Source organism: Lepisosteus oculatus, unplaced genomic scaffold, assembly GCF_040954835.1.
Source record: "Lepisosteus oculatus isolate fLepOcu1 unplaced genomic scaffold, fLepOcu1.hap2 HAP2_SCAFFOLD_446, whole genome shotgun sequence".
NCBI classification, from domain to species: domain Eukaryota; kingdom Metazoa; phylum Chordata; class Actinopteri; order Semionotiformes; family Lepisosteidae; genus Lepisosteus; species Lepisosteus oculatus.
This window is the reverse complement of record NW_027167984.1, coordinates 1-71,855: the sequence shown is the minus strand read 5'-3', so window position 1 is coordinate 71,855 and position 71,855 is coordinate 1. Positions and strand designations below refer to the sequence as shown.

Genomic DNA, 71,855 nt, shown 5'->3' with positions numbered 1-71,855 from the left:
TCATGTGTAATTCCTAGACTGAGATAATGTCTCCTACCGTGTTTATACATACTCCAGATGTTATTCATCCTGTTTGTACCCAATGCTGGTTCCGGTATGAATTCTCGAGGAGTAATGTGGACATTTAAGGTTAATGTTCTAATGGCAAGGGACATCACTTAACTCTGTTTTGTTTTGAAGGCAACAATGCCTCGGGGCCTCGTGGCCTTCAAAAAGGGGGGATATGTAGCGGCGAGGCTTAATAATAAGGCAGAATTAAGTGTTTCTGAGCTTCCCAAATGAGGCCCCATTTCTCTGTTCATCTCTGTGGTGCAGCCACAGAGAAACCATTCATGCAAGATGTTTTCTTTTGATAAGAACAGCTCCCACAGGGGGATGCACTTAGCTAAGCCTGGCTATCATGATCAATGGTCATCCATTGGCGCCTATCTGTTTAGGGAGTGCCAGTTGGACATCTGGACTGCATTACTAAGTGTCAAGAGTAAGTGACTCATATCTCACCTTGATCAACCAATCAGGGACTGGTAGGGCCGAGTAACCCACGTGGGACTCTGATGCCCATGGAACTTTCAGCCAATCAATGAGCTGAAGTTCCTCCAGGTAAAAACAGGCAACACAGAGAGCCTGAGAGATTCAGAAGGGAAGATTCAGATTCAGATTCAGATTCAACAATTCTAAAGGGAATTCAAAGGAGAATCCCAAGGGCAGGACATTCTCGCAGCGCGCCTCCTGACCATCCTGAGACTCAGCCCGGACAACCACGGAACGGCCAGTGTGTCCGAGTGCCAGAACTTTCCTTTGTTCTAAGAGTCTAGAGTGGAGGTTGCCAGAGAGTAACCAGCAGCAGGCCTCGTGAACAGGTCGGAACTGTGGACAGCTGAATTACTATTCAGAACTAGCTCTTCATCATAAACGAACTGGTCCTCTTCCTGACTTGCTGGGACCCACAGTCATCTTTTCTCCTGTGCACAAACTGTGCTAGTTAAACAACACCAACTAGCCGGTCAGTGAGCATCAGCAGCGCACCGTCGCAAGCCGCACAGCACAGCCTGGCACGGAGCCAGAGAGCGCGGATTGGACAGCAACAGCCTGCAACTGTTTCTTTGTGCCCGCAGGAGATCTGAATCCCCAGAGATTGGATGAGTATTCAACTTCAATGCATTACAGCTCGAGAATTCAATTGTTATCCCACCCAGTTGATATCAATTTAATTCCTAAGAGTTATGTGCTTGTTTTGAGTATCTAATGTAGAAGTTGTAACCAAGTTCACTTTACGAAACGGTCTTAATGAATGATATACTGAACGTATGTCCTCTTGATATGTGTAACTCTTTGTAACTGATTGAATATATATCTTTTGTATTCTGATAACCCTCTCGCTAAGATCTGTTAGGTTTATATGCATATTCTATGTATTAATAAATGTATCCTCGTGTATTAGTACCTGTGTGTGCGCGTTGTTTGAGTTATGTCGCATGGTTGGATTCTAAAGCCATCAAAAGAATCAACTTTGTGATTTACTGCTACAATTAATAATTGTCTCAGTAAATGCCCAAACCCTACAGAACTGGTGCCTTCAGAGAGCCACTATGATTACATATTTGGCGTCCCTGAACCGGTTTTCCCTACATTATTTGGCGTCCCTGAGTCGGCTTAATCTACATTATTTGGCGTCCCTGGCACGGGCGTGGCAAGACTGAAATGAGTCAACCAAGCGGAATAATTCAATATAAAACGCCGCGGGTTTCATACACGACAATACAGTGTGCTGAAAGCCGAAAGGAAAAAAGTTCCCCTTGCTCTTTAAGCAGTGTTTGATTGTTTTGTGATCTTTTGCGATCTACCGGGTTGATTGCATACTTGATCTTGTGGTTTTCTGTGGTAAAACTGTGATTTCGTACTTAAAAGTAATACTCTTTAAGTTTAACGATGGTTGCTAAAAGGTCTGAATTCGAGTCGCTATTAAACACTCTCTCTAGCAGCGACAGGTCTGACCACGATCTCTTCCATATCTCCTTCAGCGGAGAAGCTAGGAGAATAAACCTCCATTCTCTGAGAGAGCTAGCGAAGGACATAGAGAGATTTGACCCCGCAGTGTCAGAGAATATTATCGAGAGTTATATTCAGGACCTCAGGTATAACCTGCAGTACCTGCCAAACGCCACAGAAGAGGAGAAAGTGTTTCTGGTCAGGAAAACTACCAGCAGAGCTGTACATGAGTGGATGGCTAGGCAGATGAAGAAAGTCTGTAATGATTTTGAGCAGCTGTGTCAAACACTTATCGAAGAATACAGTGATTTTATTGACCCGTCTGCCGCGATAGCCACCGCCCTTAACATTAAGCACGAGAGAGCAGAGTCCCCTCGCGAATATTACGAGAGACTTAGGCAAACTTATTTTGCAGGGCGAAATGATGAGGGTTGCGAAGAGAACACACATTTCAAGGGTTTATTCATTGCGAATCTCCACCCGTCAGTCAGAAAGATGATCTTAATGCATACAGATGCACAGACCATGAAAATGACTGATATCAAGAGATTCGTGCAGAAAGCCTGGAAGTATGATGTCCAAAGTCGCTCTGAGCAAAGAGTTGCTAAAGCGACTGCGTTCCCCGTCAGAGCCAGCAGGGTTAATTCCCCCCTGCTCGAAGGAGCACAGGCTCCTGAGCTGGCTAAGCCCCGTTCCAAAGCACTCACACAGGACCGCACCCAGCGTCCTAAGTGCCATGAGAACACCGGGGGAGGGAAAGGGCTAGAAAAGGCTGAACAAAAGGATTCAGTAGCCGCCCGCCTGGCCAGGCTTGAACAAGCTTTATTAGGACAGGGACAACCGCTCCCCAAGGCTGCCGGAAGCGTGAATGAGCTGATACTCTCCACTGGAGGAGGCGGAGACACGCCCCCTCTCCCTCCCTCAGTCTATCTGATTGAGTGGAAGGGTTCCTGCCTGGATGAGGTCAGCCACTCCCAAGTGAGTGCTGACTCCACCCCTGAAGTCACAGAGCAGGCAGTAAAACGCAGAGGAAAAGCAAGAAGCTTTTACCTCAAGGCTGCCATGGGAGATGTCTTACCCAGTGAGACACTGATTGACACTGAGGTTGAGAGGTGTTTGGTGTCACACGGCAAGCTCAAACGGGTAGAAAAAGAAAAGGGCATGCGACTCAGGGAGGAACCTTTGGTGGATCACCAGAAAGGCAAGGTGTGGAAACAGGTCAAGGCTCCTAAGCCTTCTGTACAGAAGGAAAGGGGGGCCAAGAGTTAGACTGTGCTCACACAGTGCCCACCGAACACAGAAGCCTATGCGGAGATTCCTTCTGTTCCCTCTGGACAAGAAATAAAAATATTTCCTTGTTCCCCGGATATACAGGGAAGTCGTGTCCCGGCTGAGGTCCCAACAGCCTCCATGCCACAGGAGCGGTGCTCCAAGCAGCCGCCTGATCCACCAGGTAAAGCACACACCTTTTACGTCCCTAAAGAGGAGCAGATCTCCCCACCTGGCGATGAAAAGGAGCTTTCCCTGTGCACCCTGGCACCCAAGAGGGGTCAGGACCACCACCCTGCAGTGGTGGAAGGGATCCAGATGGCAGGAGAGCAGGTTGGTGATGTAGCCCTCACCCTTAGCCCTGAGAGGTCCTCTATTAGTGAGGGTCTGCTTGAGCAGCTGTCGCAGGGCCACCGCCAGGTGCCCCTGGTGCAACATTCACAGGTTAGACAGGAGGTCCAGCTGGACGCTGAGACTACTGCGCTGTGGACACACCTGATCCCAGATGCTGATTCCCTCTGCTTTGACCCAGGGAACCTGCAGTCAGGTAACATTATTTCTCACAACTACCAGGTAGTCAGTGAGACTGACCTGATTGTTCCTGCCTCAACGGCAGGGTTGCCTACACACCCAGTCCCCCAGAAGGGACAGGGAATGAAAGCCGAGCCGGTTTTCTTACAGCCACCAGCTCAGTCTGTCAGTCTGAGTCTGACCAACAGTGGTTCAGCCAGACTGGAGCTGGATGGTCAAGCCACCCGCCTGCCAGTGCAGGACATCGCAAAGAGGGGTGTCAGAATCCCCGCCTGCACTGACATGGGCCTGGTGAGTGATAGTGAGTTCAAAGATAGTGAACTAGCTATCTCACTGCTGGGGCAGCTCCCTGAACCCCTAGCGAGGGAAGGGGGGAGCGAGCAGGTGTCCTACACCCACGCCCAGCGAACGATTGTAAACATGCCGATAGAGGGATTCCTCAATCAGGAAGTGTGCAGGGTGGACCTGAACAGTGAGAATGGGATAACAATCCCAGATCACTCAGGTGCTCCAGATGACCACTCAGCCGAGGGTCAGGCATGCTCCACCGCTGCACCGCCCCCTGCAGGGTTCCTAGAGCACAGGCATGAACAAATCGAAAAAGCAGATGCCCTGGAAATGGAGGAGCAGCATCAGCCGCTGCGTCAGATCTCCCCAGATTTCCAGGATGTTGGTGCCCAAGATGCCACAGGGCATACTGAGAAAGACACCATGTACACGCTGCGCCAGCTTAGAAAGGCAACAGTCACTCAGAAGGAGATGACTGGGATCAGCCACCTGAAAAGACTTTTGGGAGGACTGATTGCTGCCACCACTGTTGCACATTTGCTATTTCTGGTAGGTTTGTGTGGTACTGGCACTCTCACCCTGACTGCCCCAAGAAGGCAGGTGTCAGAAATGCCAGAGGGTAGTGACAGACTGTAACAACAGCAGCAAAAGTTGGAAAGCTTAGGGAAAACCCTACAGGCAACTTCCTATGCAACAGGGTTAAACCTTATTCCCCAAACAGTGGACATGATTGTTGGTGTTATACAGTGGGTTTATGCTTGTGTGCAACAGGCCAGAATGTTGACACAAGACCTGTTAAGGGAGTTTAGTGCCACTGTAGCCAGTCTAACCACGGCACAAATCCCAACCCACTTGATTCCACTCTTCTCAGTAGAGGAGTTTGTAACATTAACCCCATCGCTCATAGCTCACCCAGAAGGCAATCCAAGATTGAATTCGGTTCCAAATCTTGAGATAGGTATGGCTACCAAAGCTATCCATTGGCTGTGTCTAAACGATTCACCAATGAAGGGTGTAAAGCTACTAACGAGCAGAGGGAGGTTAATGAACCCCATGAAGAGCAGGTGGGAAGTAAATGGCTGGTCAGCACACCACATTTAACAGACACTGTGACTTGTGACAGGTATGATACAGCTACCACAATGCAGCTACTTAATCAAAACAGTTTTCCTGTAAGTTCCAGAGGAGGCCATAGTACAGCATGGTGACTTAATACTGTACGGTCTGGAACCAGACAATATAAGACCAAACTTGAGGTCATGGATGCCTTCAGGTGCCACACTAAGGAATTGGATAGAAATCCAAGAAACAGTAAGCCCTGAAGAGGTACAGGTAGTTAGTTTGCTTTAATGGAACAAACCTCCAAACCACCCTAGCAGATACCCAACACAGGTGTTGTGGTTTATCGGGGGGCTGGGAACAGGAACTGTTGTTGTTGTAAAACTACTGCCAGGTAGCTAGATCATGACTGACAGTGTACTCTGAATGCTGTACTCTCGCATCAAGATGTACTCCGGGTAGCACGAATGAGTCAAAGGTAGCATGTCAAAAGAAAGGAAGTGACTTCTCCCCAAATATCTACTACAGAGGTATCAGATATTGACAGTGAACTTCCTCATGTGTAATTCCTAGACTGAGATAATGTCTCCTACCGTGTTTATACATACTCCAGATGTTATTCATCCTGTTTGTACCCAATGCTGGTTCCGGTATGAATTCTCGAGGAGTAATGTGGACATTTAAGGTTAATGTTCTAATGGCAAGGGACATCACTTAACTCTGTTTTGTTTTGAAGGCAACAATGCCTCGGGGCCTCGTGGCCTTCAAAAAGGGGGGATATGTAGCGGCGAGGCTTAATAATAAGGCAGAATTAAGTGTTTCTGAGCTTCCCAAATGAGGCCCCATTTCTCTGTTCATCTCTGTGGTGCAGCCACAGAGAAACCATTCATGCAAGATGTTTTCTTTTGATAAGGACAGCTCCCACAGGGGGATGCACTTAGCTAAGCCTGGCTATCATGATCAATGGTCATCCATTGGCGCCTATCTGTTTAGGGAGTGCCAGTTGGACATCTGGACTGCATTACTAAGTGTCAAGAGTAAGTGACTCATATCTCACCTTGATCAACCAATCAGGGACTGGTAGGGCCGAGTAACCCACGTGGGACTCTGATGCCCATGGAACTTTCAGCCAATCAATGAGCTGAAGTTCCTCCAGGTAAAAACAGGCAACACAGAGAGCCTGAGAGATTCAGAAGGGAAGATTCAGATTCAGATTCAGATTCAACAATTCTAAAGGGAATTCAAAGGAGAATCCCAAGGGCAGGACATTCTCGCAGCGCGCCTCCTGACCATCCTGAGACTCAGCCCGGACAACCACGGAACGGCCAGTGTGTCCGAGTGCCAGAACTTTCTTTTGTTCTAAGAGTCTAGAGTGGAGGTTGCCAGAGAGTAACCAGCAGCAGGCCTCGTGAACAGGTCGGAACTGTGGACAGCTGAATTACTATTCAGAACTAGCTCTTCATCATAAACGAACTGGTCCTCTTCCTGACTTGCTGGGACCCACAGTCATCTTTTCTCCTGTGCACAAACTGTGCTAGTTAAACAACACCAACTAGCCGGTCAGTGAGCATCAGCAGCGCACCGTCGCAAGCCGCACAGCACAGCCTGGCACGGAGCCAGAGAGCGCGGATTGGACAGCAACAGCCTGCAACTGTTTCTTTGTGCCCGCAGGAGATCTGAATCCCCAGAGATTGGATGAGTATTCAACTTCAATGCATTACAGCTCGAGAATTCAATTGTTATCCCACCCAGTTGATATCAATTTAATTCCTAAGAGTTATGTGCTTGTTTTGAGTATCTAATGTAGAAGTTGTAACCAAGTTCACTTTACGAAACGGTCTTAATGAATGATATACTGAACGTATGTCCTCTTGATATGTGTAACTCTTTGTAACTGATTGAATATATATCTTTTGTATTCTGATAACCCTCTCGCTAAGATCTGTTAGGTTTATATGCATATTCTATGTATTAATAAATGTATCCTCGTGTATTAGTACCTGTGTGTGCGCGTTGTTTGAGTTATGTCGCATGGTTGGATTCTAAAGCCATCAAAAGAATCAACTTTGTGATTTACTGCTACAATTAATAATTGTCTCAGTAAATGCCCAAACCCTACAGAACTGGTGCCTTCAGAGAGCCACTATGATTACATATTTGGCGTCCCTGAACCGGTTTTCCCTACATTATTTGGCGTCCCTGAGTCGGCTTAATCTACATTATTTGGCGTCCCTGGCACGGGCGTGGCAAGACTGAAATGAGTCAACCAAGCGGAATAATTCAATATAAAACGCCGCGGGTTTCATACACGACAATACAGTGTGCTGAAAGCCGAAAGGAAAAAAGTTCCCCTTGCTCTTTAAGCAGTGTTTGATTGTTTTGTGATCTTTTGCGATCTACCGGGTTGATTGCATACTTGATCTTGTGGTTTTCTGTGGTAAAACTGTGATTTCGTACTTAAAAGTAATACTCTTTAAGTTTAACGATGGTTGCTAAAAGGTCTGAATTCGAGTCGCTATTAAACACTCTCTCTAGCAGCGACAGGTCTGACCACGATCTCTTCCATATCTCCTTCAGCGGAGAAGCTAGGAGAATAAACCTCCATTCTCTGAGAGAGCTAGCGAAGGACATAGAGAGATTTGACCCCGCAGTGTCAGAGAATATTATCGAGAGTTATATTCAGGACCTCAGGTATAACCTGCAGTACCTGCCAAACGCCACAGAAGAGGAGAAAGTGTTTCTGGTCAGGAAAACTACCAGCAGAGCTGTACATGAGTGGATGGCTAGGCAGATGAAGAAAGTCTGTAATGATTTTGAGCAGCTGTGTCAAACACTTATCGAAGAATACAGTGATTTTATTGACCCGTCTGCCGCGATAGCCACCGCCCTTAACATTAAGCACGAGAGAGCAGAGTCCCCTCGCGAATATTACGAGAGACTTAGGCAAACTTATTTTGCAGGGCGAAATGATGAGGGTTGCGAAGAGAACACACATTTCAAGGGTTTATTCATTGCGAATCTCCACCCGTCAGTCAGAAAGATGATCTTAATGCATACAGATGCACAGACCATGAAAATGACTGATATCAAGAGATTCGTGCAGAAAGCCTGGAAGTATGATGTCCAAAGTCGCTCTGAGCAAAGAGTTGCTAAAGCGACTGCGTTCCCCGTCAGAGCCAGCAGGGATAATTCCCCCCTGCTCGAAGGAGCACAGGCTCCTGAGCTGGCTAAGCCCCGTTCCAAAGCACTCACACAGGACCGCACCCAGCGTCCTAAGTGCCATGAGAACACCGGGGGAGGGAAAGGGCTAGAAAAGGCTGAACAAAAGGATTCAGTAGCCGCCCGCCTGGCCAGGCTTGAACAAGCTTTATTAGGACAGGGACAACCGCTCCCCAAGGCTGCCGGAAGCGTGAATGAGCTGATACTCTCCACTGGAGGAGGCGGAGACACGCCCCCTCTCCCTCCCTCAGTCTATCTGATTGAGTGGAAGGGTTCCTGCCTGGATGAGGTCAGCCACTCCCAAGTGAGTGCTGACTCCACCCCTGAAGTCACAGAGCAGGCAGTAAAACGCAGAGGAAAAGCAAGAAGCTTTTACCTCAAGGCTGCCATGGGAGATGTCTTACCCAGTGAGACACTGATTGACACTGAGGTTGAGAGGTGTTTGGTGTCACACGGCAAGCTCAAACGGGTAGAAAAAGAAAAGGGCATGCGACTCAGAGAGGAACCTTTGGTGGATCACCAGAAAGGCAAGGTGTGGAAACAGGTCAAGGCTCCTAAGCCTTCTGTACAGAAAGAAAGGGGGGCCAAGAGTTAGACTGTGCTCACACAGTGCCCACCGAACACAGAAGCCTATGCGGAGATTCCTTCTGTTCCCCCTGGACAAGAAATAAAAATATTTCCTTGTTCCCCGGATATACAGGGAAGTCGTGTCCCGGCTGAGGTCCCAACAGCCTCCATGCCACAGGAGCGGTGCTCCAAGCAGCCGCCTGATCCACCAGGTAAAGCACACACCTTTTACGTCCCTAAAGAGGAGCAGATCTCCCCACCTGGCGATGAAAAGGAGCTTTCCCTGTGCACCCTGGCACCCAAGAGGGGTCAGGACCACCACCCTGCAGTGGTGGAAGGGATCCAGATGGCAGGAGAGCAGGTTGGTGATGTAGCCCTCACCCTTAGCCCTGAGAGGTCCTCTATTAGTGAGGGTCTGCTTGAGCAGCTGTCGCAGGGCCACCGCCAGGTGCCCCTGGTGCAACATTCACAGGTTAGACAGGAGGTCCAGCTGGACGCTGAGACTACTGCGCTGTGGACACACCTGATCCCAGATGCCGATTCCCTCTGCTTTGACCCAGGGAACCTGCAGTCAGGTAACATTATTTCTCACAACTACCAGGTAGTGAGTGAGACTGACCTGATTGTTCCTGCCTCAACGGCAGGGTTGCCTACACACCCAGTCCCCCAGAAGGGACAGGGAATGAAAGCCGAGCCGGTTTTCTTACAGCCACCAGCTCAGTCTGTCAGTCTGAGTCTGACCAACAGTGGTTCAGCCAGACTGGAGCTGGATGGTCAAGCCACCCGCCTGCCAGTGCAGGACATCGCAAAGAGGGGTGTCAGAATCCCCGCCTGCACTGACATGGGCCTGGTGAGTGATAGTGAGTTCAAAGATAGTGAACTAGCTATCTCACTGCTGGGGCAGCTCCCTGAACCCCTAGCGAGGGAAGGGGGGAGCGAGCAGGTGTCCTACACCCACGCCCAGCGAACGATTGTAAACATGCCGATAGAGGGATTCCTCAATCAGGAAGTGTGCAGGGTGGACCTGAACAGTGAGAATGGGATAACAATCCCAGATCACTCAGGTGCTCCAGATGACCACTCAGCCGAGGGTCAGGCATGCTCCACCGCTGCACCGCCCCCTGCAGGGTTCCTAGAGCACAGGCATGAACAAATCGAAAAAGCAGATGCCCTGGAAACGGAGGAGCAGCATCAGCCGCTGCGTCAGATCTCCCCAGATTTCCAGGATGTTGGTGCCCAAGATGCCACAGGGCATACTGAGAAAGACACCATGTACACGCTGCGCCAGCTTAGAAAGGCAACAGTCACTCAGAAGGAGATGACTGGGATCAGCCACCCGAAAAGACTTTTGGGAGGACTGATTGCTGCCACCACTGTTGCACATTTGCTATTTCTGGTAGGTTTGTGTGGTACTGGCACTCTCACCCTGACTGCCCCAAGAAGGCAGGTGTCAGAAATGCCAGAGGGTAGTGACAGACTGTAACAACAGCAGCAAAAGTTGGAAAGCTTAGGGAAAACCCTACAGGCAACTTCCTATGCAACAGGGTTAAACCTTATTCCCCAAACAGTGGACATGATTGTTGGTGTTATACAGTGGGTTTATGCTTGTGTGCAACAGGCCAGAATGTTGACACAAGACCTGTTAAGGGAGTTTAGTGCCACTGTAGCCAGTCTAACCACGGCACAAATCCCAACCCACTTGATTCCACTCTTCTCAGTAGAGGAGTTTGTAACATTAACCCCATCGCTCATAGCTCACCCAGAAGGCAATCCAAGATTGAATTCGGTTCCAAATCTTGAGATAGGTATGGCTACCAAAGCTATCCATTGGCTGTGACTAAACGATTCACCAATGAAGGGTGTAAAGCTACAAACGAGCAGAGGGAGGTTAATGAACCCCATGAAGAGCAGGTGGGAAGTAAATGGCTGGTCAGCACACCACATTTAACAGACACTGTGACTTGTGACAGGTATGATACAGCTACCACAATGCAGCTACTTAATCAAAACAGTTTTCCTGTAAGTTCCAGAGGAGGCCATAGTACAGCATGGTGACTTAATACTGTACGGTCTGGAACCAGACAATATAAGACCAAACTTGAGGTCATGGATGCCTTCAGGTGCCACACTAAGGAATTGGATAGAAATCCAAGAAACAGTAAGCCCTGAAGAGGTACAGGTAGTTAGTTTGCTTTAATGAAACAAACCTCCAAACCACCCTAGCAGATACCCAACACAGGTGTTGTGGTTTATCGGGGGGCTGGGAACAGGAACTGTTGTTGTTGTAAAACTACTGCCAGGTAGCTAGATCATGACTGACAGTGTACTCTGAATGCTGTACTCTCGCATCAAGATGTACTCCGGGTAGCACGAATGAGTCAAAGGTAGCATGTCAAAAGAAAGGAAGTGACTTCTCCCCAAATATCTACTACAGAGGTATCAGATATTGACAGTGAACTTCCTCATGTGTAATTCCTAGACTGAGATAATGTCTCCTACCGTGTTTATACATACTCCAGATGTTATTCATCCTGTTTGTACCCAATGCTGGTTCCGGTATGAATTCTCGAGGAGTAATGTGGACATTTAAGGTTAATGTTCTAATGGCAAGGGACATCACTTAACTCTGTTTTGTTTTGAAGGCAACAATGCCTCGGGGCCTCGTGGCCTTCAAAAAGGGGGGATATGTAGCGGCAAGGCTTAATAATAAGGCAGAATTAAGTGTTTCTGAGCTTCCCAAATGAGGCCCCATTTCTCTGTTCATCTCTGTGGTGCAGCCACAGAGAAACCATTCATGCAAGATGTTTTCTTTTGATAAGGACAGCTCCCACAGGGGGATGCACTTAGCTAAGCCTGGCTATCATGATCAATGGTCATCCATTGGCGCCTATCTGTTTAGGGAGTGCCAGTTGGACATCTGGACTGCATTACTAAGTGTCAAGAGTAAGTGACTCATATCTCACCTTGATCAACCAATCAGGGACTGGTAGGGCCGAGTAACCCACGTGGGACTCTGATGCCCATGGAACTTTCAGCCAATCAATGAGCTGAAGTTCCTCCAGGTAAAAACAGGCAACACAGAGAGCCTGAGAGATTCAGAAGGGAAGATTCAGATTCAGATTCAGATTCAACAATTCTAAAGGGAATTCAAAGGAGAATCCCAAGGGCAGGACATTCTCGCAGCGCGCCTCCTGACCATCCTGAGACTCAGCCCGGACAACCACGGAACGGCCAGTGTGTCCGAGTGCCAGAACTTTCCTTTGTTCTAAGAGTCTAGAGTGGAGGTTGCCAGAGAGTAACCAGCAGCAGGCCTCGTGAACAGGTCGGAACTGTGGACAGCTGAATTACTATTCAGAACTAGCTCTTCATCATAAACGAACTGGTCCTCTTCCTGACTTGCTGGGACCCACAGTCATCTTTTCTCCTGTGCACAAACTGTGCTAGTTAAACAACACCAACTAGCCGGTCAGTGAGCATCAGCAGCGCACCGTCGCAAGCCGCACAGCACAGCCTGGCACGGAGCCAGAGAGCGCGGATTGGACAGCAACAGCCTGCAACTGTTTCTTTGTGCCCGCAGGAGATCTGAATCCCCAGAGATTGGATGAGTATTCAACTTCAATGCATTACAGCTCGAGAATTCAATTGTTATCCCAACCAGTTGATATCAATTTAATTCCTAAGAGTTATGTGCTTGTTTTGAGTATCTAATGTAGAAGTTGTAACCAAGTTCACTTTACGAAACGGTCTTAATGAATGATATACTGAACGTATGTCCTCTTGATATGTGTAACTCTTTGTAACTGATTGAATATATATCTTTTGTATTCTGATAACCCTCTCGCTAAGATCTGTTAGGTTTATATGCATATTCTATGTATTAATAAATGTATCCTCGTGTATTAGTACCTGTGTGTGCGCGTTGTTTGAGTTATGTCGCATGGTTGGATTCTAAAGCCATCAAAAGAATCAACTTTGTGATTTACTGCTACAATTAATAATTGTCTCAGTAAATGCCCAAACCCTACAGAACTGGTGCCTTCAGAGAGCCACTATGATTACATATTTGGCGTCCCTGAACCGGTTTTCCCTACATTATTTGGCGTCCCTGAGTCGGCTTAATCTACATTATTTGGCGTCCCTGGCACGGGCGTGGCAAGACTGAAATGAGTCAACCAAGCGGAATAATTCAATATAAAACGCCGCGGGTTTCATACACGACAATACACTGTGCTGAAAGCCGAAAGGAAAAAAGTTCCCCTTGCTCTTTAAGCAGTGTTTGATTGTTTTGTGATCTTTTGCGATCTACCGGGTTGATTGCATACTTGATCTTGTGGTTTTCTGTGGTAAAACTGTGATTTCGTACTTAAAAGTAATACTCTTTAAGTTTAACGATGGTTGCTAAAAGGTCTGAATTCGAGTCGCTATTAAACACTCTCTCTAGCAGCGACAGGTCTGACCACGATCTCTTCCATATCTCCTTCAGCGGAGAAGCTAGGAGAATAAACCTCCATTCTCTGAGAGAGCTAGCGAAGGACATAGAGAGATTTGACCCCGCAGTGTCAGAGAATATTATCGAGAGTTATATTCAGGACCTCAGGTATAACCTGCAGTACCTGCCAAACGCCACAGAAGAGGAGAAAGTGTTTCTGGTCAGGAAAACTACCAGCAGAGCTGTACATGAGTGGATGGCTAGGCAGATGAAGAAAGTCTGTAATGATTTTGAGCAGCTGTGTCAAACACTTATCGAAGAATACAGTGATTTTATTGACCCGTCTGCCGCGATAGCCACCGCCCTTAACATTAAGCACGAGAGAGCAGAGTCCCCTCGCGAATATTACGAGAGACTTAGGCAAACTTATTTTGCAGGGCGAAATGATGAGGGTTGCGAAGAGAACACACATTTCAAGGGTTTATTCATTGCGAATCTCCACCCGTCAGTCAGAAAGATGATCTTAATGCATACAGATGCACAGACCATGAAAATGACTGATATCAAGAGATTCGTGCAGAAAGCCTGGAAGTATGATGTCCAAAGTCGCTCTGAGCAAAGAGTTGCTAAAGCGACTGCGTTCCCCGTCAGAGCCAGCAGGGTTAATTCCCCCCTGCTCGAAGGAGCACAGGCTCCTGAGCTGGCTAAGCCCCGTTCCAAAGCACTCACACAGGACCGCACCCAGCGTCCTAAGTGCCATGAGAACACCGGGGGAGGGAAAGGGCTAGAAAAGGCTGAACAAAAGGATTCAGTAGCCGCCCGCCTGGCCAGGCTTGAACAAGCTTTATTAGGACAGGGACAACCGCTCCCCAAGGCTGCCGGAAGCGTGAATGAGCTGATACTCTCCACTGGAGGAGGCGGAGACACGCCCCCTCTCCCTCCCTCAGTCTATCTGATTGAGTGGAAGGGTTCCTGCCTGGATGAGGTCAGCCACTCCCAAGTGAGTGCTGACTCCACCCCTGAAGTCACAGAGCAGGCAGTAAAACGCAGAGGAAAAGCAAGAAGCTTTTACCTCAAGGCTGCCATGGGAGATGTCTTACCCAGTGAGACACTGATTGACACTGAGGTTGAGAGGTGTTTGGTGTCACACGGCAAGCTCAAACGGGTAGAAAAAGAAAAGGGCATGCGACTCAGAGAGGAACCTTTGGTGGATCACCAGAAAGGCAAGGTGTGGAAACAGGTCAAGGCTCCTAAGCCTTCTGTACAGAAGGAAAGGGGGGCCAAGAGTTAGACTGTGCTCACACAGTGCCCACCGAACACAGAAGCCTATGCGGAGATTCCTTCTGTTCCCCCTGGACAAGAAATAAAAATATTTCCTTGTTCCCCGGATATACAGGGAAGTCGTGTCCCGGCTGAGGTCCCAACAGCCTCCATGCCACAGGAGCGGTGCTCCAAGCAGCCGCCTGATCCACCAGGTAAAGCACACACCTTTTACGTCCCTAAAGAGGAGCAGATCTCCCCACCTGGCGATGAAAAGGAGCTTTCCCTGTGCACCCTGGCACCCAAGAGGGGTCAGGACCACCACCCTGCAGTGGTGGAAGGGATCCAGATGGCAGGAGAGCAGGTTGGTGATGTAGCCCTCACCCTTAGCCCTGAGAGGTCCTCTATTAGTGAGGGTCTGCTTGAGCAGCTGTCGCAGGGCCACCGCCAGGTGCCCCTGGTGCAACATTCACAGGTTAGACAGGAGGTCCAGCTGGACGCTGAGACTACTGCGCTGTGGACACACCTGATCCCAGATGCCGATTCCCTCTGCTTTGACCCAGGGAACCTGCAGTCAGGTAACATTATTTCTCACAACTACCAGGTAGTGAGTGAGACTGACCTGATTGTTCCTGCCTCAACGGCAGGGTTGCCTACACACCCAGTCCCCCAGAAGGGACAGGGAATGAAAGCCGAGCCGGTTTTCTTACAGCCACCAGCTCAGTCTGTCAGTCTGAGTCTGACCAACAGTGGTTCAGCCAGACTGGAGCTGGATGGTCAAGCCACCCGCCTGCCAGTGCAGGACATCGCAAAGAGGGGTGTCAGAATCCCCGCCTGCACTGACATGGGCCTGGTGAGTGATAGTGAGTTCAAAGATAGTGAACTAGCTATCTCACTGCTGGGGCAGCTCCCTGAACCCCTAGCGAGGGAAGGGGGGAGCGAGCAGGTGTCCTACACCCACGCCCAGCGAACGATTGTAAACATGCCGATAGAGGGATTCCTCAATCAGGAAGTGTGCAGGGTGGACCTGAACAGTGAGAATGGGATAACAATCCCAGATCACTCAGGTGCTCCAGATGACCACTCAGCCGAGGGTCAGGCATGCTCCACCGCTGCACCGCCCCCTGCAGGGTTCCTAGAGCACAGGCATGAACAAATCGAAAAAGCAGATGCCCTGGAAACGGAGGAGCAGCATCAGCCGCTGCGTCAGATCTCCCCAGATTTCCAGGATGTTGGTGCCCAAGATGCCACAGGGCATACTGAGAAAGACACCATGTACACGCTGCGCCAGCTTAGAAAGGCAACAGTCACTCAGAAGGAGATGACTGGGATCAGCCACCCGAAAAGACTTTTGGGAGGACTGATTGCTGCCACCACTGTTGCACATTTGCTATTTCTGGTAGGTTTGTGTGGTACTGGCACTCTCACCCTGACTGCCCCAAGAAGGCAGGTGTCAGAAATGCCAGAGGGTAGTGACAGACTGTAACAACAGCAGCAAAAGTTGGAAAGCTTAGGGAAAACCCTACAGGCAACTTCCTATGCAACAGGGTTAAACCTTATTCCCCAAACAGTGGACATGATTGTTGGTGTTATACAGTGGGTTTATGCTTGTGTGCAACAGGCCAGAATGTTGACACAAGACCTGTTAAGGGAGTTTAGTGCCACTGTAGCCAGTCTAACCACGGCACAAATCCCAACCCACTTGATTCCACTCTTCTCAGTAGAGGAGTTTGTAACATTAACCCCATCGCTCATAGCTCACCCAGAAGGCAATCCAAGATTGAATTCGGTTCCAAATCTTGAGATAGGTATGGCTACCAAAGCTATCCATTGGCTGTGACTAAACGATTCACCAATGAAGGGTGTAAAGCTACAAACGAGCAGAGGGAGGTTAATGAACCCCATGAAGAGCAGGTGGGAAGTAAATGGCTGGTCAGCACACCACATTTAACAGACACTGTGACTTGTGACAGGTATGATACAGCTACCACAATGCAGCTACTTAATCAAAACAGTTTTCCTGTAAGTTCCAGAGGAGGCCATAGTACAGCATGGTGACTTAATACTGTACGGTCTGGAACCAGACAATATAAGACCAAACTTGAGGTCATGGATGCCTTCAGGTGCCACACTAAGGAATTGGATAGAAATCCAAGAAACAGTAAGCCCTGAAGAGGTACAGGTAGTTAGTTTGCTTTAATGGAACAAACCTCCAAACCACCCTAGCAGATACCCAACACAGGTGTTGTGGTTTATCGGGGGGCTGGGAACAGGAACTGTTGTTGTTGTAAAACTACTGCCAGGTAGCTAGATCATGACTGACAGTGTACTCTGAATGCTGTACTCTCGCATCAAGATGTACTCCGGGTAGCACGAATGAGTCAAAGGTAGCATGTCAAAAGAAAGGAAGTGACTTCTCCCCAAATATCTACTACAGAGGTATCAGATATTGACAGTGAACTTCCTCATGTGTAATTCCTAGACTGAGATAATGTCTCCTACCGTGTTTATACATACTCCAGATGTTATTCATCCTGTTTGTACCCAATGCTGGTTCCGGTATGAATTCTCGAGGAGTAATGTGGACATTTAAGGTTAATGTTCTAATGGCAAGGGACATCACTTAACTCTGTTTTGTTTTGAAGGCAACAATGCCTCGGGGCCTCGTGGCCTTCAAAAAGGGGGGATATGTAGCGGCAAGGCTTAATAATAAGGCAGAATTAAGTGTTTCTGAGCTTCCCAAATGAGGCCCCATTTCTCTGTTCATCTCTGTGGTGCAGCCACAGAGAAACCATTCATGCAAGATGTTTTCTTTTGATTAGGACAGCTCCCACAGGGGGATGCACTTAGCTAAGCCTGGCTATCATGATCAATGGTCATCCATTGGCGCCTATCTGTTTAGGGAGTGCCAGTTGGACATCTGGACTGCATTACTAAGTGTCAAGAGTAAGTGACTCATATCTCACCTTGATCAACCAATCAGGGACTGGTAGGGCCGAGTAACCCACGTGGGACTCTGATGCCCATGGAACTTTCAGCCAATCAATGAGCTGAAGTTCCTCCAGGTAAAAACAGGCAACACAGAGAGCCTGAGAGATTCAGAAGGGAAGATTCAGATTCAGATTCAGATTCAACAATTCTAAAGGGAATTCAAAGGAGAATCCCAAGGGCAGGACATTCTCGCAGCGCGCCTCCTGACCATCCTGAGACTCAGCCCGGACAACCACGGAACGGCCAGTGTGTCCGAGTGCCAGAACTTTCCTTTGTTCTAAGAGTCTAGAGTGGAGGTTGCCAGAGAGTAACCAGCAGCAGGCCTCGTGAACAGGTCGGAACTGTGGACAGCTGAATTACTATTCAGAACTAGCTCTTCATCATAAACGAACTGGTCCTCTTCCTGACTTGCTGGGACCCACAGTCATCTTTTCTCCTGTGCACAAACTGTGCTAGTTAAACAACACCAACTAGCCGGTCAGTGAGCATCAGCAGCGCACCGTCGCAAGCCGCACAGCACAGCCTGGCACGGAGCCAGAGAGCGCGGATTGGACAGCAACAGCCTGCAACTGTTTCTTTGTGCCCGCAGGAGATCTGAATCCCCAGAGATTGGATGAGTATTCAACTTCAATGCATTACAGCTCGAGAATTCAATTGTTATCCCAACCAGTTGATATCAATTTAATTCCTAAGAGTTATGTGCTTGTTTTGAGTATCTAATGTAGAAGTTGTAACCAAGTTCACTTTACGAAACGGTCTTAATGAATGATATACTGAACGTATGTCCTCTTGATATGTGTAACTCTTTGTAACTGATTGAATATATATCTTTTGTATTCTGATAACCCTCTCGCTAAGATCTGTTAGGTTTATATGCATATTCTATGTATTAATAAATGTATCCTCGTGTATTAGTACCTGTGTGTGCGCGTTGTTTGAGTTATGTCGCATGGTTGGATTCTAAAGCCATCAAAAGAATCAACTTTGTGATTTACTGCTACAATTAATAATTGTCTCAGTAAATGCCCAAACCCTACAGAACTGGTGCCTTCAGAGAGCCACTATGATTACATATTTGGCGTCCCTGAACCGGTTTTCCCTACATTATTTGGCGTCCCTGAGTCGGCTTAATCTACATTATTTGGCGTCCCTGGCACGGGCGTGGCAAGACTGAAATGAGTCAACCAAGCGGAATAATTCAATATAAAACGCCGCGGGTTTCATACACGACAATACAGTGTGCTGAAAGCCGAAAGGAAAAAAGTTCCCCTTGCTCTTTAAGCAGTGTTTGATTGTTTTGTGATCTTTTGCGATCTACCGGGTTGATTGCATACTTGATCTTGTGGTTTTCTGTGGTAAAACTGTGATTTCGTACTTAAAAGTAATACTCTTTAAGTTTAACGATGGTTGCTAAAAGGTCTGAATTCGAGTCGCTATTAAACACTCTCTCTAGCAGCGACAGGTCTGACCACGATCTCTTCCATATCTCCTTCAGCGGAGAAGCTAGGAGAATAAACCTCCATTCTCTGAGAGAGCTAGCGAAGGACATAGAGAGATTTGACCCCGCAGTGTCAGAGAATATTATCGAGAGTTATATTCAGGACCTCAGGTATAACCTGCAGTACCTGCCAAACGCCACAGAAGAGGAGAAAGTGTTTCTGGTCAGGAAAACTACCAGCAGAGCTGTACATGAGTGGATGGCTAGGCAGATGAAGAAAGTCTGTAATGATTTTGAGCAGCTGTGTCAAACACTTATCGAAGAATACAGTGATTTTATTGACCCGTCTGCCGCGATAGCCACCGCCCTTAACATTAAGCACGAGAGAGCAGAGTCCCCTCGCGAATATTACGAGAGACTTAGGCAAACTTATTTTGCAGGGCGAAATGATGAGGGTTGCGAAGAGAACACACATTTCAAGGGTTTATTCATTGCGAATCTCCACCCGTCAGTCAGAAAGATGATCTTAATGCATACAGATGCACAGACCATGAAAATGACTGATATCAAGAGATTCGTGCAGAAAGCCTGGAAGTATGATGTCCAAAGTCGCTCTGAGCAAAGAGTTGCTAAAGCGACTGCGTTCCCCGTCAGAGCCAGCAGGGTTAATTCCCCCCTGCTCGAAGGAGCACAGGCTCCTGAGCTGGCTAAGCCCCGTTCCAAAGCACTCACACAGGACCGCACCCAGCGTCCTAAGTGCCATGAGAACACCGGGGGAGGGAAAGGGCTAGAAAAGGCTGAACAAAAGGATTCAGTAGCCGCCCGCCTGGCCAGGCTTGAACAAGCTTTATTAGGACAGGGACAACCGCTCCCCAAGGCTGCCGGAAGCGTGAATGAGCTGATACTCTCCACTGGAGGAGGCGGAGACACGCCCCCTCTCCCTCCCTCAGTCTATCTGATTGAGTGGAAGGGTTCCTGCCTGGATGAGGTCAGCCACTCCCAAGTGAGTGCTGACTCCACCCCTGAAGTCACAGAGCAGGCAGTAAAACGCAGAGGAAAAGCAAGAAGCTTTTACCTCAAGGCTGCCATGGGAGATGTCTTACCCAGTGAGACACTGATTGACACTGAGGTTGAGAGGTGTTTGGTGTCACACGGCAAGCTCAAACGGGTAGAAAAAGAAAAGGGCATGCGACTCAGAGAGGAACCTTTGGTGGATCACCAGAAAGGCAAGGTGTGGAAACAGGTGAAGGCTCCTAAGCCTTCTGTACAGAAGGAAAGGGGGGCCAAGAGTTAGACTGTGCTCACACAGTGCCCACCGAACACAGAAGCCTATGCGGAGATTCCTTCTGTTCCCTCTGGACAAGAAATAAAAATATTTCCTTGTTCCCCGGATATACAGGGAAGTCGTGTCCCGGCTGAGGTCCCAACAGCCTCCATGCCACAGGAGCGGTGCTCCAAGCAGCCGCCTGATCCACCAGGTAAAGCACACACCTTTTACGTCCCTAAAGAGGAGCAGATCTCCCCACCTGGCGATGAAAAGGAGCTTTCCCTGTGCACCCTGGCACCCAAGAGGGGTCAGGACCACCACCCTGCAGTGGTGGAAGGGATCCAGATGGCAGGAGAGCAGGTTGGTGATGTAGCCCTCACCCTTAGCCCTGAGAGGTCCTCTATTAGTGAGGGTCTGCTTGAGCAGCTGTCGCAGGGCCACCGCCAGGTGCCCCTGGTGCAACATTCACAGGTTAGACAGGAGGTCCAGCTGGACGCTGAGACTACTGCGCTGTGGACACACCTGATCCCAGATGCTGATTCCCTCTGCTTTGACCCAGGGAACCTGCAGTCAGGTAACATTATTTCTCACAACTACCAGGTAGTCAGTGAGACTGACCTGATTGTTCCTGCCTCAACGGCAGGGTTGCCTACACACCCAGTCCCCCAGAAGGGACAGGGAATGAAAGCCGAGCCGGTTTTCTTACAGCCACCAGCTCAGTCTGTCAGTCTGAGTCTGACCAACAGTGGTTCAGCCAGACTGGAGCTGGATGGTCAAGCCACCCGCCTGCCAGTGCAGGACATCGCAAAGAGGGGTGTCAGAATCCCCGCCTGCACTGACATGGGCCTGGTGAGTGATAGTGAGTTCAAAGATAGTGAACTAGCTATCTCACTGCTGGGGCAGCTCCCTGAACCCCTAGCGAGGGAAGGGGGGAGCGAGCAGGTGTCCTACACCCACGCCCAGCAAACGATTGTAAACATGCCGATAGAGGGATTCCTCAATCAGGAAGTGTGCAGGGTGGACCTGAACAGTGAGAATGGGATAACAATCCCAGATCACTCAGGTGCTCCAGATGACCACTCAGCCGAGGGTCAGGCATGCTCCACCGCTGCACCGCCCCCTGCAGGGTTCCTAGAGCACAGGCATGAACAAATCGAAAAAGCAGATGCCCTGGAAACGGAGGAGCAGCATCAGCCGCTGCGTCAGATCTCCCCAGATTTCCAGGATGTTGGTGCCCAAGATGCCACAGGGCATACTGAGAAAGACACCATGTACACGCTGCGCCAGCTTAGAAAGGCAACAGTCACTCAGAAGGAGATGACTGGGATCAGCCACCTGAAAAGACTTTTGGGAGGACTGATTGCTGCCACCACTGTTGCACATTTGCTATTTCTGGTAGGTTTGTGTGGTACTGGCACTCTCACCCTGACTGCCCCAAGAAGGCAGGTGTCAGAAATGCCAGAGGGTAGTGACAGACTGTAACAACAGCAGCAAAAGTTGGAAAGCTTAGGGAAAACCCTACAGGCAACTTCCTATGCAACAGGGTTAAACCTTATTCCCCAAACAGTGGACATGATTGTTGGTGTTATACAGTGGGTTTATGCTTGTGTGCAACAGGCCAGAATGTTGACACAAGACCTGTTAAGGGAGTTTAGTGCCACTGTAGCCAGTCTAACCACGGCACAAATCCCAACCCACTTGATTCCACTCTTCTCAGTAGAGGAGTTTGTAACATTAACCCCATCGCTCATAGCTCACCCAGAAGGCAATCCAAGATTGAATTCGGTTCCAAATCTTGAGATAGGTATGGCTACCAAAGCTATCCATTGGCTGTGTCTAAACGATTCACCAATGAAGGGTGTAAAGCTACTAACGAGCAGAGGGAGGTTAATGAACCCCATGAAGAGCAGGTGGGAAGTAAATGGCTGGTCAGCACACCACATTTAACAGACACTGTGACTTGTGACAGGTATGATACAGCTACCACAATGCAGCTACTTAATCAAAACAGTTTTCCTGTAAGTTCCAGAGGAGGCCATAGTACAGCATGGTGACTTAATACTGTACGGTCTGGAACCAGACAATATAAGACCAAACTTGAGGTCATGGATGCCTTCAGGTGCCACACTAAGGAATTGGATAGAAATCCAAGAAACAGTAAGCCCTGAAGAGGTACAGGTAGTTAGTTTGCTTTAATGGAACAAACCTCCAAACCACCCTAGCAGATACCCAACACAGGTGTTGTGGTTTATCGGGGGGCTGGGAACAGGAACTGTTGTTGTTGTAAAACTACTGCCAGGTAGCTAGATCATGACTGACAGTGTACTCTGAATGCTGTACTCTCGCATCAAGATGTACTCCGGGTAGCACGAATGAGTCAAAGGTAGCATGTCAAAAGAAAGGAAGTGACTTCTCCCCAAATATCTACTACAGAGGTATCAGATATTGACAGTGAACTTCCTCATGTGTAATTCCTAGACTGAGATAATGTCTCCTACCGTGTTTATACATACTCCAGATGTTATTCATCCTGTTTGTACCCAATGCTGGTTCCGGTATGAATTCTCGAGGAGTAATGTGGACATTTAAGGTTAATGTTCTAATGGCAAGGGACATCACTTAACTCTGTTTTGTTTTGAAGGCAACAATGCCTCGGGGCCTCGTGGCCTTCAAAAAGGGGGGATATGTAGCGGCGAGGCTTAATAATAAGGCAGAATTAAGTGTTTCTGAGCTTCCCAAATGAGGCCCCATTTCTCTGTTCATCTCTGTGGTGCAGCCACAGAGAAACCATTCATGCAAGATGTTTTCTTTTGATAAGGACAGCTCCCACAGGGGGATGCACTTAGCTAAGCCTGGCTATCATGATCAATGGTCATCCATTGGCGCCTATCTGTTTAGGGAGTGCCAGTTGGACATCTGGACTGCATTACTAAGTGTCAAGAGTAAGTGACTCATATCTCACCTTGATCAACCAATCAGGGACTGGTAGGGCCGAGTAACCCACGTGGGACTCTGATGCCCATGGAACTTTCAGCCAATCAATGAGCTGAAGTTCCTCCAGGTAAAAACAGGCAACACAGAGAGCCTGAGAGATTCAGAAGGGAAGATTCAGATTCAGATTCAGATTCAACAATTCTAAAGGGAATTCAAAGGAGAATCCCAAGGGCAGGACATTCTCGCAGCGCGCCTCCTGACCATCCTGAGACTCAGCCCGGACAACCACGGAACGGCCAGTGTGTCCGAGTGCCAGAACTTTCCTTTGTTCTAAGAGTCTAGAGTGGAGGTTGCCAGAGAGTAACCAGCAGCAGGCCTCGTGAACAGGTCGGAACTGTGGACAGCTGAATTACTATTCAGAACTAGCTCTTCATCATAAACGAACTGGTCCTCTTCCTGACTTGCTGGGACCCACAGTCATCTTTTCTCCTGTGCACAAACTGTGCTAGTTAAACAACACCAACTAGCCGGTCAGTGAGCATCAGCAGCGCACCGTCGCAAGCCGCACAGCACAGCCTGGCACGGAGCCAGAGAGCGCGGATTGGACAGCAACAGCCTGCAACTGTTTCTTTGTGCCCGCAGGAGATCTGAATCCCCAGAGATTGGATGAGTATTCAACTTCAATGCATTACAGCTCGAGAATTCAATTGTTATCCCAACCAGTTGATATCAATTTAATTCCTAAGAGTTATGTGCTTGTTTTGAGTATCTAATGTAGAAGTTGTAACCAAGTTCACTTTACGAAACGGTCTTAATGAATGATATACTGAACGTATGTCCTCTTGATATGTGTAACTCTTTGTAACTGATTGAATATATATCTTTTGTATTCTGATAACCCTCTCGCTAAGATCTGTTAGGTTTATATGCATATTCTATGTATTAATAAATGTATCCTCGTGTATTAGTACCTGTGTGTGCGCGTTGTTTGAGTTATGTCGCATGGTTGGATTCTAAAGCCATCAAAAGAATCAACTTTGTGATTTACTGCTACAATTAATAATTGTCTCAGTAAATGCCCAAACCCTACAGAACTGGTGCCTTCAGAGAGCCACTATGATTACATATTTGGCGTCCCTGAACCGGTTTTCCCTACATTATTTGGCGTCCCTGAGTCGGCTTAATCTACATTATTTGGCGTCCCTGGCACGGGCGTGGCAAGACTGAAATGAGTCAACCAAGCGGAATAATTCAATATAAAACGCCGCGGGTTTCATACACGACAATACAGTGTGCTGAAAGCCGAAAGGAAAAAAGTTCCCCTTGCTCTTTAAGCAGTGTTTGATTGTTTTGTGATCTTTTGCGATCTACCGGGTTGATTGCATACTTGATCTTGTGGTTTTCTGTGGTAAAACTGTGATTTCGTACTTAAAAGTAATACTCTTTAAGTTTAACGATGGTTGCTAAAAGGTCTGAATTCGAGTCGCTATTAAACACTCTCTCTAGCAGCGACAGGTCTGACCACGATCTCTTCCATATCTCCTTCAGCGGAGAAGCTAGGAGAATAAACCTCCATTCTCTGAGAGAGCTAGCGAAGGACATAGAGAGATTTGACCCCGCAGTGTCAGAGAATATTATCGAGAGTTATATTCAGGACCTCAGGTATAACCTGCAGTACCTGCCAAACGCCACAGAAGAGGAGAAAGTGTTTCTGGTCAGGAAAACTACCAGCAGAGCTGTACATGAGTGGATGGCTAGGCAGATGAAGAAAGTCTGTAATGATTTTGAGCAGCTGTGTCAAACACTTATCGAAGAATACAGTGATTTTATTGACCCGTCTGCCGCGATAGCCACCGCCCTTAACATTAAGCACGAGAGAGCAGAGTCCCCTCGCGAATATTACGAGAGACTTAGGCAAACTTATTTTGCAGGGCGAAATGATGAGGGTTGCGAAGAGAACACACATTTCAAGGGTTTATTCATTGCGAATCTCCACCCGTCAGTCAGAAAGATGATCTTAATGCATACAGATGCACAGACCATGAAAATGACTGATATCAAGAGATTCGTGCAGAAAGCCTGGAAGTATGATGTCCAAAGTCGCTCTGAGCAAAGAGTTGCTAAAGCGACTGCGTTCCCCGTCAGAGCCAGCAGGGTTAATTCCCCCCTGCTCGAAGGAGCACAGGCTCCTGAGCTGGCTAAGCCCCGTTCCAAAGCACTCACACAGGACCGCACCCAGCGTCCTAAGTGCCATGAGAACACCGGGGGAGGGAAAGGGCTAGAAAAGGCTGAACAAAAGGATTCAGTAGCCGCCCGCCTGGCCAGGCTTGAACAAGCTTTATTAGGACAGGGACAACCGCTCCCCAAGGCTGCCGGAAGCGTGAATGAGCTGATACTCTCCACTGGAGGAGGCGGAGACACGCCCCCTCTCCCTCCCTCAGTCTATCTGATTGAGTGGAAGGGTTCCTGCCTGGATGAGGTCAGCCACTCCCAAGTGAGTGCTGACTCCACCCCTGAAGTCACAGAGCAGGCAGTAAAACGCAGAGGAAAAGCAAGAAGCTTTTACCTCAAGGCTGCCATGGGAGATGTCTTACCCAGTGAGACACTGATTGACACTGAGGTTGAGAGGTGTTTGGTGTCACACGGCAAGCTCAAACGGGTAGAAAAAGAAAAGGGCATGCGACTCAGAGAGGAACCTTTGGTGGATCACCAGAAAGGCAAGGTGTGGAAACAGGTCAAGGCTCCTAAGCCTTCTGTACAGAAGGAAAGGGGGGCCAAGAGTTAGACTGTGCTCACACAGTGCCCACCGAACACAGAAGCCTATGCGGAGATTCCTTCTGTTCCCTCTGGACAAGAAATAAAAATATTTCCTTGTTCCCCGGATATACAGGGAAGTCGTGTCCCGGCTGAGGTCCCAACAGCCTCCATGCCACAGGAGCGGTGCTCCAAGCAGCCGCCTGATCCACCAGGTAAAGCACACACCTTTTACGTCCCTAAAGAGGAGCAGATCTCCCCACCTGGCGATGAAAAGGAGCTTTCCCTGTGCACCCTGGCACCCAAGAGGGGTCAGGACCACCACCCTGCAGTGGTGGAAGGGATCCAGATGGCAGGAGAGCAGGTTGGTGATGTAGCCCTCACCCTTAGCCCTGAGAGGTCCTCTATTAGTGAGGGTCTGCTTGAGCAGCTGTCGCAGGGCCACCGCCAGGTGCCCCTGGTGCAACATTCACAGGTTAGACAGGAGGTCCAGCTGGACGCTGAGACTACTGCGCTGTGGACACACCTGATCCCAGATGCCGATTCCCTCTGCTTTGACCCAGGGAACCTGCAGTCAGGTAACATTATTTCTCACAACTACCAGGTAGTGAGTGAGACTGACCTGATTGTTCCTGCCTCAACGGCAGGGTTGCCTACACACCCAGTCCCCCAGAAGGGACAGGGAATGAAAGCCGAGCCGGTTTTCTTACAGCCACCAGCTCAGTCTGTCAGTCTGAGTCTGACCAACAGTGGTTCAGCCAGACTGGAGCTGGATGGTCAAGCCACCCGCCTGCCAGTGCAGGACATCGCAAAGAGGGGTGTCAGAATCCCCGCCTGCACTGACATGGGCCTGGTGAGTGATAGTGAGTTCAAAGATAGTGAACTAGCTATCTCACTGCTGGGGCAGCTCCCTGAACCCCTAGCGAGGGAAGGGGGGAGCGAGCAGGTGTCCTACACCCACGCCCAGCGAACGATTGTAAACATGCCGATAGAGGGATTCCTCAATCAGGAAGTGTGCAGGGTGGACCTGAACAGTGAGAATGGGATAACAATCCCAGATCACTCAGGTGCTCCAGATGACCACTCAGCCGAGGGTCAGGCATGCTCCACCGCTGCACCGCCCCCTGCAGGGTTCCTAGAGCACAGGCATGAACAAATCGAAAAAGCAGATGCCCTGGAAACGGAGGAGCAGCATCAGCCGCTGCGTCAGATCTCCCCAGATTTCCAGGATGTTGGTGCCCAAGATGCCACAGGGCATACTGAGAAAGACACCATGTACACGCTGCGCCAGCTTAGAAAGGCAACAGTCACTCAGAAGGAGATGACTGGGATCAGCCACCCGAAAAGACTTTTGGGAGGACTGATTGCTGCCACCACTGTTGCACATTTGCTATTTCTGGTAGGTTTGTGTGGTACTGGCACTCTCACCCTGACTGCCCCAAGAAGGCAGGTGTCAGAAATGCCAGAGGGTAGTGACAGACTGTAACAACAGCAGCAAAAGTTGGAAAGCTTAGGGAAAACCCTACAGGCAACTTCCTATGCAACAGGGTTAAACCTTATTCCCCAAACAGTGGACATGATTGTTGGTGTTATACAGTGGGTTTATGCTTGTGTGCAACAGGCCAGAATGTTGACACAAGACCTGTTAAGGGAGTTTAGTGCCACTGTAGCCAGTCTAACCACGGCACAAATCCCAACCCACTTGATTCCACTCTTCTCAGTAGAGGAGTTTGTAACATTAACCCCATCGCTCATAGCTCACCCAGAAGGCAATCCAAGATTGAATTCGGTTCCAAATCTTGAGATAGGTATGGCTACCAAAGCTATCCATTGGCTGTGACTAAACGATTCACCAATGAAGGGTGTAAAGCTACAAACGAGCAGAGGGAGGTTAATGAACCCCATGAAGAGCAGGTGGGAAGTAAATGGCTGGTCAGCACACCACATTTAACAGACACTGTGACTTGTGACAGGTATGATACAGCTACCACAATGCAGCTACTTAATCAAAACAGTTTTCCTGTAAGTTCCAGAGGAGGCCATAGTACAGCATGGTGACTTAATACTGTACGGTCTGGAACCAGACAATATAAGACCAAACTTGAGGTCATGGATGCCTTCAGGTGCCACACTAAGGAATTGGATAGAAATCCAAGAAACAGTAAGCCCTGAAGAGGTACAGGTAGTTAGTTTGCTTTAATGGAACAAACCTCCAAACCACCCTAGCAGATACCCAACACAGGTGTTGTGGTTTATCGGGGGGCTGGGAACAGGAACTGTTGTTGTTGTAAAACTACTGCCAGGTAGCTAGATCATGACTGACAGTGTACTCTGAATGCTGTACTCTCGCATCAAGATGTACTCCGGGTAGCACGAATGAGTCAAAGGTAGCATGTCAAAAGAAAGGAAGTGACTTCTCCCCAAATATCTACTACAGAGGTATCAGATATTGACAGTGAACTTCCTCATGTGTAATTCCTAGACTGAGATAATGTCTCCTACCGTGTTTATACATACTCCAGATGTTATTCATCCTGTTTGTACCCAATGCTGGTTCCGGTATGAATTCTCGAGGAGTAATGTGGACATTTAAGGTTAATGTTCTAATGGCAAGGGACATCACTTAACTCTGTTTTGTTTTGAAGGCAACAATGCCTCGGGGCCTCGTGGCCTTCAAAAAGGGGGGATATGTAGCGGCAAGGCTTAATAATAAGGCAGAATTAAGTGTTTCTGAGCTTCCCAAATGAGGCCCCATTTCTCTGTTCATCTCTGTGGTGCAGCCACAGAGAAACCATTCATGCAAGATGTTTTCTTTTGATTAGGACAGCTCCCACAGGGGGATGCACTTAGCTAAGCCTGGCTATCATGATCAATGGTCATCCATTGGCGCCTATCTGTTTAGGGAGTGCCAGTTGGACATCTGGACTGCATTACTAAGTGTCAAGAGTAAGTGACTCATATCTCACCTTGATCAACCAATCAGGGACTGGTAGGGCCGAGTAACCCACGTGGGACTCTGATGCCCATGGAACTTTCAGCCAATCAATGAGCTGAAGTTCCTCCAGGTAAAAACAGGCAACACAGAGAGCCTGAGAGATTCAGAAGGGAAGATTCAGATTCAGATTCAGATTCAACAATTCTAAAGGGAATTCAAAGGAGAATCCCAAGGGCAGGACATTCTCGCAGCGCGCCTCCTGACCATCCTGAGACTCAGCCCGGACAACCACGGAACGGCCAGTGTGTCCGAGTGCCAGAACTTTCCTTTGTTCTAAGAGTCTAGAGTGGAGGTTGCCAGAGAGTAACCAGCAGCAGGCCTCGTGAACAGGTCGGAACTGTGGACAGCTGAATTACTATTCAGAACTAGCTCTTCATCATAAACGAACTGGTCCTCTTCCTGACTTGCTGGGACCCACAGTCATCTTTTCTCCTGTGCACAAACTGTGCTAGTTAAACAACACCAACTAGCCGGTCAGTGAGCATCAGCAGCGCACCGTCGCAAGCCGCACAGCACAGCCTGGCACGGAGCCAGAGAGCGCGGATTGGACAGCAACAGCCTGCAACTGTTTCTTTGTGCCCGCAGGAGATCTGAATCCCCAGAGATTGGATGAGTATTCAACTTCAATGCATTACAGCTCGAGAATTCAATTGTTATCCCAACCAGTTGATATCAATTTAATTCCTAAGAGTTATGTGCTTGTTTTGAGTATCTAATGTAGAAGTTGTAACCAAGTTCACTTTACGAAACGGTCTTAATGAATGATATACTGAACGTATGTCCTCTTGATATGTGTAACTCTTTGTAACTGATTGAATATATATCTTTTGTATTCTGATAACCCTCTCGCTAAGATCTGTTAGGTTTATATGCATATTCTATGTATTAATAAATGTATCCTCGTGTATTAGTACCTGTGTGTGCGCGTTGTTTGAGTTATGTCGCATGGTTGGATTCTAAAGCCATCAAAAGAATCAACTTTGTGATTTACTGCTACAATTAATAATTGTCTCAGTAAATGCCCAAACCCTACAGAACTGGTGCCTTCAGAGAGCCACTATGATTACATATTTGGCGTCCCTGAACCGGTTTTCCCTACATTATTTGGCGTCCCTGAGTCGGCTTAATCTACATTATTTGGCGTCCCTGGCACGGGCGTGGCAAGACTGAAATGAGTCAACCAAGCGGAATAATTCAATATAAAACGCCGCGGGTTTCATACACGACAATACAGTGTGCTGAAAGCCGAAAGGAAAAAAGTTCCCCTTGCTCTTTAAGCAGTGTTTGATTGTTTTGTGATCTTTTGCGATCTACCGGGTTGATTGCATACTTGATCTTGTGGTTTTCTGTGGTAAAACTGTGATTTCGTACTTAAAAGTAATACTCTTTAAGTTTAACGATGGTTGCTAAAAGGTCTGAATTCGAGTCGCTATTAAACACTCTCTCTAGCAGCGACAGGTCTGACCACGATCTCTTCCATATCTCCTTCAGCGGAGAAGCTAGGAGAATAAACCTCCATTCTCTGAGAGAGCTAGCGAAGGACATAGAGAGATTTGACCCCGCAGTGTCAGAGAATATTATCGAGAGTTATATTCAGGACCTCAGGTATAACCTGCAGTACCTGCCAAACGCCACAGAAGAGGAGAAAGTGTTTCTGGTCAGGAAAACTACCAGCAGAGCTGTACATGAGTGGATGGCTAGGCAGATGAAGAAAGTCTGTAATGATTTTGAGCAGCTGTGTCAAACACTTATCGAAGAATACAGTGATTTTATTGACCCGTCTGCCGCGATAGCCACCGCCCTTAACATTAAGCACGAGAGAGCAGAGTCCCCTCGCGAATATTACGAGAGACTTAGGCAAACTTATTTTGCAGGGCGAAATGATGAGGGTTGCGAAGAGAACACACATTTCAAGGGTTTATTCATTGCGAATCTCCACCCGTCAGTCAGAAAGATGATCTTAATGCATACAGATGCACAGACCATGAAAATGACTGATATCAAGAGATTCGTGCAGAAAGCCTGGAAGTATGATGTCCAAAGTCGCTCTGAGCAAAGAGTTGCTAAAGCGACTGCGTTCCCCGTCAGAGCCAGCAGGGTTAATTCCCCCCTGCTCGAAGGAGCACAGGCTCCTGAGCTGGCTAAGCCCCGTTCCAAAGCACTCACACAGGACCGCACCCAGCGTCCTAAGTGCCATGAGAACACCGGGGGAGGGAAAGGGCTAGAAAAGGCTGAACAAAAGGATTCAGTAGCCGCCCGCCTGGCCAGGCTTGAACAAGCTTTATTAGGACAGGGACAACCGCTCCCCAAGGCTGCCGGAAGCGTGAATGAGCTGATACTCTCCACTGGAGGAGGCGGAGACACGCCCCCTCTCCCTCCCTCAGTCTATCTGATTGAGTGGAAGGGTTCCTGCCTGGATGAGGTCAGCCACTCCCAAGTGAGTGCTGACTCCACCCCTGAAGTCACAGAGCAGGCAGTAAAACGCAGAGGAAAAGCAAGAAGCTTTTACCTCAAGGCTGCCATGGGAGATGTCTTACCCAGTGAGACACTGATTGACACTGAGGTTGAGAGGTGTTTGGTGTCACACGGCAAGCTCAAACGGGTAGAAAAAGAAAAGGGCATGCGACTCAGAGAGGAACCTTTGGTGGATCACCAGAAAGGCAAGGTGTGGAAACAGGTCAAGGCTCCTAAGCCTTCTGTACAGAAGGAAAGGGGGGCCAAGAGTTAGACTGTGCTCACACAGTGCCCACCGAACACAGAAGCCTATGCGGAGATTCCTTCTGTTCCCTCTGGACAAGAAATAAAAATATTTCCTTGTTCCCCGGATATACAGGGAAGTCGTGTCCCGGCTGAGGTCCCAACAGCCTCCATGCCACAGGAGCGGTGCTCCAAGCAGCCGCCTGATCCACCAGGTAAAGCACACACCTTTTACATCCCTAAAGAGGAGCAGATCTCCCCACCTGGCGATGAAAAGGAGCTTTCCCTGTGCACCCTGGCACCCAAGAGGGGTCAGGACCACCACCCTGCAGTGGTGGAAGGGATCCAGATGGCAGGAGAGCAGGTTGGTGATGTAGCCCTCACCCTTAGCCCTGAGAGGTCCTCTATTAGTGAGGGTCTGCTTGAGCAGCTGTCGCAGGGCCACCGCCAGGTGCCCCTGGTGCAACATTCACAGGTTAGACAGGAGGTCCAGCTGGACGCTGAGACTACTGCGCTGTGGACACACCTGATCCCAGATGCCGATTCCCTCTGCTTTGACCCAGGGAACCTGCAGTCAGGTAACATTATTTCTCACAACTACCAGGTAGTGAGTGAGACTGACCTGATTGTTCCTGCCTCAACGGCAGGGTTGCCTACACACCCAGTCCCCCAGAAGGGACAGGGAATGAAAGCCGAGCCGGTTTTCTTACAGCCACCAGCTCAGTCTGTCAGTCTGAGTCTGACCAACAGTGGTTCAGCCAGACTGGAGCTGGATGGTCAAGCCACCCGCCTGCCAGTGCAGGACATCGCAAAGAGGGGTGTCAGAATCCCCGCCTGCACTGACATGGGCCTGGTGAGTGATAGTGAGTTCAAAGATAGTGAACTAGCTATCTCACTGCTGGGGCAGCTCCCTGAACCCCTAGCGAGGGAAGGGGGGAGCGAGCAGGTGTCCTACACCCACGCCCAGCGAACGATTGTAAACATGCCGATAGAGGGATTCCTCAATCAGGAAGTGTGCAGGGTGGACCTGAACAGTGAGAATGGGATAACAATCCCAGATCACTCAGGTGCTCCAGATGACCACTCAGCCGAGGGTCAGGCATGCTCCACCGCTGCACCGCCCCCTGCAGGGTTCCTAGAGCACAGGCATGAACAAATCGAAAAAGCAGATGCCCTGGAAACGGAGGAGCAGCATCAGCCGCTGCGTCAGATCTCCCCAGATTTCCAGGATGTTGGTGCCCAAGATGCCACAGGGCATACTGAGAAAGACACCATGTACACGCTGCGCCAGCTTAGAAAGGCAACAGTCACTCAGAAGGAGATGACTGGGATCAGCCACCCGAAAAGACTTTTGGGAGGACTGATTGCTGCCACCACTGTTGCACATTTGCTATTTCTGGTAGGTTTGTGTGGTACTGGCACTCTCACCCTGACTGCCCCAAGAAGGCAGGTGTCAGAAATGCCAGAGGGTAGTGACAGACTGTAACAACAGCAGCAAAAGTTGGAAAGCTTAGGGAAAACCCTACAGGCAACTTCCTATGCAACAGGGTTAAACCTTATTCCCCAAACAGTGGACATGATTGTTGGTGTTATACAGTGGGTTTATGCTTGTGTGCAACAGGCCAGAATGTTGACACAAGACCTGTTAAGGGAGTTTAGTGCCACTGTAGCCAGTCTAACCACGGCACAAATCCCAACCCACTTGATTCCACTCTTCTCAGTAGAGGAGTTTGTAACATTAACCCCATCGCTCATAGCTCACCCAGAAGGCAATCCAAGATTGAATTCGGTTCCAAATCTTGAGATAGGTATGGCTACCAAAGCTATCCATTGGCTGTGACTAAACGATTCACCAATGAAGGGTGTAAAGCTACAAACGAGCAGAGGGAGGTTAATGAACCCCATGAAGAGCAGGTGGGAAGTAAATGGCTGGTCAGCACACCACATTTAACAGACACTGTGACTTGTGACAGGTATGATACAGCTACCACAATGCAGCTACTTAATCAAAACAGTTTTCCTGTAAGTTCCAGAGGAGGCCATAGTACAGCATGGTGACTTAATACTGTACGGTCTGGAACCAGACAATATAAGACCAAACTTGAGGTCATGGATGCCTTCAGGTGCCACACTAAGGAATTGGATAGAAATCCAAGAAACAGTAAGCCCTGAAGAGGTACAGGTAGTTAGTTTGCTTTAATGGAACAAACCTCCAAACCACCCTAGCAGATACCCAACACAGGTGTTGTGGTTTATCGGGGGGCTGGGAACAGGAACTGTTGTTGTTGTAAAACTACTGCCAGGTAGCTAGATCATGACTGACAGTGTACTCTGAATGCTGTACTCTCGCATCAAGATGTACTCCGGGTAGCACGAATGAGTCAAAGGTAGCATGTCAAAAGAAAGGAAGTGACTTCTCCCCAAATATCTACTACAGAGGTATCAGATATTGACAGTGAACTTCCTCATGTGTAATTCCTAGACTGAGATAATGTCTCCTACCGTGTTTATACATACTCCAGATGTTATTCATCCTGTTTGTACCCAATGCTGGTTCCGGTATGAATTCTCGAGGAGTAATGTGGACATTTAAGGTTAATGTTCTAATGGCAAGGGACATCACTTAACTCTGTTTTGTTTTGAAGGCAACAATGCCTCGGGGCCTCGTGGCCTTCAAAAAGGGGGGATATGTAGCGGCAAGGCTTAATAATAAGGCAGAATTAAGTGTTTCTGAGCTTCCCAAATGAGGCCCCATTTCTCTGTTCATCTCTGTGGTGCAGCCACAGAGAAACCATTCATGCAAGATGTTTTCTTTTGATAAGGACAGCTCCCACAGGGGGATGCACTTAGCTAAGCCTGGCTATCATGATCAATGGTCATCCATTGGCGCCTATCTGTTTAGGGAGTGCCAGTTGGACATCTGGACTGCATTACTAAGTGTCAAGAGTAAGTGACTCATATCTCACCTTGATCAACCAATCAGGGACTGGTAGGGCCGAGTAACCCACGTGGGACTCTGATGCCCATGGAACTTTCAGCCAATCAATGAGCTGAAGTTCCTCCAGGTAAAAACAGGCAACACAGAGAGCCTGAGAGATTCAGAAGGGAAGATTCAGATTCAGATTCAGATTCAACAATTCTAAAGGGAATTCAAAGGAGAATCCCAAGGGCAGGACATTCTCGCAGCGCGCCTCCTGACCATCCTGAGACTCAGCCCGGACAACCACGGAACGGCCAGTGTGTCCGAGTGCCAGAACTTTCCTTTGTTCTAAGAGTCTAGAGTGGAGGTTGCCAGAGAGTAACCAGCAGCAGGCCTCGTGAACAGGTCGGAACTGTGGACAGCTGAATTACTATTCAGAACTAGCTCTTCATCATAAACGAACTGGTCCTCTTCCTGACTTGCTGGGACCCACAGTCATCTTTTCTCCTGTGCACAAACTGTGCTAGTTAAACAACACCAACTAGCCGGTCAGTGAGCATCAGCAGCGCACCGTCGCAAGCCGCACAGCACAGCCTGGCACGGAGCCAGAGAGCGCGGATTGGACAGCAACAGCCTGCAACTGTTTCTTTGTGCCCGCAGGAGATCTGAATCCCCAGAGATTGGATGAGTATTCAACTTCAATGCATTACAGCTCGAGAATTCAATTGTTATCCCAACCAGTTGATATCAATTTAATTCCTAAGAGTTATGTGCTTGTTTTGAGTATCTAATGTAGAAGTTGTAACCAAGTTCACTTTACGAAACGGTCTTAATGAATGATATACTGAACGTATGTCCTCTTGATATGTGTAACTCTTTGTAACTGATTGAATATATATCTTTTGTATTCTGATAACCCTCTCGCTAAGATCTGTTAGGTTTATATGCATATTCTATGTATTAATAAATGTATCCTCGTGTATTAGTACCTGTGTGTGCGCGTTGTTTGAGTTATGTCGCATGGTTGGATTCTAAAGCCATCAAAAGAATCAACTTTGTGATTTACTGCTACAATTAATAATTGTCTCAGTAAATGCCCAAACCCTACAGAACTGGTGCCTTCAGAGAGCCACTATGATTACATATTTGGCGTCCCTGAACCGGTTTTCCCTACATTATTTGGCGTCCCTGAGTCGGCTTAATCTACATTATTTGGCGTCCCTGGCACGGGCGTGGCAAGACTGAAATGAGTCAACCAAGCGGAATAATTCAATATAAAACGCCGCGGGTTTCATACACGACAATACAGTGTGCTGAAAGCCGAAAGGAAAAAAGTTCCCCTTGCTCTTTAAGCAGTGTTTGATTGTTTTGTGATCTTTTGCGATCTACCGGGTTGATTGCATACTTGATCTTGTGGTTTTCTGTGGTAAAACTGTGATTTCGTACTTAAAAGTAATACTCTTTAAGTTTAACGATGGTTGCTAAAAGGTCTGAATTCGAGTCGCTATTAAACACTCTCTCTAGCAGCGACAGGTCTGACCACGATCTCTTCCATATCTCCTTCAGCGGAGAAGCTAGGAGAATAAACCTCCATTCTCTGAGAGAGCTAGCGAAGGACATAGAGAGATTTGACCCCGCAGTGTCAGAGAATATTATCGAGAGTTATATTCAGGACCTCAGGTATAACCTGCAGTACCTGCCAAACGCCACAGAAGAGGAGAAAGTGTTTCTGGTCAGGAAAACTACCAGCAGAGCTGTACATGAGTGGATGGCTAGGCAGATGAAGAAAGTCTGTAATGATTTTGAGCAGCTGTGTCAAACACTTATCGAAGAATACAGTGATTTTATTGACCCGTCTGCCGCGATAGCCACCGCCCTTAACATTAAGCACGAGAGAGCAGAGTCCCCTCGCGAATATTACGAGAGACTTAGGCAAACTTATTTTGCAGGGCGAAATGATGAGGGTTGCGAAGAGAACACACATTTCAAGGGTTTATTCATTGCGAATCTCCACCCGTCAGTCAGAAAGATGATCTTAATGCATACAGATGCACAGACCATGAAAATGACTGATATCAAGAGATTCGTGCAGAAAGCCTGGAAGTATGATGTCCAAAGTCGCTCTGAGCAAAGAGTTGCTAAAGCGACTGCGTTCCCCGTCAGAGCCAGCAGGGTTAATTCCCCCCTGCTCGAAGGAGCACAGGCTCCTGAGCTGGCTAAGCCCCGTTCCAAAGCACTCACACAGGACCGCACCCAGCGTCCTAAGTGCCATGAGAACACCGGGGGAGGGAAAGGGCTAGAAAAGGCTGAACAAAAGGATTCAGTAGCCGCCCGCCTGGCCAGGCTTGAACAAGCTTTATTAGGACAGGGACAACCGCTCCCCAAGGCTGCCGGAAGCGTGAATGAGCTGATACTCTCCACTGGAGGAGGCGGAGACACGCCCCCTCTCCCTCCCTCAGTCTATCTGATTGAGTGGAAGGGTTCCTGCCTGGATGAGGTCAGCCACTCCCAAGTGAGTGCTGACTCCACCCCTGAAGTCACAGAGCAGGCAGTAAAACGCAGAGGAAAAGCAAGAAGCTTTTACCTCAAGGCTGCCATGGGAGATGTCTTACCCAGTGAGACACTGATTGACACTGAGGTTGAGAGGTGTTTGGTGTCACACGGCAAGCTCAAACGGGTAGAAAAAGAAAAGGGCATGCGACTCAGAGAGGAACCTTTGGTGGATCACCAGAAAGGCAAGGTGTGGAAACAGGTCAAGGCTCCTAAGCCTTCTGTACAGAAGGAAAGGGGGGCCAAGAGTTAGACTGTGCTCACACAGTGCCCACCGAACACAGAAGCCTATGCGGAGATTCCTTCTGTTCCCTCTGGACAAGAAATAAAAATATTTCCTTGTTCCCCGGATATACAGGGAAGTCGTGTCCCGGCTGAGGTCCCAACAGCCTCCATGCCACAGGAGCGGTGCTCCAAGCAGCCGCCTGATCCACCAGGTAAAGCACACACCTTTTACGTCCCTAAAGAGGAGCAGATCTCCCCACCTGGCGATGAAAAGGAGCTTTCCCTGTGCACCCTGGCACCCAAGAGGGGTCAGGACCACCACCCTGCAGTGGTGGAAGGGATCCAGATGGCAGGAGAGCAGGTTGGTGATGTAGCCCTCACCCTTAGCCCTGAGAGGTCCTCTATTAGTGAGGGTCTGCTTGAGCAGCTGTCGCAGGGCCACCGCCAGGTGCCCCTGGTGCAACATTCACAGGTTAGACAGGAGGTCCAGCTGGACGCTGAGACTACTGCGCTGTGGACACACCTGATCCCAGATGCCGATTCCCTCTGCTTTGACCCAGGGAACCTGCAGTCAGGTAACATTATTTCTCACAACTACCAGGTAGTGAGTGAGACTGACCTGATTGTTCCTGCCTCAACGGCAGGGTTGCCTACACACCCAGTCCCCCAGAAGGGACAGGGAATGAAAGCCGAGCCGGTTTTCTTACAGCCACCAGCTCAGTCTGTCAGTCTGAGTCTGACCAACAGTGGTTCAGCCAGACTGGAGCTGGATGGTCAAGCCACCCGCCTGCCAGTGCAGGACATCGCAAAGAGGGGTGTCAGAATCCCCGCCTGCACTGACATGGGCCTGGTGAGTGATAGTGAGTTCAAAGATAGTGAACTAGCTATCTCACTGCTGGGGCAGCTCCCTGAACCCCTAGCGAGGGAAGGGGGGAGCGAGCAGGTGTCCTACACCCACGCCCAGCGAACGATTGTAAACATGCCGATAGAGGGATTCCTCAATCAGGAAGTGTGCAGGGTGGACCTGAACAGTGAGAATGGGATAACAATCCCAGATCACTCAGGTGCTCCAGATGACCACTCAGCCGAGGGTCAGGCATGCTCCACCGCTGCACCGCCCCCTGCAGGGTTCCTAGAGCACAGGCATGAACAAATCGAAAAAGCAGATGCCCTGGAAACGGAGGAGCAGCATCAGCCGCTGCGTCAGATCTCCCCAGATTTCCAGGATGTTGGTGCCCAAGATGCCACAGGGCATACTGAGAAAGACACCATGTACACGCTGCGCCAGCTTAGAAAGGCAACAGTCACTCAGAAGGAGATGACTGGGATCAGCCACCCGAAAAGACTTTTGGGAGGACTGATTGCTGCCACCACTGTTGCACATTTGCTATTTCTGGTAGGTTTGTGTGGTACTGGCACTCTCACCCTGACTGCCCCAAGAAGGCAGGTGTCAGAAATGCCAGAGGGTAGTGACAGACTGTAACAACAGCAGCAAAAGTTGGAAAGCTTAGGGAAAACCCTACAGGCAACTTCCTATGCAACAGGGTTAAACCTTATTCCCCAAACAGTGGACATGATTGTTGGTGTTATACAGTGGGTTTATGCTTGTGTGCAACAGGCCAGAATGTTGACACAAGACCTGTTAAGGGAGTTTAGTGCCACTGTAGCCAGTCTAACCACGGCACAAATCCCAACCCACTTGATTCCACTCTTCTCAGTAGAGGAGTTTGTAACATTAACCCCATCGCTCATAGCTCACCCAGAAGGCAATCCAAGATTGAATTCGGTTCCAAATCTTGAGATAGGTATGGCTACCAAAGCTATCCATTGGCTGTGACTAAACGATTCACCAATGAAGGGTGTAAAGCTACAAACGAGCAGAGGGAGGTTAATGAACCCCATGAAGAGCAGGTGGGAAGTAAATGGCTGGTCAGCACACCACATTTAACAGACACTGTGACTTGTGACAGGTATGATACAGCTACCACAATGCAGCTACTTAATCAAAACAGTTTTCCTGTAAGTTCCAGAGGAGGCCATAGTACAGCATGGTGACTTAATACTGTACGGTCTGGAACCAGACAATATAAGACCAAACTTGAGGTCATGGATGCCTTCAGGTGCCACACTAAGGAATTGGATAGAAATCCAAGAAACAGTAAGCCCTGAAGAGGTACAGGTAGTTAGTTTGCTTTAATGGAACAAACCTCCAAACCACCCTAGCAGATACCCAACACAGGTGTTGTGGTTTATCGGGGGGCTGGGAACAGGAACTGTTGTTGTTGTAAAACTACTGCCAGGTAGCTAGATCATGACTGACAGTGTACTCTGAATGCTGTACTCTCGCATCAAGATGTACTCCGGGTAGCACGAATGAGTCAAAGGTAGCATGTCAAAAGAAAGGAAGTGACTTCTCCCCAAATATCTACTACAGAGGTATCAGATATTGACAGTGAACTTCCTCATGTGTAATTCCTAGACTGAGATAATGTCTCCTACCGTGTTTATACATACTCCAGATGTTATTCATCCTGTTTGTACCCAATGCTGGTTCCGGTATGAATTCTCGAGGAGTAATGTGGACATTTAAGGTTAATGTTCTAATGGCAAGGGACATCACTTAACTCTGTTTTGTTTTGAAGGCAACAATGCCTCGGGGCCTCGTGGCCTTCAAAAAGGGGGGATATGTAGCGGCAAGGCTTAATAATAAGGCAGAATTAAGTGTTTCTGAGCTTCCCAAATGAGGCCCCATTTCTCTGTTCATCTCTGTGGTGCAGCCACAGAGAAACCATTCATGCAAGATGTTTTCTTTTGATTAGGACAGCTCCCACAGGGGGATGCACTTAGCTAAGCCTGGCTATCATGATCAATGGTCATCCATTGGCGCCTATCTGTTTAGGGAGTGCCAGTTGGACATCTGGACTGCATTACTAAGTGTCAAGAGTAAGTGACTCATATCTCACCTTGATCAACCAATCAGGGACTGGTAGGGCCGAGTAACCCACGTGGGACTCTGATGCCCATGGAACTTTCAGCCAATCAATGAGCTGAAGTTCCTCCAGGTAAAAACAGGCAACACAGAGAGCCTGAGAGATTCAGAAGGGAAGATTCAGATTCAGATTCAGATTCAACAATTCTAAAGGGAATTCAAAGGAGAATCCCAAGGGCAGGACATTCTCGCAGCGCGCCTCCTGACCATCCTGAGACTCAGCCCGGACAACCACGGAACGGCCAGTGTGTCCGAGTGCCAGAACTTTCCTTTGTTCTAAGAGTCTAGAGTGGAGGTTGCCAGAGAGTAACCAGCAGCAGGCCTCGTGAACAGGTCGGAACTGTGGACAGCTGAATTACTATTCAGAACTAGCTCTTCATCATAAACGAACTGGTCCTCTTCCTGACTTGCTGGGACCCACAGTCATCTTTTCTCCTGTGCACAAACTGTGCTAGTTAAACAACACCAACTAGCCGGTCAGTGAGCATCAGCAGCGCACCGTCGCAAGCCGCACAGCACAGCCTGGCACGGAGCCAGAGAGCGCGGATTGGACAGCAACAGCCTGCAACTGTTTCTTTGTGCCCGCAGGAGATCTGAATCCCCAGAGATTGGATGAGTATTCAACTTCAATGCATTACAGCTCGAGAATTCAATTGTTATCCCAACCAGTTGATATCAATTTAATTCCTAAGAGTTATGTGCTTGTTTTGAGTATCTAATGTAGAAGTTGTAACCAAGTTCACTTTACGAAACGGTCTTAATGAATGATATACTGAATGTATGTCCTCTTGATATGTGTAACTCTTTGTAACTGATTGAATATATATCTTTTGTATTCTGATAACCCTCTCGCTAAGATCTGTTAGGTTTATATGCATATTCTATGTATTAATAAATGTATCCTCGTGTATTAGTACCTGTGTGTGCGCGTTGTTTGAGTTATGTCGCATGGTTGGATTCTAAAGCCATCAAAAGAATCAACTTTGTGATTTACTGCTACAATTAATAATTGTCTCAGTAAATGCCCAAACCCTACAGAACTGGTGCCTTCAGAGAGCCACTATGATTACATATTTGGCGTCCCTGAACCGGTTTTCCCTACATTATTTGGCGTCCCTGAGTCGGCTTAATCTACATTATTTGGCGTCCCTGGCACGGGCGTGGCAAGACTGAAATGAGTCAACCAAGCGGAATAATTCAATATAAAACGCCGCGGGTTTCATACACGACAATACAGTGTGCTGAAAGCCGAAAGGAAAAAAGTTCCCCTTGCTCTTTAAGCAGTGTTTGATTGTTTTGTGATCTTTTGCGATCTACCGGGTTGATTGCATACTTGATCTTGTGGTTTTCTGTGGTAAAACTGTGATTTCGTACTTAAAAGTAATACTCTTTAAGTTTAACGATGGTTGCTAAAAGGTCTGAATTCGAGTCGCTATTAAACACTCTCTCTAGCAGCGACAGGTCTGACCACGATCTCTTCCATATCTCCTTCAGCGGAGAAGCTAGGAGAATAAACCTCCATTCTCTGAGAGAGCTAGCGAAGGACATAGAGAGATTTGACCCCGCAGTGTCAGAGAATATTATCGAGAGTTATATTCAGGACCTCAGGTATAACCTGCAGTACCTGCCAAACGCCACAGAAGAGGAGAAAGTGTTTCTGGTCAGGAAAACTACCAGCAGAGCTGTACATGAGTGGATGGCTAGGCAGATGAAGAAAGTCTGTAATGATTTTGAGCAGCTGTGTCAAACACTTATCGAAGAATACAGTGATTTTATTGACCCGTCTGCCGCGATAGCCACCGCCCTTAACATTAAGCACGAGAGAGCAGAGTCCCCTCGCGAATATTACGAGAGACTTAGGCAAACTTATTTTGCAGGGCGAAATGATGAGGGTTGCGAAGAGAACACACATTTCAAGGGTTTATTCATTGCGAATCTCCACCCGTCAGTCAGAAAGATGATCTTAATGCATACAGATGCACAGACCATGAAAATGACTGATATCAAGAGATTCGTGCAGAAAGCCTGGAAGTATGATGTCCAAAGTCGCTCTGAGCAAAGAGTTGCTAAAGCGACTGCGTTCCCCGTCAGAGCCAGCAGGGTTAATTCCCCCCTGCTCGAAGGAGCACAGGCTCCTGAGCTGGCTAAGCCCCGTTCCAAAGCACTCACACAGGACCGCACCCAGCGTCCTAAGTGCCATGAGAACACCGGGGGAGGGAAAGGGCTAGAAAAGGCTGAACAAAAGGATTCAGTAGCCGCCCGCCTGGCCAGGCTTGAACAAGCTTTATTAGGACAGGGACAACCGCTCCCCAAGGCTGCCGGAAGCGTGAATGAGCTGATACTCTCCACTGGAGGAGGCGGAGACACGCCCCCTCTCCCTCCCTCAGTCTATCTGATTGAGTGGAAGGGTTCCTGCCTGGATGAGGTCAGCCACTCCCAAGTGAGTGCTGACTCCACCCCTGAAGTCACAGAGCAGGCAGTAAAACGCAGAGGAAAAGCAAGAAGCTTTTACCTCAAGGCTGCCATGGGAGATGTCTTACCCAGTGAGACACTGATTGACACTGAGGTTGAGAGGTGTTTGGTGTCACACGGCAAGCTCAAACGGGTAGAAAAAGAAAAGGGCATGCGACTCAGAGAGGAACCTTTGGTGGATCACCAGAAAGGCAAGGTGTGGAAACAGGTCAAGGCTCCTAAGCCTTCTGTACAGAAGGAAAGGGGGGCCAAGAGTTAGACTGTGCTCACACAGTGCCCACCGAACACAGAAGCCTATGCGGAGATTCCTTCTGTTCCCTCTGGACAAGAAATAAAAATATTTCCTTGTTCCCCGGATATACAGGGAAGTCGTGTCCCGGCTGAGGTCCCAACAGCCTCCATGCCACAGGAGCGGTGCTCCAAGCAGCCGCCTGATCCACCAGGTAAAGCACACACCTTTTACGTCCCTAAAGAGGAGCAGATCTCCCCACCTGGCGATGAAAAGGAGCTTTCCCTGTGCACCCTGGCACCCAAGAGGGGTCAGGACCACCACCCTGCAGTGGTGGAAGGGATCCAGATGGCAGGAGAGCAGGTTGGTGATGTAGCCCTCACCCTTAGCCCTGAGAGGTCCTCTATTAGTGAGGGTCTGCTTGAGCAGCTGTCGCAGGGCCACCGCCAGGTGCCCCTGGTGCAACATTCACAGGTTAGACAGGAGGTCCAGCTGGACGCTGAGACTACTGCGCTGTGGACACACCTGATCCCAGATGCCGATTCCCTCTGCTTTGACCCAGGGAACCTGCAGTCAGGTAACATTATTTCTCACAACTACCAGGTAGTGAGTGAGACTGACCTGATTGTTCCTGCCTCAACGGCAGGGTTGCCTACACACCCAGTCCCCCAGAAGGGACAGGGAATGAAAGCCGAGCCGGTTTTCTTACAGCCACCAGCTCAGTCTGTCAGTCTGAGTCTGACCAACAGTGGTTCAGCCAGACTGGAGCTGGATGGTCAAGCCACCCGCCTGCCAGTGCAGGACATCGCAAAGAGGGGTGTCAGAATCCCCGCCTGCACTGACATGGGCCTGGTGAGTGATAGTGAGTTCAAAGATAGTGAACTAGCTATCTCACTGCTGGGGCAGCTCCCTGAACCCCTAGCGAGGGAAGGGTGGAGCGAGCAGGTGTCCTACACCCACGCCCAGCGAACGATTGTAAACATGCCGATAGAGGGATTCCTCAATCAGGAAGTGTGCAGGGTGGACCTGAACAGTGAGAATGGGATAACAATCCCAGATCACTCAGGTGCTCCAGATGACCACTCAGCCGAGGGTCAGGCATGCTCCACCGCTGCACCGCCCCCTGCAGGGTTCCTAGAGCACAGGCATGAACAAATCGAAAAAGCAGATGCCCTGGAAACGGAGGAGCAGCATCAGCCGCTGCGTCAGATCTCCCCAGATTTCCAGGATGTTGGTGCCCAAGATGCCACAGGGCATACTGAGAAAGACACCATGTACACGCTGCGCCAGCTTAGAAAGGCAACAGTCACTCAGAAGGAGATGACTGGGATCAGCCACCCGAAAAGACTTTTGGGAGGACTGATTGCTGCCACCACTGTTGCACATTTGCTATTTCTGGTAGGTTTGTGTGGTACTGGCACTCTCACCCTGACTGCCCCAAGAAGGCAGGTGTCAGAAATGCCAGAGGGTAGTGACAGACTGTAACAACAGCAGCAAAAGTTGGAAAGCTTAGGGAAAACCCTACAGGCAACTTCCTATGCAACAGGGTTAAACCTTATTCCCCAAACAGTGGACATGATTGTTGGTGTTATACAGTGGGTTTATGCTTGTGTGCAACAGGCCAGAATGTTGACACAAGACCTGTTAAGGGAGTTTAGTGCCACTGTAGCCAGTCTAACCACGGCACAAATCCCAACCCACTTGATTCCACTCTTCTCAGTAGAGGAGTTTGTAACATTAACCCCATCGCTTATAGCTCACCCAGAAGGCAATCCAAGATTGAATTCGGTTCCAAATCTTGAGATAGGTATGGCTACCAAAGCTATCCATTGGCTGTGACTAAACGATTCACCAATGAAAGGTGTAAAGCTACAAACGAGCAGAGGGAGGTTAATGAACCCCATGAAGAGCAGGTGGGAAGTAAATGGCTGGTCAGCACACCACATTTAACAGACACTGTGACTTGTGACAGGTATGATACAGCTACCACAATGCAGCTACTTAATCAAAACAGTTTTCCTGTAAGTTCCAGAGGAGGCCATAGTACAGCATGGTGACTTAATACTGTACGGTCTGGAACCAGACAATATAAGACCAAACTTGAGGTCATGGATGCCTTCAGGTGCCACACTAAGGAATTGGATAGAAATCCAAGAAACAGTAAGCCCTGAAGAGGTACAGGTAGTTAGTTTGCTTTAATGGAACAAACCTCCAAACCACCCTAGCAGATACCCAACACAGGTGTTGTGGTTTATCGGGGGGCTGGGAACAGGAACTGTTGTTGTTGTAAAACTACTGCCAGGTAGCTAGATCATGACTGACAGTGTACTCTGAATGCTGTACTCTCGCATCAAGATGTACTCCGGGTAGCACGAATGAGTCAAAGGTAGCATGTCAAAAGAAAGGAAGTGACTTCTCCCCAAATATCTACTACAGAGGTATCAGATATTGACAGTGAACTTCCTCATGTGTAATTCCTAGACTGAGATAATGTCTCCTACCGTGTTTATACATACTCCAGATGTTATTCATCCTGTTTGTACCCAATGCTGGTTCCGGTATGAATTCTCGAGGAGTAATGTGGACATTTAAGGTTAATGTTCTAATGGCAAGGGACATCACTTAACTCTGTTTTGTTTTGAAGGCAACAATGCCTCGGGGCCTCGTGGCCTTCAAAAAGGGGGGATATGTAGCGGCAAGGCTTAATAATAAGGCAGAATTAAGTGTTTCTGAGCTTCCCAAATGAGGCCCCATTTCTCTGTTCATCTCTGTGGTGCAGCCACAGAGAAACCATTCATGCAAGATGTTTTCTTTTGATAAGGACAGCTCCCACAGGGGGATGCACTTAGCTAAGCCTGGCTATCATGATCAATGGTCATCCATTGGCGCCTATCTGTTTAGGGAGTGCCAGTTGGACATCTGGACTGCATTACTAAGTGTCAAGAGTAAGTGACTCATATCTCACCTTGATCAACCAATCAGGGACTGGTAGGGCCGAGTAACCCACGTGGGACTCTGATGCCCATGGAACTTTCAGCCAATCAATGAGCTGAAGTTCCTCCAGGTAAAAACAGGCAACACAGAGAGCCTGAGAGATTCAGAAGGGAAGATTCAGATTCAGATTCAGATTCAACAATTCTAAAGGGAATTCAAAGGAGAATCCCAAGGGCAGGACATTCTCGCAGCGCGCCTCCTGACCATCCTGAGACTCAGCCCGGACAACCACGGAACGGCCAGTGTGTCCGAGTGCCAGAACTTTCCTTTGTTCTAAGAGTCTAGAGTGGAGGTTGCCAGAGAGTAACCAGCAGCAGGCCTCGTGAACAGGTCGGAACTGTGGACAGCTGAATTACTATTCAGAACTAGCTCTTCATCATAAACGAACTGGTCCTCTTCCTGACTTGCTGGGACCCACAGTCATCTTTTCTCCTGTGCACAAACTGTGCTAGTTAAACAACACCAACTAGCCGGTCAGTGAGCATCAGCAGCGCACCGTCGCAAGCCGCACAGCACAGCCTGGCACGGAGCCAGAGAGCGCGGATTGGACAGCAACAGCCTGCAACTGTTTCTTTGTGCCCGCAGGAGATCTGAATCCCCAGAGATTGGATGAGTATTCAACTTCAATGCATTACAGCTCGAGAATTCAATTGTTATCCCAACCAGTTGATATCAATTTAATTCCTAAGAGTTATGTGCTTGTTTTGAGTATCTAATGTAGAAGTTGTAACCAAGTTCACTTTACGAAACGGTCTTAATGAATGATATACTGAACGTATGTCCTCTTGATATGTGTAACTCTTTGTAACTGATTGAATATATATCTTTTGTATTCTGATAACCCTCTCGCTAAGATCTGTTAGGTTTATATGCATATTCTATGTATTAATAAATGTATCCTCGTGTATTAGTACCTGTGTGTGCGCGTTGTTTGAGTTATGTCGCATGGTTGGATTCTAAAGCCATCAAAAGAATCAACTTTGTGATTTACTGCTACAATTAATAATTGTCTCAGTAAATGCCCAAACCCTACAGAACTGGTGCCTTCAGAGAGCCACTATGATTACATATTTGGCGTCACTGAACCGGTTTTCTCTACATTATTTCGCGTCCCTGGGTCCTTAATCTACAGGGGTGTGGCCATAAGCGAGAGCAAGGCTCGCTGGCACCCTTCTTATTGAGAGGACAGCTCCGTCACCTCTTTTACGACGCTGCTTTTTTCCCTTGTGTTTTTCTCTTCTTCCCACGTTCTCTCTCTTCACTGCCTTCGTCCCCGCTCTATTTCACTTCAGCCTTTCACTCTTGCTTCCTTCCAATGAGGACGGAGCTGCGGGAGAAAGGGCGCTATAGAGGATCGCTGTGGAGAGCTGCTGCTGTGCTTTGACATCTGAGCTCTGTGGAAAACGATCTCAATACAATTCTGAAAAACGTGACTCTCCAAACACCAGCCGAACAAGTCTCCACAGCCGAAGCGCTGTGTCTCTTTTCAGCTGGCGATAAACCTTTCCTCGATCCTTTGCGGACTTGTAAAACTGTTCGTGATCAGAATAAAAAACGCTCACGCTAATACACCAGCACCCGTGTCTCGCCAAAGCTGACAAATAAACAGACGGACAAGCCGCACTGCAGGTGTGAACAGGGGAATGAGCGAGCGAGCGGGGATAGGGCGCCTCCTGCGCTTAAAAGCTTACAGCACCTGGTATTCCCAGGCGGTCTCCCATCCAAGTACTAACCAGGCCCATCCCTGTTTAGCTTCCGAGATCAGACGAGATGAGGCGTGCTCAAGGGGGTGTGGCCGTAAGCGAGAGCAAGGCTCGCTTGCACCCTTCTTATTGAGAGGACAGCTCCGTCACCTCTTTTACGACGCTGCTTTTTTTCCCTTGCGTTTTTCTCTTCTTCCCACGTTCTCTCTCTTCACTGCCTTCGTCCCCGCTCTATTTCACTTCAGCCTTTCACTCTTGCTTCCTTCCAATGAGGACGGAGCTGCGGGAGAAAGGGCGCTATAGAGGATCGCTGTGGAGAGCTGCTGCTGTGCTTTGACTTCTGAGCTCTATGGAAAACGATCTCAATACAATTCTGAAAAACGCGACTCCCCGAACGCCAGCCGAACAAGTCTTGAAGTGGAAATCTAATAAGTAAATTGATTCTTAAAATTTAGAGAGCTTTGCAAATAAATATATTGGGGCTTTTAGATAATATATTTCAAGGATGTAATTGCTGTGCTACAGTACGTGCAGAATTTTAGAAAACAGTGCGTCAACAAAGTACACTGTTTAGGTTACTTTAGAAGACAATTTACCAAAACAATATATGCTGTCTGGGTCGTTAGAATTAGCTGAAAGTAACTGATATGCTTTGAATAACATATCTAGTGCTTCTTCTTTCGCTTTTTGATGTAATCTGTTTTCTCTTAGGGAAAGTGGAAGTTTTAGAAGGGACAAAGCGCTGAGCTTTTTTCCAGCGCAACGTCTTATGAAAACCCTGTACTGCCTGTAACAAATTGAGTCTCTGGTTGCTCCCAATATTGAAATAAAGACCTTACTCAGGTGAGAACTCTCTCTTGTGGCTTCCTTGATAGTTATATTTCCATGACACCGGTTTTAATGTCTGTAGATTGTATCTTCTTTTTATTTTTTGTTTTGTTTCATGTTCATATTATGTGTTTTCACCCAGTTGACTCCAGTTAATAACAGTTCATCCAGTTAATAGCCACTTTTGATGCGCGAAAAACGGGTGATCTTTCTATCTCGTGATCAGCTTAGTATCTTTCTGTAAATTTTTTTCTGCTTAATTAAACGTTTAAAATACATGAATTTCATAAAGACAACACACGTTTCGAACAGAAAAAAATCATATTCTGTTCTCTTCCTGGTATGTCTAACAGATCAGCAGGTCTTATTTTCCCAATTGCTTTTTTCCACTGTATTTATCATAATGGCTAGCCAATGTCTTCTCTTAGCTAGGTAACGGAGAGTGAGGAACATGGGGCTGTTCAAAGGCATCGAGGTCCCAGTCAAGGCAGCAGGTAGCCTGGCCCTGTTCATCACCCGAGAGAACTATTACCTCAGAGATCTGTGGAGAGAAGGGAGGGAGGAAGCAGAAAATCTGTGGGAAATTGAGAGCATAGGTCAATATCTCAAGAAACTGTGAAAAACATTATCATGTTTAAGTAAAGAATGTGATTTGCACCAGAAAAAAATAAATTGTTGCTATATTACTGGTACCGTGTCAATATGTAATGAGATGTGATTATATATACTGTTTTAAGTATGTATATTAATGTAAAGCTTTCTAATTTGTGATGTCCTGTATTTTTTTGTGAAAAGAAAATAAAGTTCTTAAAAAATCAATTCACCCAGGGCGAGGCTCGGCCATTGCACTCCGGCTGTGCTGACCCCTGCGAATTCCCCAAATGTGGGAATCTCGACTGCATAATTTCTGGTAGTGGGGGACTGCGTTCGATATTCGGGGGAGGCGTAAAACATGGTGCTGATCTTTGGAAAGCAGGAGGCAAAACTGACACGTTCTCATACAAGGAGCTGAAACCAGGCCACCTGGGTGAAGATCAGGTATCGTAACCGCTAGACCATATGGGAGCATACAGCCATGTTGTGCGTGCGTCATGTAAGCAAACTGTAATTGCTGCCTTCATGACCTGCTTGATGGAGAAAACACACAAGAGAGTTGGCACTCAGAGTGTCGAAGGGTTGATGTATACTAGGGCTCAGTTGAAATGCAGTGTCAGGACTTTTCCGACTAGTGTCACACAAAGAGAGTACATCCTTTCCTACTGGCTGTGTATGTCTCGGTAACTCGCTGTGATCGTATAGTGCTCAGAATTTGTGTTGTGGCCGCAACAACCCCGGTTCAAATCCGCATACTGGCAGAATAGGAGGAGTACTGCCTGACTGGATCGTTGATGAACGACAGAGGCCACTCCGACCTCCTCTTGGTTTTCTTCAATGACTTACTAAGGATCTTCTTCACATTCGCCCATGCAGGAGAAGCCAGTTACACCAAAGCAAACGCAGGAAAGTGCATTTCAAGCAGAGACCAGGAGGGACTTGTTTACACCGAGAGTGGTCGGAGAATGGAACAATGCGCCCAGCCCTGTTGCTGGAGCCGATTCTTGATGAGATCTTGGGCTCACTAAGAGGCCCCCGCTGGATGCTAATCTTTCTGTTGTTCTTGCAGGTCCTGCGCTGCTTTTGAGCCGACAGAGCTCGTCCTGGTCTGTCGGCACAGCCCAATTGCAAATGATCGGCTCCACGTACAGAAGGAACGTGCGTTTGGTACAAGAGTGCACGAAGGCACCGGAAATACATTTGGAACAAATGACCGGTCGTTCAAGACCTCTGTGAAGTACAGGAGCGTGCAAAACGAGGCTGCTTCCACCCGGTCTCGAACCGGGGACCTTTCGCATGTTAGGCGAACGTGATAGCCGCTACACTACGGAAACCTGCAGGGACCGCTGCTGGTGTCTTGCTTGTGTTTCGGGCTGAGAAAGGGACGCGTCACTTTAGGCAGGGGGCGCTGGAGAGAGGAACAAAGGGCGCGATGAAACAAAATGCCGAAACCCGGGATCAAACCAGGGACCTGTAGATCTTCAGTCTAACACTCTCCCAATTGAGCTATTTTGGCGGTGCGGAGAGCCCACAGCCACCTGCTCCAGCCTTCCTGTGTTGCGGCATGAGCGCACCAAGAGTAGCGGGAGAGTGTTGCAGGAACATCACTCTGAAGGAAAGCCACCCAGGTGCGCCCTCTGAGCTCTGTCCAGCGCATCTTCCTCGCATGGACTCCTGCCTGCGACGGGCAGGAAACAATTAGCAAGAACAGAACGACACCCCATGGGTGTCTCATGACCGCACCTTAGGTTGTGACACGTGCAGGTGTGAGGGGTTGCCGGGCTACTTTGGAGCAGAGCTTGGGCGGAGGGGGGGCGGGAAAGCAGACAAAGAGGTGACACCTCAAGGTCTGCACGATCACAGCTCTCCGCCGCCCCAGGCTTCCGCTCGATAAGCTACTGGACACACCCGCCCCTCCTCACACAGACCGTGGAAAAGCCCCCGAGTGGGAGGGCTCTCTCTTCCTCCCAGGAGCTCTTGGACACGACGCACAGACAGGGCGCGGGGAGCTGCCGCCTGCAAACACGGCTCCAGGCAGGACTCCACTCCGCAGGAGCCGCAGAGCAGAGGAGATGGGGGCAGCTTAGCTCCTGTGCAGAGACCTGAGCTGTTGTTGCTGCGGACGCTGTCTTTTCTGCACTCGGGGTAGGAGTGAATGTTGAGTTGCCCTTAGAAATGAAGCAGAGCACTTCAACGGCACGGGTGTGTGTGTGCGTGCGCCCTGGTGATTCTGGGAGACAGATCGAACCTGGGCTAAAAGAGAGGGGGCTTAGCCCTCTTCCATTTGCTAGTTCAAATTTGTACAACCCATTTGTATCTGCTAGGTGGCGCAGTCGTCGTGCACAAAGAACGCTTTGAAAAGCGTCAAAGGCAAGTCATTCTGAGTTGGTCGTTTGTGTTTTCCGTTCAGACGCGAAATGCTGAAATGATCTCTCGGCTCCTCGGTTGTCATCCCTGACATCCCAACCCCCCCACTCACTGTGTAAAGCAGTGTCGTATGGCCCTGACATCACACCCCCACCACTCTCTGCGTAAAGCAGTATCGTCAAGCCCTGACATCACACCCCTGCGACTCCCTGCGTAAAGCACTGTCGTATAGCCCTGACACCCACCCCTCCACTCTCTGTGTAAAACAGTGTCGTTTAGCCCTGACATCCCAACCCTGCCACTCTCTGTGTAAAGCAGTATCGTCGGGCCCTGACATCCCACCCCTGTCACTCTCTTCGTAAAGCAGTATGGTCAGGCCCTGACACCCCACCCATGCCACTCTCTGCCTAAAGCACTGTCATATGGCCCTGACACTCACCCCTCCACTCTCTGCATAAAGCAGTGCTGTTAAGTCCTGACATCCCACACCCTCCACTATCTGCGTTAAGCACTTTCGTATGGCCCCGACATCCCACCCCCGTCAATCTCTGCGTAAAGCAGTATGGTCAGGCCCTCACATCCCAGCCTCGTCGCTCACTGCGTTAAGCACTGTCGTATGGCCCTGACATCCCACCCCTGCCACTCTCTGCGTAAAGAAGTGTCGTATAGCCCTGACACCCACCCCTGCACACTCTGCATAAAGCAGTGTTGTCAAACCCTGACATCCCACACCCTCCACTATCTGCGTAATGCACTGTCGTATGGCCCTGACATCCAACCCCCGCCAATCTCTGCGTAAAGCAGTATCGTCAGGCCCTGACATTCAACCCCCGCCACTCTCTGAATAAATAAGTGCCATATAGCCCTGACACCCACCCCTCCACTCTTTGCATTAAGCAGTCTCGTCAGGCCCTGACATCCCACCCCCGCCCCTCTCTGCGTAAAGCAGTATGGTCAGGCCCTGACATCCCACCCACGCTACTCTCTGCCTAAAGCACTGTCACATGGGCCTGACACTCACCCCTCCACTCTCTGCGTAAAGAATTGTCCTCAAGCCCTGACATCCCACCCCCGCCACTATCTGTGTAAAGCAGTATCGTCAGGCCCTGACATCCCACCTCTGCCACTCTCTGCGAAAAGAAGTGTCATATGGCCCTGATACCCACCCCTCCATTTTCTACAAAAAGCATTGTCTTCATGCCCTGACATCCCACCCCCGCCACTCTCTGCGTAAAGCAGTATCGTCAGGCCCTGACTTCCCACCCCCGCCACTCTCTGCGTTAACCCCTGTCGTATAGCCCTGACACCCACCCCTGCACACTCTGCATAAAGCAGTGTTGTCAAACCCTGACATCCCACACCCTCCACTATCTGCGTAATGAACTGTCGTATGGCCCTGACATCCAACCCCCGCCAATCTCTGCGTAAAGCAGTATCGTCAGGCCCTGACATTCAACCCCAGCCACTCTCTGAATAAATAAGTGCCGTATAGCCCTGACACCCACCCCTCCACTCTTTGCATTAAGCAGTCTCGTCAGGCCCTGACACCCACCCCTCCACTCTCTGCATTAAGCAGTGCTGTCAGGCTCTGACATCCCAACCCCGCCACTCTCTGTGTAAGGAATTGTCGTATGGCCCTGACACCCACCCCTCCACACTCTACATTAAGCAGTGCTGTCAGGCTCTGACATCCCAACCCCGCCACTCTCTGCCTAAAGAATTGTCGTATGGCCCTGACACCCACCCCTCCATTTTCTACAAAAAGCATTGTCTTCATGCCCTGACATCCCAACCCCGCCACTCTCTGCATAAAGAATTGTCGTATGGCCCTGACACCCACCCCTCCACTCTCTGCATAAAGCAGTGTCCTCAAGCCCTGACATCCCACCCCCGCCACTATCTGTGTAAAGCAGTATCGTCAGGCCCTGACATCCCACCCCTGCCACTCTCTGCGAAAAGAAGTGTCGTATGGCCCTGATACCCACCCCTCCACTCTCTGCATAAACCAGTGTCTTCATGCACTTACATCCCACCCCCGCCAATCTCTGCGTAAAGCAGTATCGTCAGGCCCTGACATCCCACCCCCGCCACTCTCTGAATAAATAAGTGTCGTATAGCCCTGACACCCACCCCTCCACTCTCTGCATTAAGCAGTCTCGTCAGGGCCTGACAACCCACCCCCGCCACTCTCTGCGTAAAGCACTGTCATATGGCCCTGACACTCACCCCTCCACTCTCTGCGTTAAGCACGGTCGTATGGCCCTGACATCCCAGCCTCGTCGCTCACTGCGTTAAGCACTGTCGTATGGCCCAGACACCCACCCCTCCACTCTCTGCATAAAGCAGTGTCGTCAAGCCCTGACATCCCACCCCCGCCACTATCTGCGTAAAGCAGTATCGTCAGGCCCTGACATCCCACCCCTGCCACTATCTGCGTAAAGCAGTATCGTCAGGCCCTGACATCCCACCCCTGCCACTCTCTGCGAAAAGAAGTGTCGTATGGCCCTGACACCCACCCTTTCACTCTCTGCATAAAGATGTCTCATCAGGCCCTGACATCCCACCCCTGCCACTCTCTGCGTAAAGCACTGTCGTATGGCCCTGACATCCAACCCCTTCCACTCTCTGCGTATAGCAGTATCGTCAAGCCCTGACATCCCACCCCACCCACTATCTACGTAAAGCAGTATCGTCAGGCACTGACATCCCACCCCTGCCACTCTCTGCGAAAAGAAGTGTCGTATGGCCCTGATACCCACCCCTCCACTCTCTGGGTTAAGCAGTGCTGTCAGGATCTGACATCCCAAACCCGTGACTCTCTCCGTAAAGAATTGTCGTATGGCCGTGACACCCACCCCTCCATTCTCTGCATAAACCAGTGTCTTCATGCCCTGACATCCCACCCCCGCCTCTCTCTGCGTTAAGCAGTGCTGTCAGGCCCTGACATCCCACCCCCGCCACTCTCTGCGTTAACCCCTGTTGTATGGCCCTGACACCCACCCCTCCACTCTCTGCATAAAGCAGTCTCATCAGGCCCTGACATCCCACCCCCGCCACTCTCTGCGTAAAGCACTGTCGTATGGCCCTGACATCCAACCCCTTCCACTCTCTGCGTATAGCAGTATCGTCAGGCCCTGACATCCCACTCCTGCCACTCTCTGCATAAAGCGGTGTCGTCAAGCCCTGATATCCCACCCCCACCACTCTCTGCATAAAGCAGTACGGTCAGGCCCTGACATCCTACCCCCGCCACCTTCTGCCTAAAGCACTGTCACATGGCCCTGACACCCACCCCTCCACTCTCTGCGTTAAGCAGTGTTGTCAGGCCCTGACATCCCGCCCCCTCCACTCTGCGTAAAGCACTGTCGTATAGCCCTGACATCCCAGCCTCGCCACTCACTGCGTTAAGCAATGTCATATGGCCCTGAGACCCACCCCTCCACTCTCTGCGTTAAGCAGTGTTGTCAGGCCCTGACATTGCACGCCTGCCACTCTCTACATAAAGAATTGTCGTACGGCCCTGACATCCCACCCCCGCTACTCTCTGCATAAATCAGTGTCAAGTAATAGGTTTATTCCATGCTGAAAAAAAGAAGAAAGAGAACACAACGTTTCGGCCGTGGAGCCTTCTTCAGGTGTGAGAGAGACAGGACAGTAGGCAAAGGTAAAGTAGCGGGAGAACAAAGGCTGGGAGAGAGGAGGAGTGAGAGGCGGGAGCAGGGGACAGAAAGAGAGGCCAATCAAGAGGTTTGAAGTCAGAGTGGGTGCAGAGAGGTGTGAAATGAAACTTCCAATGAATGGAGAAAATTTAAAAGAACAGTAGTCTGTCGTTAAGGGAAGGGAGAATGTGTGATCCTAGCTGCAGAATAATTTTAGTTTCGGTGGTCTTTCTGATGTATGAGTTTCTGAAAACTGTCTTTGAGAACACATACAGAGAGATTAGAGTGGTTGTGGCCGTCAGAGGTGAAATGAGAAACAATGGGCTTGGAGAGATCTTTAATCTTCACAGCCCTGACGTGTTCTCTGAAGCGGTCTTCGAGTCTCCTTCCTGTTTCTCCAATGTAGATGGCTGGGCATTTACTGCAAGAGATACAGTAAATAAGGTTGCTGGAGGTACAAGATGCTGTCTGGGTGATCCGGAAATTGTCCTGAGGGGCCTTGAATGAGTGTGGTGGTGGCTGTGTACTTGCAGGTGATACAGCGAGCTCTGTTGCAAGGGAAAGTGCCTGGTGTGGATAATAATAATAATAATAATAAACTTTATTTTATATAGCGCCTTTTAAGGTGGCTTCTCAAAGCGCTTTACAGGATGACAATAACAATAAATAAGAAGACTACAACAATAAATAAGAAAATTTCACAAGACAGGACACAATTATAATTACAACAATACAACAATAACAATAGAGGAGACCGTGGAAGATGGTATTAAGAAGAGCAGAGGGGTGAAGAATGGAACCAGTTAAGTAAAGGCTTTTCTGAAAAGGAGGGTTTTGAGTCTGGATTTTTAGGAGTTTAGAGAAGGTGACTCTCTAATATCCTTGGGCAAAGAGTTCCAGAGCTTGGGGGCATAGCAGGAGAAGGCCCTGTCGCCCATACAATGTAGACGGGCTTGGGGGACAGTAAGGAGGGCAGAATTTGAAGAGCGGAGGTTGCGAGGTGGGGAGTAGGGCGATAAAAGTTCAGACAGGTATTGAGGTGCCAAGCCATGTAAAGCCTTGTAGGTGAGCATGAGGATTTTAAAGTCTACGCGGAATTTGACCGGAAGCCAGTGCAAGGACTCCAGGATAGGAGTAATGTGAACACTTGCACTAGACCTGGTCAGGATTCTGGCTGCTGAATTTTGGACATACTGCAGCTTGTTCAGAGTAGATTTAGATACCCCAGGGAGCAGAGCATTGCAGTAGTCAATTCGAGAGAATACAAATATGTTGATCAGCTTTTCAGCCACAGTTAATGATAGCATAGGGCGTAGTCTTGCGATATTTCTAAGGTGAAAAAAAGATGTTTTGACAGTATGCTGTACATGTGGGTCGAATGTTAAGCCAGAATCGAATATAACCCCAAGGTTTTTCAATTTTGATTGGAGCTCAAGTACAGAGCCATCTACAGACAGGGTTACATGGTTGTTGAGGGCGGTCAAGGGAGCTGTGAACAAGGAGGTTACGCAGATGAGGTGGTCGGCGATATGAGATGATAGGGCGATCAGAAAAGAGGGTCCCAATGGAGGGATCATCCTGTAGGATGGAAAAGTTCTGGTTAATGGTCCTGGGGATAGGAAGTGTGTTAGGGTGGTAAGGAAGCACCAAAGGAATGCAGTTGTTATGGCGGGAGTTCCTGATCGGGTTGATGGTCCGGGGGGTGTTTTTGGCTCGGGCAAGGGCCCTGTCAATCACACTGCTAGGGTATCCTCTGTTGATGAAAAATGAGTACATTTCGAGGGCTTGGTTCTCGAAGTCGATGTCGTCGCTGCATAATCGTCGTAACCTAAGGAATTGTGAAAAAGGAAGAGAGTTTTTAGTGTGGTTGGGGTGAAATTAGCTGTACAGGAGGTAGCTGTGTGAATCCGTGGGTTTGTAATAAACTGAAGTGGACAGTCGGGGGTAGTTGATAGACAAGTGGATGTCTAGAAACGGAAGAGTGGTGGAAGATATGTTAACCGTATATTTGAGGGACGGGTGGAAGTTGGTGAAATGGTGCAGGAAGAACTCAAGCTGATCGTTGGAGCATGTGGTGGCACCAACGCAGTCATCAATATATCGCTTGTAGAGGTCAGGGACATAGCCAGTGTAGGAAGCGAAGAAGCGTTCTTCTACCCAGCTGACAAAAATGTTGGCATAGCTGGGTCCCATTCTGGTGCCCATGGCAACTCCACTGACCTGTTGGTAAAAAAGATTATTGAAAGAGAATGCGTTCAGTGTGAGGACCAATTCTGCACGGCGTACCAGGGTGTGGGTGGGTGGATCAAGCACTGTGCGTTTGTCCAGCGTGTGCTTGAGGGCTGTAAGGCCGTCATTATGGGGAATGACGGTGTACAGAGATGTGATGTCCATGGTAAAAATGTAGCATTCGGTACCCTGAAATTGGAAATCATTAAAAAGTTGGAGCGCGTGGTTGGTGTCTTTGATGTATGAGGGAAGATCTTCAACCAGCGGTCTCATGAGGCTGTCGAGAAAGGCTGAGATGTAAGTAGTTGGACAGTTACATGCTGATACGATGGGGCATCCAGGGGTGTCCGGTTTGTGGATTTTGGGGAGGAGGTATAATTGAGATACCTGTGGATGTTCCATGATGAGCCGGTTCGCCTCCTGGGGGAGCTCGTTACTGCTGATAAGAAGGGAAATGGTGGAAACCACTTCCTTTTGGTAGTCAGTGGTAGGGTCCTGTTGGAGAGGGAGGTAGGCAGAAGTGTCAGTTAGTTGTCTAGAGGCTTCAAAGATATATAGATCCTTACGCCACACCACAACAGCACCTCCTTTGTCCGCTGGTTTGATGACAATATCATCCCTGTTGCGGAGAGACTGGAGCGCCTGATTTTCTCCTTGGGTGAGGTTAGACCTATGTTTACTGGGTATAGGGAGTGCCTTGGGAGCTTGATTAGTGCATTGGTTGATGAAATAATCAACTGGTGGAAAACGGCCAGAGGAGGGCAAACAGCTCTGTTTGGGATTAATGTTGTTATCGTTGTTATCGCTCATCGCTCATCCTGTGAAAGGGAAAGGTCAGAAGGTATGGTGACAACAAGGTTAGGGTTGGTGAGGGTGTTCGGGGTGTTGATGGTTTTCTTCTGTAGAAGATGACTGAGTTTTTTGTCCTTCTCTGTAGTGAGAAACTGGTAGAGTTTAGAGTTGAGAGATCTAATGAGGTAAGTTATGAAGGGAAGATGATGTGGAGCTGTCAGCCGTAGAAATTCCTTAGCCTCTTTGATGTTGTTGTCGGAAAGGATAATCTGTTTTTTGAGGGAGAAAATGGTAGAGAGCATTAGTTTCCTAGAAAAGTGTTTTAGAAGTCTCTGAGTGTTACTCTGGGTGGTATCAGAGTCAAAAGAAAAGGTATTAAATTCAAGGCGAAATCCTTTAGGGATGATATTATGTCGACGACATCTGTAAAGGAATAGAAGGTGGTTAGAAAGCCTGGTCTTGGAACAGATAGCTGTAAAGAGACGGAATGCTGGTTTAGTGAGAGAAGCGGGCAAGTGGCCCAGGGAGGAAGAGAAGGTATGTCGAAGAGATCTAGAAAAAGATTTGGAGGAAGGCATAGTGGGTCGCATATATTTTCGTTTTTCTCTTTTTTACATAACACGCTTTCGAGAAATAGACTGTCTTGTAATGAAAGCTGCATTAGAAAATGTGTATCTAAATTAAAATCGGGAATATGTCTTTTGCGTTATTCAGCTTTCTTAGCGCTTGGGTCTCGATTCAGATATTGCAATGAAAGCAACAGGGGAGTAAGTTTTCCTTTTCTAAATCAAAGGTGATCTGCTCACAAGGAAGTATAAAAACGTCAGCGTTTACTTTTTGAAGACCGCAAATTGTCGAAACACTGTTGCTTCATAAGCTAATAAGTAACATTTCTGAGCACGCATTGTATTACTAATGCTATTATTAATTAAAAAAAAGCTTAAATTCACATAATGGAATTTGGACGGCTCAAAGTAGTCTATTCCTTGTACACCTTTACTTGCCCGCTGAGTAGAGTTTTAACCAACGGCAGCAGAAGTAGCAGTAATAGCAACAGTGTGGTTAGAGTGTCACAATACACTCTATGAAAGAATTGCGGCTTCAGATCGTTTTGTTCTGTTGAAGCTGCCTACAGGCTCCGATTTGCTGACATTGGCTGTGATCTTTTTCATGAAATTCTTCACATATTTGAAATATTTAATTCGGGTTCGCCTAATACACGGTGCAACCCGTACCTGCAGCAGAATGCTGTGGCACATGAAGCCGTTTTGTTTATCGGTTGTAAGGATTGAGGAGCGTACTACAAATCGAGCAAGCGAAAAGAAAATTAAACAAGAGTCAGGAGTTTTTGGATTGCTAATCCATTGTGCTCTGCTCATCTAGATTCAAATTCCATTCTTGTCATGGTTAAGGCCTGAGACGTGTGTGTTTTTTCTAAACGGTGTTTGCATTTGTTTCCTCCTTTACTCCTGTAAACTCAAGGATTTTTTTTTCCTTGGTGGCAACAATATGCTTCTGCAATACAGTAAATGGTAGACTCTGCTTTCAAATTAGCTGCACCAGGCATTCGGATACAGAAAAACACAGGGATTTAAAATTCAGGAATATGAATGGCCAATTGCTTACAGCTAGGGTTTTTACGTTTTCTTATTTAGCGATTTGTGTATCAATCTTTTAACAATTCATTAAAATGCTAACAATATGTAAAATCAAAACAACAGCACCTTTAAATGCTGGGGAGACAGGTAGTTGTTTTTTTCATCAGATGCCAATCTCTAATGCTGTGTGTGAGAGCTTACGTACCTTTCCTTTTCTCACATTTTCTGACAACTATTCCAAAGGGGCACCCTGTCAGCTCCTAATACTTTTTAAAAGTCTGCCTGCATGTTTGATTATTGTCGTTTTATTTAGAAAAAGTTCAATATTGATCATAACTAAAGAAAATTAGGATCACGAATAAAAAAAGGGCTGAAGATGCGAGTCGCTCTTGAATCAGAGCTGGGCGACACGGGCTTCTGTTCTGATATGATTGTACGAAAAGCAGGAGGAATCTCTTCTCTCCTATGGAGCATGAGCTGAATCAGGAGTGAGACATTTCGTATGCTCGTGCATATGTTAACGCATGACCTACATCGTAAAACTAAATTAAAAACTAACATTAAGTTGTCAAAGACATTCATTTATATACAAACAAGAGACACACATAGTAATGATTCTACATTAACTTGTCCTGCACTGATCAGACTACTTGAAATGTATGAAAGCCCGTTTCCGCCAGGGAGGGCTAAGTAACTCAGAATTGCGACTTAGTAACTCACAACTCCGACTTTATATCTCACATTTGCAACTTCGAAATAGCCCATATTTCATTGTCTGTCCTTTTGTTATTGTAACGGATTCGGGTTCTAGCCAGCAAGACCTGGGTTTGAGACAATACGGGGTTTGAGGCACGAAGTAGGGTGGGAGCGGCGAGGGCACAAGCCCTAGAACCCGAATCTGTTACAATAACAAAAGGACAGACAATGAAATATGGGCTATTTCGAAGTCGCAAATGTGAGAGATAAAGTTAAAATTCTGAGTTTTTAGGTCGCAATTCTATGATTCTAAGTCACAATTCTGAGATACCATAGTGCGTTTTTTTTACTCCCTGGCGGAAACGGGCTTCCATAGGTTCTCAGTGCTGCGAAGCAAAAGCAATCTCTGGAAAATCAGACAAATTATTATCAGATCATGTCAAAAGCTGATCAGTATTTCTTTACTGGGAAGCAAAGAAATGCTTGTATTACACATTTTAATATGACATGCAATTACACATGAAAAATAGTAAAATTATTTTCATTGTGGTACGTGTTGATAGAACAGCCCCCTCGATAAAAGAAAGTGTGGACGGACGTGTCGCATGTTCCGTACTCTGTCTGACAGCGAGTTTAACACACTTTCCTCGGAAATTAGAAACTAATTGAACAATAAATTAATCTGAGCAAATTTTACACGTGTGGGTGATTTAATTCTGTCGAAATTGCGTGGAACTCCTCCGCTGAGGTCAGATACACACGGGAAAGTGTTCAGGCGGCTTCACGGAGTCCCGCCTCAGACTGGAAGCAGGTTCTAATTAGACGCTGAGAACAATCCGAGTCTTTGTGTGTAATTGATTGTGTTGATTGAGCGGTAGTGTGACCAGGTGTGCGGTAGCAGGTCCTGCCAGTATAAAAACCTAGTCACCGCGTTCACACTTTATGCTTTCTTGCTTCAACACGGTTTTGTGGTTTACTTATTTTACTCCTGTAGCAATTAAGCGGGACGTTAATTTGGCGATGCGCTCGTTTCTCTTTGTGCTGTGCCTGTGCGCAGGGGCCGGGCTCCCTGCACTGATCTCCGCCGGGCCTGCTGGCTGGGACTCTCGGGAATTGGCGCTCCAGGCCGACCTCCCGGCTCCTGAAGACGCAGCCCAGGTGGAGGACTTGAACCTGGCAGATGCGCCCTCCGAAGACCTGTCTGCAAGCGAGAACGACTCGCAGTCCTTGGCTCCCGACTTTTGCCGCCTTCCCGTGTCCAGAGACGCGTACTCGCCCTACTTCAACAAGGAGAAGATGAAGCCGGCAGCTGCCCCTTACCCGCCTACATCAAGAGCGTCCTGTTTCCTCCCCAGCGAGGGCGGCAGCCGGCTCGCCCGGCCATCGGGGGCACCCGAGGAGTGGCTGTGTGGTGCGACTCCAGCAGGATGTACGTGGGGGTCAGTCGGCTCCTGTTCGGCTTCAGCTGTCGGCCATCGGAGGTGACCTTGGGCAACTGCAGCGTCAGCCGAACCACACGCCATTACTTCTACTTCATCTACGGGCTTCACGAGTGCGGTACCGAGCGATCGGTAAGCGGGTCTTCATCTACAGGCAATGTATCGATGTGAACTGTAGGGCTAGTGTCGGGGTTGCCTTTCCTGGGAATACCCCTTCCTCTGTGACCTTGCAGGTTGTCCAGGGCCGCCTGGTGTACTCCAACACTCTCCGCTATGCCCCGCCCTCCTCCAGTGCGCCTGTGCATCACTTCATTCCCTTCTCTGTGCCGGTCAAGTGCTCCTACAACAGGTAGGCAGGGCTCTGCTGCTGCTGAGAAGCCGCTGGGAAAGTGTCCAGAAGCCCCTCATCTCCTCTGTCCTGCAGGTTCCACTACTCCTACAAGGTTGGCTATGTCCCCACATGGGCCAGGAGAAGGACCTTCTTCAAGGACCTGAAAAACAAGCACAGCTTTGTCCTGCTCACCACCAACTGTAAGCTCCTTGAGTGAGTAGCTCCTCCTGCCAGCAGGGGGTGCTGTGTGCAGGTGTAATGCTGCCTCTCTCTCTCTCCAGCCCACTGTGTCCGGCTCTCTCCCAAGGATGAGTACTTCCTGGGTCAGCCCATGTACTTCCAGGCCACTGCCTACTTTGCCACAGCGGAGCAGAGGCTGTACATCCACTCGTGTTACGTAACCGAGAAACCGGACCAGCACTTGCAGCCCTGTTTCCCTGTGATCGATAACTTGGGGTACGGCCCCTTCTGGAAGGAGAGGTGGGCAGGAGCCCCGAGAGCCTGCAGGGGTTCATCCTTGTCCCCAGGTGCATGGTGGACAGCAAGGCAGATGGCTGCCTGTCCAGGTTTGTCCCCTCCAAGCAGAAGGATGTGCTCCGCTTCACGATTGATGCCTTCCTCTTCCAGAAGAAGCTGTCCAGGAAGGTACTGCTCTCAAAGGCTGCTCAGCCTTCCTGCTCTACTGATCCATGGTCTGCTTTTCCATCCATGATCTAGATGTGAACCAGACTGTGGCAGCTGTAGTGCCTAGAGCTGCCAGCTTGCCTTCACTGATGGCAGAAGGTCCTTCTCTGTCCCTCTATTGGCCTTGATCCCTTAAAGCTGTGACCTTCCCAGTGACTGAGCTGTACATGCACTGTCATGGCTGTGGCTCCTGCTAAAGCAACACCAGGGACCAAGTCCTGCACCTACAACAGGGAGGCGAAGAGGTACTTCTGCAAGGAGCCTGCTGAGGGTGCTCTGGGACATGCCAGGTGGAGGCCTCACCTGTCCTCCTCTCCTCCAGGTGGGAGGAGCTGTATGGTGACCATGAGGTCTGTGCCTGCTGTGAGTCCAGGTGTGCTGGCAGTCAGAATGAAGGTGGGTCTGGTTCTCTATCCCTTGTGGATGCATCTCTGCCCAGGAGACAAACATGCTTGGATAACTGAGGAATGATCCCGTGCTGGACAAAGGGACTGTGTAGATGAGTAGACTGTGGGTCTCTGGGTATAGCAGATCCCTCACTCCTGGGTGTTACTTGTCCACAGGTACCAGGAGCCTGGTGACCAGCAGTCGGGTGGCTGTGGCACCAGGAGAAGCTCCTCTGGATGTGGGAGCTGACTGGACTGAGGATGAGGAGGGAGACCCTCCGATCTCCAGTGAAGATGCTGAGAGCACCAGTGAGGATGTGGAGGGAGCAGAGGACTTTGGAGATGTTGGCCAGTGGACAGGTAGGGTCTGGCAGGAGGAGCTCCTGTAGGGGTGGGTGTCCTGCAGTGTAGCTGGATTGTTCTCCTTCTTCCTCCCCAGGTGCCTGAATGAAGGCTCCAGCCTGGCCCTTGTGCCTCTCCTGCCTCCAGTCACCTTGTAATGGCAACATTTCAATAAAGCTGTGAAAGACCCTTCTGCCTGCCCTTGTTTCTTTATGGTTTACAGGTTTGAATGGGGTGGAGGAATTCAAGGGAAGTGAGACCCATTAATAAATTAAAGTACTGTATTTGTGGGGGTTCCCCATTCAAGAATGCTTCCTGTATTGCTGCCAATGAGGACTGAAAATGGCTGTAGTTATAAAGCATTATACTGGGGGAAGATGGCCGCACTATTCCTTGGGCAGGTCATTGTGACTTTTTTTTTTACTGTGGGAGAGACAGAGGTGTTCAATATACTGGAAATCCTCCCGTTTCCGAGAGGGGTAGTGGTTATGGAGTGAGTTGCTACTGTAGTGCCCAGTAAGAGTGAGATCTGATGTCCTATTCTGGGCTGCACAAACTGTCTAAAATAAACACAAGGAAGGAATTGTCAACAGGGGCTTGGTGTAAAGTAGGCCTTCCTTCCTTAGCAGAGGAACAATACTGGTGTGTGAACATCAGTGAATAATGGTGCAGTTAGAATCTCGGAGGTCTTATGTTATGGGTGTTGGTTTCACAGCAGTGGTAGTGGACAGTCATAAGTATTAGGATTGAGACTGGAGATCCCAGTACTTGATCCGGAAGACAGGTGTTCACAACTACCTCTACCAGCAGCACAGATGGTGTAGATTGAGACTGAGCGCTTACTACACAAAGCCTCTCCACTGTTTCAGTGTCCCGTGTCATGGATTTCAAGTGAATCCTAGTCTTCCTTTGTGACTACCTATAATTTGCACAAATCATGATGGCCCACTAAGGCTGTCAATTTTTAGCCCTACTGCAGTGCCCTATTAAAGTTTCAAGGATTTAGAATAAACTTTTATATAATTGTTCCGAAGGTGGCTTCTCAAAGCACTTGACAAAATTACAATTAGAATACACAGGATAAAACAATTCCAATAGATTGAGGAGAAAAGTAGAAGCAGAGGGGTAAAGAATAGAACCAGTTCAGTAAAGGCTCTTCTACAGAAGAAGGTGTTGAGTCTGAATTTGAAGGAGTTTAGGGAAGGTGACTCTGGTATCCTTGGGGAGAGAGTTCCAGAGCTTGGGGGCATAACAGCAGAAGGCCCTGTCACCCATACAGTGTAGACAGGCTTGGGGGACAGTTAGGAGACTAGAACTAGAAGAGCAAAGGTTATGATGTGGGGAGTAGGGTGATAATAGATCAAACTGCTACTGAGAAGCAACTGAAATGTGATGGCATGTTCTACAATTTATGCAAGACAGGTAATGTTAGGATTTTATGGAACAGTGGTAATGGCAGCACTTTTGAGGATCGTTGGTACAACGGCAATGCTCAAGGATTCATTTCTAATATTGAGGACAATGGGTTATATACCCATCGTTCTTACCAAAGGATCAGAGACCTTTTGCTAAATATAAAGACTCCTTTCCACCACTAATTTATACAGGTTTGGTTCATTTGGGCTTTATCAGTTAAACATTTAATATTGTATTTGTCAGTTTGTTGATGCCTATATATCACAGTGATCTGCACACACATCTTTGACTGAATATGGGCTGCCAAACTTCTCCACCAAACTTATGTATCACGGTAGGTACACAAGAAGTTTCTTTGTAATAACAGGGTTGGTGCCAGTAGTCAGATTGGGTCAATTGCAAGGTAAGAACAGCATCGCATTAACTGGAGATGATCCCGAGATTAGCATGCAGCTCTGTACGCCAGATTACTACCGATTTGCAACGCGCTCGTCTGCTGACTTTAGTCCCCTGCTCAATAATCACAATGTTCCCAATTGCAATGAGCCCAAGGAAACAGCTGCTGCTCTCTAGATGACACTACAGGACAGGACTAAGTACAATTCCTGCAATAGACTAAGCAGTTTAGTGCCAAACTAATGGAACACTGAATCCTATGGGACAGTTCCGAATGTAGTAACAGTTTAATACTGAAATAATATCGTAAACACCTTGTGATCTTAAGAATCTGTCGCTGTTAAAAAGTATTATAATAATAAGCTAAAATTGTACTGCAGCCACAACACAGTGGACCTGCAGCTCCTGTCCTGATCATACAGAAAGATGTCATCACTATGTAGTGTGCTCTCTGAAGGCACCAGTTCTGTAGGGTTTGGGCATTTACTGGGACAATTATTAATTGTAGCAGTAAATCACAAAATGATTCTTTTAATGGCTTTAGAATCCAACCATGCGACATAACTCAAACAATGCACACACACAGGTACTAATACACGAGGATACATTTCTTAATATATGGAATATGCATATAAACCTAACAGATCTTATCGAGAGGGTTATCAGAATACAAAGGGTATATATTCAGTCAGTTACCAAGAGTTACATATATCAAGAGGACATACGTTCAGTATATCATTCATTTAGACCATTTCGTAATTGAACTTGGTTACAACTTCTACATTAGATACTCAAAACAAGTACATAACTCTTAGGAATTAAATTGATATCAACTGTTTGGGATAACAATTGAATTCTCGAGCTGTAATGCATTGAAGTTGAATACTCATCCAATCTCTGGGGATTCAGATCTCCTGCGGGCACAAAGAAACAGTTCCAGGCTGTTGCTGTCCAATCCGTGCTCTCTGGCTCGGTGCCAGGCTGTGCTGTGCAGCTTGTGACGGTGCGCTGCTGATGCTCACTGACCAGCTAGTTAGTGTTGGCTTTAACTAGCAAAGTTTGCACACAGGAGAAAAGATGACTGTGGGTCCCAGCAAGTCAGGAAGAGGACCGGTTCGTTCCTGATGAAGAGCTAGTTCTGAATAGTGATTCAGCTGTCCACAGTTCCGACCTGTTCACGAGGCCTGCTCGGGTGGATCCTCTGGTTACTCTCTGGCAACCTCCGCTCTAGACTCTTAGAACAAAGGAAAGTTCTGGCACTCGGACACACTGGCCGTTCCGTGGTTGTCCGGGCTGAGTCTCAGGATGGTCAGGAGGCGCGCTGCGAGAATGTCCTGCCCTTGGCAGCCTTTCTGCTCCTGGGCCGTCCCGCCCTGGAATTGTCTCACACTCCTGGAATTCTCCTTTGAATTCCCTTTAGAATAGTCTTGGAGCTCTGTGTTGCCTGTTTTTACCTGGAGGAACTTCAGCTCGTTCATTGGATGAAAGTTCCATGGGCATCAGAGACCCACGTGGGTTACTCGGCCCTACCAGTCCCTGATTGGTTGATCAAGGTGAGATATGAGTCACTTACTCCTGACACTTAGGAATGCAGTCCAGATGTCCATCTGGCACTCCCTAGACAGATAGGCACCAATGGATGCCCACTGATCATGATAGCTAGGCTTAGCTAAATGCATCCCCATTTGGGAGCTGTCCCCTATCAAAAGAAAACATCTTTAAATCAGCCTGCCTGAATAGCTTGAAGAGAGAGATGGGGCCTCATTTGGGAAAGCACAGCAACACTTAATTCTGTCTTATTAACAAGCATTGCCGCTACAAATAGTAGGAAGAAAGATACAATGTTTTGAAAATGTAATATGTTTTAAAGGATTAAAGGGAAAAGAAATACTTTATATAAACTAATTCAACTGAGCTCCTCTAAACAATATAGCCTGAAGAATTGCCAAAGCACAATGTATCAATTTTGGTGACACTGGGGTAAAAGGATCACAACATTGAAAACCACAAGGCTTATTTTCAACAGCAAAATTTGTGCTTGATAAAATTTGACAAAAAAAGGAATATTACACGCACGGAAACCAATATTTACCACTAGGATAGAATGCAGCATAGAACAGTTGGATAGAAGGTTAATGTAACTCTATAGTGCATCACAGAGGTCAGTCTCTTCCCCCTCATTATGCAGGCTGACTTGTTCACAGTGAACTGTCCTCCAGCGATAGTCAGCTGTAATCACTGACACAGACATGATGTTAATACTCTGACAGCATCTTGGCTGATTTGGTTAAAGTGTTTTCCTATTAAACAGGAGATTCTGTGTTCAAATCCCACCAGTGTCTTTCTTCCTGTCTTATCTTACAAAATGTATCACTATGGATGATTACATGCAGCTTGATTTTGTTTAATGCAAGTTTTCATTCCCTTTCTGATGGCTCTCTCTACAGTAATTTTTAAAAGTACTAATCGGGATGGATTACTGTACATATCCTCAGTTAAGGGGAATATATAAGTAGTGACTATCCAAATTGCATTTTTGTGTGAAACGCATTTCAGAAAATCGAAAACCAATTTTCAAAACTCACAATAACAAGACAAAGGCAAAACATAAGTTCACTTGCACTTTATGCATATTTACCACAACCTTGCCTTCTGATCATAAAAAAGTCTTAATTTTAATATAGCAGTTTTAAATGGGACATTCAGAACATGGCATATGAGAATATATGGTTAACTGAGGATGAGCAAAGGATGATCGCACTTTCTGCTTATTGCTATGAACCTACCTCTGGTTATAAAAATGTCTCAAAATTCTGACACTGAGGTGTGAGACACAATGTAACAGGCTCTCATAATCCCGAAATACAAGAAATTTTACTGTAGCGTTTTATAAATTTGACCCTGTGAACATTGCATGTCCCTCCTTCCTCATTACCAAAACATCTCAATGTCCCGACACTATGTACATTTGTAATTACAACACTTCACTGTTTCATTTATGAGTTGTGACATTGTGAACATGGCATGTTAAAGTATATAGAAAATCTAGATCAGAACAGGCTAAATGCAATTCCTAGTGATTTATCATTTTCTTACTTTCTAAATTAAAAAAAATATTTTTTCAGTGATTAGGACACTTCAGTATGACATAAAATATGCTTCAATGACAGAATAAATAATAATAATAATAACTAAGCATGGAAAAAATACCCAAAGTGGACATTCATAGTTGTGATTATAGGAATGTTAGCTATCGGGTGGGTAGCTGCGTCAGCATGCGTAGGCTGCAAAGGAACAAGTAAAGGACTATTCCTGCTGAAAAGAGAAGAAAAGAATCACAATGTTTCGGCTGTGGAGCCTTCTTCAGGTGTGAGAAAGACAGGGCAGTAAGCAAAGATAATTTTCTTTTTATCTTTGCTGAATGCAGTTTATCGCTGATGACAACATCAAAGACATTAAGGAGTTTTTATGGCTAACAGCTCCACATCAACTTCCTTTCATAACTAACCTCATCAGATCCCTCAACTCCCAACTCTTCCAGTTTCTCACTTCAGAGAAGGATAAAAAACTCAAAATTCTCTACAAAGAAAAACCATCAACATCCTTATCACCTCCACCAATACTACACCTCTGACCTTCCCCTTTCACCCCTTTGCATCCTCAGCTAACATATTTTAATAGTACAACAAAATTACAATAGATTGTACAGTATTTATGTTTAAAATTAAGGTAAATGTGTCAAAATATCGAAGTCCAAATGCACGGTGCTAATGTAACAAAGCTTGCAAGTTTTTAAACAAATCTGCATTGTATTTTTAAAATATTTCAGCAGAGGATGCAACGGGGGTATAAATGACGACTCGACTTTTTCTTGGGTGAATTTGGTTTCCTGGGGAGTTGCGATGTTGGGCATACAGCAATCGGACATTTCCCGGTGATTCAGACACGTGTTAAGCACTCGCATTTCCTGCAAATATTAAAATGGTTAAGGTTTCGCTTAGAAATCCAATCGACCTTTGCGAAGACAATGTTTACATCGCAAAAGAAACCCATCCCTGGGTGGACTCGAACCACCAACCTTTCAGTTAACAACCAAACGAGCCACACAGACGGAATGGTGGGTCCCTGTCTCACCTCACAACTTTCCGGTTAAAAAAATATATTTTTTTGCCAGATGGCAATATTTCTTCTGCACTGATAATCAAGAATTGAATTTCATTTCTCGCAAGCTGTGTGAATTTCTTGAAATACAAGTTTTCCAGAAAGGAAATTAATACATGCATTTAACGAAATCAAGCCCTTTGTGATAGTCCGAAATGGTACATTATGTACCACAAGATAGGAAAAAAAACATGACTGGGATTTTAAGCTACGTGACCTATGGTACCAGACCGGGGAAAAGTTAGCTTGAAGTTCGAAAACGATTTTGGAACGCCTGTAGCGTTTACACGAAACCTCTTAGAATCGCGAGAATACTTGCTTTGTGTATAAAATACATTGTGAATGCTTTCTCAGCCTTTACTTTTTCGTTTATATGACATTTGTTTGACCAAGAAACGAATATTCTTTTGTCCATATCTTCGCAACGGAAGCACAGAACGCCTTCAAACCAAATGCATTTAAAAGACCACGACATGTGGATATTTCTACAGCCTCTACATCAAAGTATCAGTGAGCTAATTATCTTTTTCTAAACCTCTGGTTTTTCATCGATGCGTAATTACGCACTAACTGGAACCCGGGGGACCGCTGTGTGCACAAGTTCACAACGCGAGAAATACTGTTCAATATGGCTTCATGCGAAAAACCCGTATATGACCATAGGCAACAGAATAGCGCAGTCTCCAATTACTCAGACTGTAAGCACGGGAATAAAGCTTTGTCTGAATTCTGAAACCCTTCCTTTACGGTCTGTTTTCATTCGGGTAAGAGTCAACTATATTCACAATACTACTGACAGCAGGAAGATTAAAATATTCTTTACTCAGCAGCTTATTAAAAACAGCTCCCATGATGTTCAAACCGATTTTTTACACAGAACACTGACACAGCTTTGCGTTCTGAATCTCTTTTTCTCGTGTGTTTATTTAATGTGGCACAATGTACTTGGATAGGGGTATTCTGTTCACAAACCAATAGCATTTAAACCACAGCACCCACAATGCTGCAAGTAAGTGTTTTACACACTAAGCAGAGAGCGATGTCTTCCTCGTTAGTATAGTGGCAAATATCCCCACCTGTCACGCGGGAGACCAGGGTACATCAGGACATGCATTGAAGTGAAAGCAGGATGCGCTGCAACATCCGCTGTGCAGATCCCGCCACACTAAGAGGTGAGTGGGTCTGTTCGATCACAGCGCTAGGCGAATCCCCAAACAGTCTGCGTGGCAACAAACGAAAAGGGCCTGTTTCCGCCCGGTTTCGATCAGGGGAAATCGGGCCCAGTAGTGGCGGGATCTGTACAGTGCATGTCGCAGCGCTTCAATGTGCTTCCTGATGTCCTACCCCGAGAAGAGAAAGGACAGCGTACACAGCAACAACAGATCAGGTCTCTGCACTGGATCTAAGCTGCCCCCATCTCCTCTGCTCTGCGGCTCCTGCGGAGTGGAGTCCTGCCTGGAGCCGTGTTTGCAGGCGGCGGCTCCCCGCGCTCTGTCTGTGCGTCGTGTCCAAGAGCTCCTGGGAGGAAGAGAGAGCCCTCCCACTCGGGGGCTTTTCCACGGTCTGTGTGAGGAGGGGCGGGTGTGTCCAGTAGCTTATCGAGCGGAAGCCTGGGGCAGTGGAGAGCTGTGATTGTGCAGACCTTGAGGTGTCACCTCTTTGTCTGCTTTCCCGCCCCCCCTCTGCCCAAGCTCTGCTCCAAAGTAGCCCGACAACCCCTCACACCTGCACGTGTCACAACCTAAGGTGTGGTCATGAGACACTCATGGGGTGTCGTTCTGTTCTTGCTAATTGTTTCCTGCCCGTCGCAGGCAGGAGTCCATGCGAGGAAGATGCACTGGACAGAGCTCAGAGGGCGCACCTGGGTGGCTTTCCTTCTGAGTGACGTTCCTGCAACACTCTCCCGCTACTCTTGGTGCGCTCATGCCGCAACACAGGAAGGCTGGAGCAGGTGGCTGTGGGCTCTGCGCACCGTCGAAATAGCTCAGTTGGGAGAGCGTTAGACTGAAGATCTAAAGGTCCCTGGTTCGATCCCGGGTTTCGGCATTTTGTTTCATCGCGCCCTTTGTTCCTCTCTCCAGCGCCCCCTGCCTAAAGTGACGCGTCCCTTTCTCAGCCTGAAACGCAAGCGAGACACCAGCAGCAGTCCCTGCAGGTTTCCGTAGTGT

The 71,855-nt window shown here is 48.0% G+C and overlaps 1 long non-coding RNA gene, 4 other non-coding genes and 1 pseudogene across 5 annotated transcripts; 3 read left to right on the top strand and 3 right to left on the bottom strand.

The window, feature by feature from the left end:
* Positions 1-47,750: 47,750 nt before the first annotated feature.
* On the bottom strand, positions 47,751-47,869 carry LOC138229302 (5S ribosomal RNA; annotated as a pseudogene).
* A 1,505-nt stretch (positions 47,870-49,374) lies between these two features.
* On the top strand, positions 49,375-49,536 carry LOC138229303 (U1 spliceosomal RNA). The gene has a single exon (XR_011185737.1). It is a non-coding gene; the product is annotated as a U1 spliceosomal RNA (small nuclear RNA).
* A 916-nt stretch (positions 49,537-50,452) lies between these two features.
* On the bottom strand, positions 50,453-50,525 carry trnav-aac (transfer RNA valine (anticodon AAC)). Its single transcript has one exon. It is a non-coding gene; the product is annotated as a tRNA-Val (tRNA).
* A 109-nt stretch (positions 50,526-50,634) lies between these two features.
* Positions 50,635-50,707, bottom strand: trnaf-gaa (transfer RNA phenylalanine (anticodon GAA)). The gene has a single exon. It is a non-coding gene; the product is annotated as a tRNA-Phe (tRNA).
* A 12,556-nt stretch (positions 50,708-63,263) lies between these two features.
* Positions 63,264-63,894, top strand: LOC138229301 (uncharacterized). The gene is made up of 3 exons (XR_011185736.1): positions 63,264-63,382; positions 63,550-63,732; positions 63,812-63,894. It is a non-coding gene; the product is annotated as an uncharacterized lncRNA (long non-coding RNA).
* Positions 63,895-71,660: 7,766 nt separating this feature from the next.
* On the top strand, positions 71,661-71,733 carry trnaf-gaa (transfer RNA phenylalanine (anticodon GAA)). Its single transcript has one exon. It is a non-coding gene; the product is annotated as a tRNA-Phe (tRNA).
* Positions 71,734-71,855: the final 122 nt, after the last annotated feature.